This window comes from Silene latifolia, chromosome 6 (assembly GCF_048544455.1).
Source record: "Silene latifolia isolate original U9 population chromosome 6, ASM4854445v1, whole genome shotgun sequence".
Lineage (NCBI taxonomy): Eukaryota > Viridiplantae > Streptophyta > Magnoliopsida > Caryophyllales > Caryophyllaceae > Silene > Silene latifolia.
The window spans coordinates 101,857,361-101,929,449 of NC_133531.1; the positions used below are offsets into that span (position 1 = coordinate 101,857,361).

At 37.9% G+C, this 72,089-nt stretch overlaps 1 protein-coding gene, 1 long non-coding RNA gene and 2 other non-coding genes across 4 annotated transcripts; 3 read left to right on the plus strand and 1 right to left on the minus strand.

The window, feature by feature from the left end:
* Positions 1 to 4,149: 4,149 nt before the first annotated feature.
* On the plus strand, positions 4,150 to 4,256 carry LOC141589275 (small nucleolar RNA R71). Its single transcript, XR_012520222.1, has one exon. It is a non-coding gene; the product is annotated as a small nucleolar RNA R71 (small nucleolar RNA).
* Positions 4,257 to 29,676: 25,420 nt separating this feature from the next.
* Positions 29,677 to 33,138, plus strand: LOC141588409 (uncharacterized). Its single transcript, XM_074409852.1, has 4 exons — positions 29,677 to 30,983; positions 31,069 to 32,019; positions 32,339 to 32,803; positions 32,859 to 33,138. Exons 1-4 carry the CDS (start codon positions 29,677 to 29,679, stop codon positions 33,136 to 33,138), a joined length of 3,003 nt encoding a protein of 1,000 aa, XP_074265953.1.
* Positions 33,139 to 36,864: 3,726 nt separating this feature from the next.
* LOC141658883 (uncharacterized) lies at positions 36,865 to 37,348 on the plus strand. The gene is made up of 3 exons (XR_012549502.1): positions 36,865 to 36,931; positions 37,059 to 37,151; positions 37,238 to 37,348. It is a non-coding gene; the product is annotated as an uncharacterized LOC141658883 (long non-coding RNA).
* A 29,456-nt stretch (positions 37,349 to 66,804) lies between these two features.
* Positions 66,805 to 66,911, minus strand: LOC141588888 (small nucleolar RNA R71). Its single transcript, XR_012519854.1, has one exon. It is a non-coding gene; the product is annotated as a small nucleolar RNA R71 (small nucleolar RNA).
* Between the last annotated feature and the right edge of the window lie 5,178 nt (positions 66,912 to 72,089).

Genomic DNA, 72,089 nt, shown 5'->3' on the forward strand with positions numbered 1-72,089 from the left:
CCCAAATTTGTTATCAAGAGTATCATTATTGACCCATTTGAACTTTAGAACCATGGTGGCTAGATCAATGATATGGCCTCCCTTTACCGGTGTATAAGTGTCATTCTTGTTGAAATCCCGGTTAAAGTGCTTAGCCAAATAAGTCACTAATCTCAATTGACAATAAAGGCCGTGCCTTCTTTGCCACAATCAACATTTACCCATCTTTCAATCAAGAGTCGTAAAGCATTGTATGGCTTTATAAACTCTCTTCCAATGTTCGAAGTCGACTCGAGAAGAATAAAGTCAAGTTCGGTGAGATGATTTGTACCTTTCCTAGCTATCAAGGTATGCCCAACAACCTTGTGCCATACTCTTATGCCCGGATGATGGACTAAGAGAGCACGACAATCATCATAAGACATAAATTCTTTTCCAGAAATGGCCTTTCATAGAGGAACGGGGTCATACTTGGTAGGCTTCTTTGTAAAAGTTGGATCATCACTAAGGCCAAATATTTTACCAAACTCTCTATAAGACAAACATCTATCAATATTCTCGAGACGAAACTCAATATTGGTTCGGGTCTCCACCTCGGTGACTTTCAAAGAGCTCAAAAACTCTAAGGTGTGGGATGAGTAAGTCAACTCTTGCATTTCAAATAATGTACTCAATCCCATAGACTCGAAAAAGGTCTTTGTTTGCTCTAGGACACCCAATTTCGACAAAGTCTCTTGACAAATGAACTTGGTGGGCAAGATAGTTTTCTTAGCAAAGGAAATAAATTTCTTCCTATGGGAGTCGGAAGTGAAAATTACCTCCGGATAATCGGTTAGTTGTTCAACAACCGGAGTAGTAGAAGTAGTAGCTTCCATAGGAGGATCTTGCTCTTGAATTTCCAACCTTGCATTATGAACTACCAATGCCTTTGATGCTTGTAGCTTGAAGAGCTTGTTGTCTCTTAGAAAAGTTCTTCTTTTGGGGTGCCTTACTTCCACCTTTTGTTCTTGCCATGCTCCTTCACTTAGTAACACCAAAGAAAGCTTGAAATCTTCAATTTCTAGTAATACCCAAATCGATTTAAGATAGTTGAATGTTTCCTTGTATCCCAAAAATCGACTCAAACTTTGAAGATTTTGGTGTTTTAATCACTTGTTATTTGCTAAAGGAGTGATTTAATTTTGTTTTGAGGAAGTTTGGATTTGATTTGGTTGATTTTGGTTGAGAAATTTGTTGTGGGTTGATGGAGAGAATGAGGGTTTTGGGGTTTTGGGTAGTGTTTATGTTTGAAAGAATGAAAATGATTGGGGAAAGGGGGGTTTTTAAGACCCGTTGGATTTGAAAACCAGATGGGAGACGAGCGGATAGGCTTCGGGATGCTCGGATTCTTCGGTTTCTAGGTTCAGGAAAAGATGACTAGGGACGAGTGTCTTATAGGCAAGACGAGCGGATTCTTGAGATAGGACGAGCGTCCTAAGTTGGAGACGCTCGGATTTCTTTCCAGGGCGAAATCCCAAAAATTGACAGTGCAAAGATGAGCGGATTACTGGTGAGACGCTCGTCCTGGCTGAGACGATCGGATTCTTTAGTGAGACGCTCGGATTCTCAGTCAGACCCAAATGTTGATTTTGCCAGCTTCTCAAGACGAGCGTCTTTGGCCTTGGACGCTCGGGTTCCCTTCAAGACGAGCGGATCCTCGTCGGGTCGCTCGGATTGTCCCTCTTCCTCACGGATTCAGGTCCATTCGTGGGTGCTTTGTAACCCGTGTCATTCATTCCTCATCTCTTGTGGTCTTCATTGTGGGGGCACTACAAAGGCTTGGATAGCCTAGGCAATTGCTATCCCCACATTAAGGTAAAACACTACACATCAATAAAATCATTAGTCCCTCCCTCACTTCTCTCAAAATGATGAAAATCTTGATCAAGGCATAAAAATGTAAATCCAAAATTGACAAAAATGCAATACAATAATTAAAATGCAAGTTAGGGAGTTATAATATTTACAAGTGGTGGTTTAGGGAGGACTCCACCAAACTCTCATCCAATAATGAGATGTCAAGGGGGCATGTTCAAGGTATTGTTGATGTTGCTCAACACCTTGAAAAAGTAGTCGAAAGCTTGTTCATTGTCATGATAAAGATATTCAATAGACCTTTGCACTTGTTGTTCTTCATGGTGGTCTTGGGTCATAGCATTACCGATATAGGGATTGAATATCCCTTCAAACTCATCATCCCAAAGACCGCATACTTCGTCTACTTGATCCCTAAAAATGTCATGAGTTGATAAAGACAACTCTCCTTCTTTCTTATCTTGGCCAATGAGACCTTCTTCTTCACTTGTCATGGGTGAGCTTTTCAAGCTCTCTTTGTTGAAATTTCCTTGCTCTTTTGATGGAGCATCATCCACTTTCTTCTTCCATTGAAATGCCAACTTCTTCCTATTATCTTGCCGGCTATAGTGATCAACCATAAAACATGGCTCATGTAATCGTGGAGCTCTCATTGTCTTGTCAATATTGAAAGTGATGGTCTCATATCCCACTTCAAGGGTGAGCTTTCCATGTTTTACATCGATCACCGCTCCCGTGGTGTGTAAGAAAGGCCTTCCTAAAATAATAGGAATGTTGGAGTCTTCTTCCATGTCAACAATAACAAAATCCACCGGGCTAAAGAACTTGCCAATTCTTACCGGCACATCTTCCCATACCCCTAAAGGTGTCTTTGTTAATCTATCCACCATTTGAAGCGTGATATTGGTTCACTTGATTTCTCCCATTCCTAGCCTCTTGCTTACCGAATATGGCATGACACTAACACTTGCCCCAAGGTCACATAAAGCTTTGTTGATCGTAGTGTCGCTAATAGTGCATGGAATGGAGAAACTTCCCGGATCCTTTAGTTTTGGAGGTGAACTTCCTTGTAGGATGGCACTACTCACTTTAGTGAAAGCAATAGTCTCAAGCTTCCGGATGGATTTCTTCTTCGTAAGAATATCTTTCATATACTTTCCATAGGCCGGAACATGATTGATTAATTCCGTAAATGGAATTGAGACTTCCAAATTCTTCACAATCTCCATGTATTTTCCAATTTGGTCATCAAACTTAGGCTTAGCTTGACGACTTGGAAAAGGAAGTCAAATCACAGTAGGCTCCTTCTCTTTGGCCTTCTCTTCATCCTCCTTTGAAACTTCTTGAATCGTGGATCCTTCTTCCCTAGAGTTTTGCACAACTCTTTCGTTGTCACTAGCATTCACAACATCTTCATCAACGGGCCTCTTCGGCCCTTCATACCTTATACCACTCCTCAAGTGGATGGCACTCACCGATTCTTGTCTTGGGGGATTACCTTGAGGTGGTAATTGCCTCTTTTATCTTTGTGGACTTGAAGATGCTAATTGAGACGTTTGGGTCTCCAACATCTTTGTGTGAGCTAGTATATTGTTAATGGTGATGTCTTTTGCCTGGTTATCCTTTGCATTTGAGTGAAAAACTCTTGTTGGTTCTTTTGCATTTGGAGGACCGCTTTTTGAACATCAAAACCTTGGTCATTTGATTGAGTGTATGGAGTTTGATTTTGGTAACCGTGGTTTTGGTTGTAAAAGGGTCTTTGATTTTGGTTTCTGATTGGAGGTGGGGTGTATGTTGTTTGAGGGTTTTGAACATTTTGGCTTTTGTATGAGAGGTTGCGATGGAATTTGGTGTTTTCATTGTAATAGTTAGAATAAGGGGTACCACTCTTGTATGCTTGGAAATCATTCACTTGTTCCCCTACATTCACTTTGGTCATGCCCCAAAGTTCCACAACTCTCACATATTCCATTTGGAATTGATGAAGATGCCATCATGGCATTAACATGTTGCTTAGGTGATTTGGAGGTTTCTTCAAGTTTAGCCATAGCCTTCTCAAAATTCAAATTAATGGTATCAATATGAGCACAAAGTTGAGCACCCAATTGAGTAATAGAGTCCACTTCATGCTTTCCTCCTCTAGTAGCCTTCCGAGGTCTACTATATTGTGAGTTATGGACCGCCATTTCCTCAATCTTATTCCATGTTTGATTATCATCAACTTCGGTGAACATACCATTTGATCCCATGTTGAGAATGTTTCGGGAGTCTTCATAAAGACCATTCCAAAATTGTTGTACCAAGAACCACTCGCTAAGTCCATGATGAGGACATGAGCGAAAAGTTCCTTTGAAGCGCTCCCAAGCTTCATACAAAGATTCTTCGTCCTTTTGTTTGATCCCCGTGATTTGGGCTCTTAGCATGTTAGTCTTTTCCAGAGGGTAGAACTTTTTTGTAGAAAGTAAGTGCCAATTTCTTCCAAGAGTCAATACCAAGAGTAGCCTTATCAAGGCTCTTTAACCATTGTTTCGCGGTACCAATCAAAGAAAAAGGAAATAAGACCCATTGAATTTGGTCTTGAGTCACTCCGGTTTGAGAAATCGCATCACAATAGTCACAAAAAGTCTCCATATGAGAATGAGGGTCTTCACTAGGCATCCCCCCAAATTGGCTTCTTTCGACTAATTGGATAAATGCGGATTTTGCAATGAAATTACCGGTCAAATGTTGTGGTGTGGGAGTACCATTTGGTAGGTTCTCCTCGGTTGGTACAGAATGTGATGAAAATTTAGGCATTGTGGGTTGATTTTGTGGTGGGTTATGTGTTGGGTTATCTTCTCCTTCTCTTGAAAAAGGGTTGATGAACTCAATATTGTTTGGTTGAATATCCACAATCTCACCAATACCTCTCAAAGTATTTCTAGCAAGTCTTCTATTGTTTGTCAAAGTTCTTTCAATATCGTGATCAGTGGGTAACAAGTTACCTTGTGATCTTCTAGACATGCAAAATATCAAACAACTTGAAAAATATTAGAACAAACCTAGAAGAGTTTTACTTCCCCAAGGCAAAGAAAGACACAACTAAGAACAATCAAAGAAAATCAAATCAAGTTAACCCGGTAACGGCGCCATTTTTGGTTCGTCGGTTTTGTTACTCGTCGTCAAAAGTTACCTAGGCCAAAAAAATATTTTTAACTTCACAAACTACTCTACTATTAGTAAATAGATAAGTAAAGGTCGGATCCCAAGGGACGGGAATTGATGTAGGATTTTCGATAGCAAATGGTCCTGTCTAAGGGTATCATAATTTGGGTTGAGATAAGACATCACTAACCTAAATAACAATGTAAATAAACAAGCAAGATGATTAAAATGATATGTAAACGATTGATTAAAAGCACTAAGGTGTCATGAGTTCATAGAGGATACATGGGAATTGATCATACAAACATATTCTCAAATTATAAGCAAGCAATTATTGTTGTGATAGGATCGAGTTGGTTTATATCTTACAATCCTAGGAAGGTTTGGGTCCCGGAGTCAAATCGGTTAGATTGTAAAACACCTACAAGTCGACTTAATCCTCCCTAATCAACTATATGCATGGTCTAAGGAGACTCGAGTTGGTTTATGTCTTACAAGTCTAATTGAATAGGTAAGTGATGGGTAAAAAATGCAAGGATTCATAGGCTCGCATTTCATCAAACATAACATGTGAGATCACAACAAGCAAGCAAATAAATTATGAAAACATATTAGATTAAGTAAGAATCATCTCCCATGTTGGATTCCCCTAATTCCCCATTAACCCTAGTTAAGAGACTACTCACTCATTATCACGTTTATCATGCTAACAAGGTTGTCAATCATATTAACAAGGCAAAACATGATGAATGAATGGAAATGATTAACAATAATTAAAAAGGGATTAAGAGAGTTATACCTAATGATGATTCCAAAATAATAAGCAAAGAATAATAGAAGTACTTGATGGTTGATGGAAGGTTGTCAATCTCCCAATAATACCCAAATAATCTTCAATTACCCAAAATAAAGGATGAACAATAGAGAAATTAAGGAAATGAGATTTGTATTAATGTTTAATTAAGAGTTGATTACAAGATTAAGATGAGATTAGAACATAAAAAGAGCATAAGAGGGATATCCTAATCTAATTACTACAATGGAGTATTTATACTAAGGATTAGGTACATAAATTAGTGTTACTAAGGGCTTAAATGACGATTAAGACCCTTAAGAAAAGTTGTGGAAGTGCTCCTCTCGAAGGAGATGCTCATCTCCGTTTCGCTTGTCTTCATAGAATGTGCTCATCCCGAGCGGACTGAGGGAGAGACGGGCTGCACTGGAAAGGAAACCGAGCGGCTTGCTGAGGGCGACGCTCGAATTGAGAGGGGCCAGGACGAGCGAATTGGCAAGAGGACGCTCAGATTGTAGCAGGCCAGGACGCTCGTCCTGTGCACTGTGATGCCCGGATTGTTGGCCAGTCAGCTTCTCTTCTTTTCTTTCTTCAACAATCCTCAAGAATTTTGTTGGAGATGCAACGATCTTCCCATCATTGCCCATTTACTTCATTATTTACATAGGCCTTCTAGTCTTGTCTTCACTTCGATGCTTGGTCATTAGATTCGATCAATTTAGCTCTATTTTGCCATGAAAATGCAAGGTTCTTACTCCTTTCCTACCAAGTGATCAAAACCTCAAAGAATATGCAAAACAAAAGACTAAAGATAGTAAATGACCCAATTATGCACTAAAAAGCATAGGAACGAGGCTAATTCGGGGACTAAATATGCTCTAAAATGAGTCACATCAATTTTTAAGACGAAGATTTCTTAGTTTACCTTATATTATAACAATAACCATCAAATTATTAGCTTAACAACATACTCAAATCATTTTTAAAACATAAATTCAAATTTGTCCATGGTATATAGGGATTTCGAAAATTTTACCAAGTTTTAAGACGAATTCGTTTAGTTTTAAGGCAATATAACACATTACTAACAAAGAGGGTAGTCTTATAAGGCAAATAAACCAAGTTTTACTCAAGAAAAATAAAAATTTGGGCATGACCTCCCTATATTTCGAAAATTGAAGACAAGGTTTAAGACAAAAAATTTCATATACCAAACAAGATCCGTCAATAACAACAAAGATTAAGCCTTTGTTGTTCAATTAAACCCAACAACAAGTAACAAAATCAATTTATAAGCTCAAGAACACCATTTTTGTGTTCCACCATTTATGTGGCAAAATTGATATAAAAAATTGATTTCTAGCAACAACAATGGTGTAGAAAGCTATTTACTACTATGAATTAAGCAAAAACATGTAAATAATTGACAAATCTTGGACAAATTAATGAAGATCAAAACAAATTAAGATGGATAAAACAACACTAGTACAGAAATGGCTTTTGGCTACGGTTAAAAAGCCCTTTTGGCCACGGTTTCACAACCGTAGTAAATCGGGGCGTTGCCTTAGATCAAGAACCAACGGCTACGGTTAATATGTAAGTTTTGGCTACGGTCACTCATGTAAACCATAGCTATATGGTAATATAAGGCTACGGTTATATCTGTTAATCGTAGCGTTATGTTAATATAAGACTACGGTTGTATCTGTTAACCGTAGCCATATGGTAATATAGGGCTACGATTGTATTTTTTAACCGTAGCCCTAAATCATATTATTTTTTTTTTTTAAATGCGGGCTATACGTTTGTACAGCCTATATATTATAGATGGCCGGTCATATTGCAATATGGTAAACCTCATGCAACTCAAAATCAATCCAATAACCTAGACAATATTCATAATGATGCATACATTATCCGCTTCAATTCCAAAAATAGCCGTACAAGAGTAATTCTTGTGCCATTATCCACTACAAATTAAAACTAAACCAATAACGGTTTTTGTGCCAATATATAATTACTAAAGAAGATTGTCCATAAAGTAAGTAGCCCACAAGTCTCAAACCTCGTTGAACTCTTGAATCGTATATGATGCTTTTTATCCAAACCACTACCAATAAATGAAAGTACGTACTTATTAGAACCAGAAAACAAAAGTTCAATATTTAATCCTACATTTTGACTAGTAGATTAGCTAGATAGAATGAAAAATACCTTCTTATGATCTTTAATGTTCTGGTAGGGTCTCACTATATCTAATATGTACCACATCACATTATAGCCACACTCTGTGCTTCCAGTTTGTTGATGACACTATGCCGAAAACATTTATTAAAAAAAGATAAGCAAACAAACTACCAACAACAACAACGTATTTAACTAGAATCAGAGCAAAAACAAACTAATTATAATATAAGAAATAAGAAAAGTAGCAACAATAATGCTAAGACAAATAATATTTATAATTGATATGGACTTATAACAATGTTACTCCATTTCATTGATAAGCCTTATTTCAATGTGGAACCTGCCCTAGCCTTAAAAGATAGAAATGCACTGCTCCTCGAAAGAACACAAAAAAAGTATTAGTTAGTCATGATCACCCGTTCATCTCATTCTTTTTTTCAATCATCAACCTAATCATACATACTACCAACCGGTACATGTAAAAATTTTAGTCAAACCAGAACCGTTGATCACTTAACAATGACACATTTTAGCCAAAAAAAGATAATATGCAAATACTTACATCTGTATCAAGTGCTTAAAAGAGACATCTCGCTTTGACGTTGCCTTTGGATCACAGAAATAGGCCTCATGAATTAACGGACAAATAATTGCTAGAAACCAGTGATCTATGCCCAATAAAGGTAAAAAAACAGAAATTCCACAAAGTTAGTCCTTACTCATAACAGTCCAGGAGAAGAGATATTAAAATGGTAGCAAGGATAAAGTTCATTTGCATAGGGTAGTTCAATGAGCATCTTATAGTTCTCTTGGCGTTGAAACAACATAATGGAATTAAAAACCTATGAAAAACACATAACATAGCTAGCCATGTTAGTTCTAGACAAAATGGCAAAACCGCTGCTTTTGAAACATATGCGCAGCTCAGTTGTGGTCAAAACAAGACATATTCAATATACCCTTTCAAACTTGCTAAAAATCTCAAAATGTATTAACCTGGGAATTATCCTTTTTACACCAAGTATATAATAAACCCATCTAAATTAAATATTCTAAAAAAGGAATAATCTTAACTAACATCAATTGTCACGCAATTCAAGCATCTCCAAGTTAATACCATGTTGAGCATATCTGCTTTTGAATTAGTACTTGGAATATTTGGTCCCTATCTTATAATGGTTGTTAACCTCTAGAATTTCCAGGTCTTGTTAAGCATCTATACATTGATTCTCCAAAAAAGATGTCTTTGAAAGTGGGTTTTTTGAATATTTGAAGGGAACAACAAAATCTTCATAAAACGGAGAAAGAGAATAATAAAGCAATTGCAAAATTACAATTAAAAAAATAACCGTTGGTTTTGAATCAACGGGAGGGAGTTTTACCAGATTTAGCAACACAATTGGTGTCCATTAATCAATTGCTAAAAAAAATAGACAAAAAAGATAAGACTTACCTTTGACAAAATGGAGCAAATATGATACGAACACCACGCATCTTAAGCAAGCTGCACTCCACATAATTCATTACTTCATCTTGACTTTTTTATCAGTTCCCATCTGAGACACGATTGTCGGGCACAAAAATCCAACACTGGACAGTCCTTCATGATTGTTCTCCTCACAAAACTTTTGTAAAAACCTTTGTACACATGAAAACAGCCCCTTAAATACCAGGCTAAAAAAAATATATTATTATGTAAAATAAATTCATATATATCTTACAGCATCCACACTTGAGTAGATGACACATTTAAAAAGGCCATTCAAAAAAGTTGCATGGCATCTTCTTCGGTGACAGACAAAGATTTATCCTCCTTCAAATGAAAAATCTTCGACGGGAGTACAACTTCAAACACCTTTGCCTCAGGCCCCAGTAGGGCTAGGTAATCGTGTAACTTTTGACATTTTATACTCATACTTGGTATATACTCATCAAAGTTGGGCTTGATTGGCGATTTGATGCCAGAACTTTTCGACAAATGTTTTCCCTTACTAGCGACTGATAGATTACCACCAGTACAAGACTCCTAAATAAAAAAGTGTAAGAAAAAGAGAGAGGGACGAACGAGAATTAGCCATGGATATTTCTTTAGGTTCATCTGCTGGATGTCTAATTTTATCGAAATAAGCTTACTTTAAATTAAATAATACACACCGAAATATAGTGACAATACACACCGAATTCAATAAAAAACTAGAATTACTAAGCCTTGAATCCAAAAGAATAACACTAAAGATCAATTGCATATACCAGATTAATTGCCGAGGATAAATCGGTTGCATATCCCTCTAAATAAGCTTACCCTAAATCCAATTAAGCAAAAAATTAAATATGTAATCAAGAAGTAATTGATTGGCCAGAAAAAATACCAGATTAATTGCCCAGAAGTCGTGGTGCATGTGGTGGCGTTGTGACCGTGGCTGCGCGAGCGTCGTCGCTGGTGATGGGGTGGTGGTGTCGAGACTGTTGTGATAGAGAGTATTTTTTTTATGAGGGAATTGTGTAGAATGTGTTTTGTTGAGTACTTTTTTTAAGAAATATAATATTTAATTGTGAGTGCCGAGTAAGAGTAAATACGTGTTTAGATAATAAGCAGCGCCAAAATATTATATGGTTGTGCGCCAAAATTCATTGTGATAAATGGCTATGGTTGATAAAGAGTCGTTGCCTTAATTGTGTACCAAAATAAATTTGGCTACGGTTTTTGAATGAACCGAAGCCTTTTGTTTTTTTATTATATTTAGCCACGGCTAGTTGCTAACAACCGTAGCCGTTTATGATAGGTTGCACCTATTTATCATGATCGTAGCCATTAGTACCCGCCTAATGTCATTTCTGTACTAGTGCAAGGTGAAAGATGGTCTACTTACATTGCTAATTAAGAAGAGATTTGAGACGAAAAATGGAGTAGAAAGCTTAACCCAAGTAACAAATTACAAAAATGGAGTTTTCGAATTAATTTTGGATAAATTTTGATGTTGAAGTTGTGGGGTGAAAAGAAGATAAGAAATAAGTGTAAAGAGTTAAACCTGTGTAAAAATCTTAGCTACAGCACCCACTCGTTCGATTGGCGAGTCCACTCGGTCGAGTGGTCGGGTTCACTCGATCGAGTGCCCCGTTTTCCAGAATGTTTCCAGAGTCTGGAAACTGGTCCACTCGGTCAAGTGCCAAGGTCCACTCTTTCGAGCGCACTGTACTCGGCCGATTGTGGACTCGTACTCGGTAGAGTGGTTGCTTATGGTTGTAATTTCGAGTCGAAATAGAACGATGAAATCCCTGAAACACAAAGAGAAGGTTCGGGAGTCCACCGGCTATCAGCGACTTACCTGAGTTAGTCCATACGTCATCCTACTTACCGTCTTTGGTACACTACCATAGTACTAGTAGTCACTCTACCAACTTCCATTACTAATCATAAGCTATCGATAAAACTATTAGTCATTTAATTAACACACATTGCAATTTCAAAGAGCGGAATCATTATTCGCATACCAACACATATTAACCATTTCTAAACATGCTACTCATATCATTCTAGCATTCAACTTCCTTACACATTCACACATCATGGAAAATAACTATGTCATACAAGAACTTAGTGTAAATCACATATTCATGCAACCATACAAGTTTCCATATAACGTTCACCCATACTCTTAACCACCCACGTAGTGACCAACTGAGACAATAGGCACTAGTTTTGATATGAGGGCACCTACTCATCCAAAATCGATCTCCTATTGTACTCATGTGGGGTTTATTTTATTAGACACACCTAGGTTCATTTTGGTTCATTGGTTTAGGTTTTAAAACCTGGCTCTGATGCCACTTTATAACACCCCTTTCTTACCCGGCCAAAGTATGGCTGGCGATCCTCAAGACATACCTTCAACACGAATGGCGAGTCCCATCATATCCACAAAATGGTTGGCGAGCCTTTGCGCGCAAACAATTCAAGGACGTATCCCGAAGATGCCTCAGCTATGATTCCTTATTATGGTTGGCGAGCCTTTATACGTAGTCTAATGAACTTTAAACGACCCGAATCGGAAGTCGACAGACTTTAAACTGTTACCGACGGCAGATCCTTGACTCGAATCCCCGAGTCGCCTCGACGTCGCCCTTCCCGACGGCTTGTCATTGGCTCAAACCCTTTTGAGTCGCCTCGACGTTGTAATGGTCTTCAGGTTGCAATATTCGATTGACCTGGAGGCCATACTTTGACTTTCGCCCCGTCCAACCCTCAGTCAAACTGGGGGCTCTGTAGATACCCAGTATCTGCACCTTCCAAAAACCACCCAATGATGATCGAACTATAACGTGTTTTTGATGTGCGTGCGTGGATGGGCTATACATGAGACGATTTAATACATTACTCGGATATGAAGAATGATTTCAAAAATGGTTGTCCAACTTCATTTGCAATAAAATAACACTATTCAGAGTTAAAACCGTCTTCGGACGCAAAACCAACACCGAAACCCGCAACTCGAGTCAACCCAAATCTCGAATGTCGAAAATAATGCCATGAATGATTTTATCATGCCATTTGCATTAAAATGACACTAGTTAGATGCCTCAGGTATGATTCCTTATTATGGCTGGCGAGCCTTTATACGTAGTCTAATGAACTTTAAACGACCCGAATCGGAAGTCGACAGACTTTAAACTGTTACCGACGGTAGATCCTTGACTCGAGTCCCCGAGTTGCCTCGACGTCGCCCTTCCCGACGGCTGGTCATTGGCTCAAACCCTTTTGAGTCGCCTCGACGTCGTAATGGTCTTCAGGTTGTAATCTTCGATTGACCTGGAGGCCATACTTTGACTTTTGCCCCGTCCAAGCCTCGGTCAAACTGGGGGCTCTGTAGATACCCAGTATCTGCACCTTCCAAAAACCACTCAATGATGATCGAACTATAACGTGTTTTTGATGTGCGTGCGTGGATGGGCTATACATGAGACGGTTTAATGCATTACTCGGATATGAAGAATGATTTCAAAAATGGCTGTCCAACTTCATTTGCAATAAAATAACACTATTTAGAGTTAAAACTGTCTTCGGATGCAAAACCAACTCAGAAACTCGCAACTCGAGTCAACCCAAATCTCGAATGTCGAAAATAATGCCATGAATGATTTTATCTTGCCATTTGCATTAAAATGACAATAGTTAGATGCCTCAGGTATGATTCCTTATTATGGCTGGCGAGCCTTTATACGTAGTCTAATGAACTTTAAACGACCCGAATCGAAAGTCGACAGACTTTAAACTATTACCGACGGCAAATCCTTGACTCGAGTCCCCGAGTCACCTCGACGTCGCCCTTCCCGAGGGCTGGTCATTGGCCCAAACCCTTTTGAGTCGCCTCGACGTCGTAATGGTCTTCAGGTTGTAATCTTCAATTGACCTGGAGGCCATACTTTGACTTTCTCCCCGTCCAATCCTCAGTCAAACTGGGGGCTCTATAGATACCCAGTATCTGCACCTTCCAAAAACCAACCAATGATGATCGAACTATAACGTGTTTTTGATGTGCGTGCGTGGATGGGTTATACATGAGACGGTTTAATGCATTACTCGGATATGAAGTGGTGCATGTCCTTAATATGATCTTTTACACCCTATTTTACACGCATTTTAGAGCTCATTTGTGTAGTTTAAGCTACTATTTCCCCTATTTCCGTCTACTTTTGTGTTTTTGTGTAATATTGCAGAAATGTGAAGAATCCAGGAGGAAAAGAGCCAAATCCGTCCCCGAGTACTTAGCATTGCATTTGACATGGAGTAAAGACTCGGGAAGCAAACTTGGTGCGCGTATCGAGGCCCGAAGGACGAAGTTACGAAGCTTTTGGAGCCAAGTACCTCTTGAAGTAGTCGATAGACTAGTGCTCTTGGTCGATAGATCAGCGTGCGATTATTAGAAGCGACTGTACAGAGAGGGTTTGTCGATCGACTGGTCCTTGTGGTCGATCGACCACACCGTGACTTTGGCGTGAATTAAAAGGACGAGAATTAGAAAGCCCAATGTAATTAGGTTTTAGGAATAAGTTACGTAAGACAATCTATATAACGTAACCTGATGTTTTCAGAAGAGGATCGAATTTTAGGGAAATAATTAGGGTTCATCACACCAAGATTGAACTTTTATTAGTTTAGAATAACTTTCGTCAATAAAGTTTACTTTCCGCATTTGGTTTTGGTCTTTCCTGTTCAATTCTTCTTACGGTATTCTTCTGTTCCTTTGTTCAGTTTGTTGCTTTAATTCCTCCGTAGTTAGAATTGTTAGTTTAGATTTCCCAAAGCCAAATTATCGTTTCATGATAGTTATTTATTTAGTTAATTTAAGTATGAATTCGTTTGCTTTATTAGTTTATTTTATTGCTGTTATTATCACCATCATGAGTAGCTAAATCCTTCGTGCTAGGATGTAGGGGATCTGTAGGTTAGACGGCTTTGACGTAGGTGACCTGCTGTCGGGCTCCAGTCGATCGACTGACCTACATGGTCGATCGACCAGGGCGTGTTAGATTTTCTTCAATTTAATTAATTTAATTGCTATATTTGACGAATCGAGTGCACGCGACTAGTTGAATGCTTAGGAATTGACCGACCCGACAAGATCGAAAGATGGGGAGGAAAATAGACTACTTAATTAAGTCGACTAAATTAATAAGATCGAGAGATAAGTTAAATTATATTTTGAGTTTCATTAGTCAAGAACGAAAGTTAGTATTAGTGAGATTAGGGACCCGTAGCTTAGGCCGAAAGGTTGCTACCAGTTAAATTGGACCGAGAGGACTTTTTATTTTCCCGTCTAACATGCTTAAGACAGTTTACCTAGAGTTGCCGCCGTCGAAACTACAGTGAACCGACCATCTTAGTATCCTTTTCATATTTGATTTCATCTTATTTCCTTAATTACTCATCTATTTGGTTTAGTTTAATTTTAAATTTGATTGCCCTTAGTTATAGAACTATTCAAAACAAACCCCCTCACAATTGTTACCTTAGACTAAAATTAGACAGCTATTAATTGCATCGCCTCTCTGTGGTTCGACCCTGACTGCCACTATCTATAGTAGTAGTTTGGATTATAAATTTATCTTTGATACTCCACGACGGTATCAAATTTTGGCGCCGTTGCCGGGGAGGCAATTGTTTAAATTTTTGTTGTTTTTATTTTAGTCTTTATCTTAGTTTAAGGGACATCTGTTCCTTAAACGTTTCTCATATTCTACTTGTAGTTTCTTCTTATGCGAAGGTCACAGGGTGGTGAATTACGACCGTTAGATCCTGAGATCGAAAGGACTTTGCGTGAGTTGAGATGATCATCTAGAGTATTGCCGATAGAGGAAGAGCTGAGTACTCTGTCCATTTACTACGAGAACGAGCTATTTGAGGAGGATCCACCTTCATCTCCTATTTCTACTTCTTCAGCTGAGACCGTTACATCTCCAGATATGGCTGAAGAAGCAAGTATAGCCAGTCACTCCGAGCCAAAAGCCGAAAATCTCTATAAGGGATTCGCATTGCCAGCCGGGACGGGAAGGAAATTCGATCCAAAACCGTCTTATATTAACTTGGTTGAGAGAAACCAATTTGGGGGAGCTGCAAATGAAGATGCAGCTAAACATATGGAGACATTCATTCACTACTGTTATTCAATACCCCCACCAGCAGGTGTGACCCAGGACCAGGTAAAGGAGATGATGGTCATATTCTCGCTTCGTGATGCTGCAAGGGAATGGTACCGAGATCTGGATCGAGCTGCTAATGGGATTACTGACTGGAATTCGCTGGCCCTAGTATTTTACAAGAAATATTTCTCTGCCTCGAAGACCAATGCGGTTAGAGCTCAGATCACGAGCTTTAAACAGGGTCCTGATGAAGATTTTCATGAGGCATGGGTCCGTTTCAAGAGACTGGTGCGAACTATTCCGCACCATGGGTTTGAGAAATGGTTTCTGTGCAACCAATTCTATAATGGTCTTTATGATGATCAGAGAGCTATCCTAGATGTCGCAGTTAATGGGAGATTTCAAGAAAATAGCGGTGAGACAAAAGGGGTGTAAAATCATCGATGACCTGGCCACCCATAAAGTTGAGCATGGGAATTCTAGAGGAAATCAGAGAAGATCAGCTGAATCTCCTCCTGTAGCTGCAATAGAGGCCCTTACTGCGAGATTCGACAAGATAGATTTTGGGGGATCCCAAAAAGGAGGTATATATAAAGTTAATGCAGTTTCAGACGGTCCCTTTACATGCAAAAGATGTGGAGGAGAGGGACATGTTTCGGAGTTTTGTACTAGTTCGAATGAAACATGTGCTGCCTTTCAACATTATAGGCAGACGGGTACCTATCCTGATCCTTCTAATGTCCACCCCAATTTGAGGTGGACTAACCAGAATGTCCTTAATCCGGGCCCACAGCAGCAGCAGCAACAAAGCTATGTGCCCCCTCATAAGCAGCAACAATTTCAAAAGCCCCCCTATGTGCCTCAGCAGCAGCAATTTCAAGGTTCTGATATTTCGGAATTGAAAAACATGGTTCAGAACTTGTCGGGTTTTCTGCAAAAGGAGTCTCTAGCTAGAGAGACTTCTACAAAAATGTTGGAGAGTCAAATTGCCCAACTGGCAAGCAAAAGTGCAACTAGAGCTCCGGGGCATTTACCGTCGCAGCCGGATCAAAAAGAGACTCTAAATAGGATCACTTTGAGGAGTGGGTCTACCCTTGATGGGTCCGCTATGGTCAAAGATGTTACTGAAAAATATGAGGCGGAACCTGGCAAGAAAAAGGGCAGAGTGAACAGTAGCAACAAAAAGACGATCAACAGGTATGTCAGACTGATCGACTGACACACATGGTCGATCGACCAGCCTGCGTAACAGTCCAGCTTCTGGTCCTGAGGAAGTCAGTCGATCGACCGACCTACATGGTCAATCGACTGAAGATACTGCTGATCGTGAACCTTTTCGTCTTCCAATGCCAGATAACTTAAGGGACCACTTATTTCGGGGTACGGCGACTCCGAAATTATCGAGGCAGGACCCAAATACTGATGGGTCAGTTTTGGTTCCAAATTATGACCCTACGACGGTTAATGGTTCATTCCTGAGACGGTCTAAAGAAGGTTCGGGCTACAACAATGACAAGGTAGTGGATTTTCAGCCTAAGTCCACTGATGCCGGTATGAGAGACCTAGAGGAGAGGGCTAAGTTGCTTCTTACAGCCCCTTATCTAGAGAGATTGGTGCCGACAAAGGAACAGGTATCGTTTAACAAATTTGAAATGTTATTCGTAGTTTAAATGTGCAAGTTCCTTTCTTAGAATTAGTTAATCAAGTGTCTACTTACACGAAATTTATGAAGCAGTTGTTGTCTAAAAAGAAGTCACTTGATACTGTGCAATCTGTCGCACTAACTGAGGAGTCATGTTTCTATTTGACTCATACTGCACCTCATAAGTTAGCTGACCCTGGTAGCTTTTCTGTTCCATGTAATATTGGCACCTTCTCAATCGAGAAGGCCTTGTGTGACCTAGGGGCCAGTATTAGTGTTATGCATTTGAGTCTTGCTAAGACATTGAAATTGACCAGGTTTGCAGTTACTAACATGACAGTACAGATGGCTGATCGTTCTGCGGTCCAGCCTATAGGAGTCTTAGAGGATATTCTTGTGCAAATAAGAAAGTTCTTTTTCCCAGTTGACTTCGTTGTACTAGATATACCCGAGGATGCTTACATTCTTATCATTTTGGGTAGACCATTTACGCACACCGCTATTTGGTGCGATTATAGATGTTGGCTCGGGGACATTGACCTTTAAAGTAGGGAAACGATCAATGTTTTTGCCCCTTTGACCGCTAAGAAGAAAGATCCTATGTGGCCAATCTTGTAATACGATTTACGAGAAGAAATCTTATTTTGTGCTTTCGATATGCCTGCCCCTATGCCTATTTCTGCTATAACAACTCCGCCCCTGATTGGGAGCAAATTGGAGGAAGATTCTTCTGTTTTAGATATTGCAGGAAATGGTTTGGGGAAGGAAGAGCCGTTCACTGCTCCAGCTGTGAAGGAGCCAATCGTTCAAAGAGGCGGCCTAGGATGTCTTAGCTATGGCACTGATGAGGAGCCTGATGAGGAGCCAGTCAAGGTGACGGAGCCCGATTTGGATTTTGACGAGCCAGACGAGGTCATTGATTGGGAAGATGTTAGAGATGCCTATACGTTGAGTTCTGCAGATATTGGAATTGATAGGAGTGCTGCTGAGGAGATGAGCACTGTAGAGGCTACCTCTTGTAGCCAGAAGCCGAGCAAGTGGGCCATTCCGTGACCATTCTTGATCAACTATTACTTGATTAAGACTTTTTGAAGAAACATTTTATTGCTTTTGTTAAACTTTTTATTGCTTTGGTTTGCGCGAGACTTTGCTTTAATAAGTTTGCTTAGGATTTAAAGACTTTAGACTGTTACTTTGGGTTTTGCGCAATTTTGGGCGCGTTATTATGTGTATTTGCAGGTTCATAAACCATATTAGCTCAATTTATTGAGTTAATTCGAAGAAATCAGAAACTTACAGCAGGTTTTCTCAATCGATCGACTGGCCATCTTGGTCGATCGACTGAGCCGCGATTCCTGGGGCTTCTGTTCTTGTCACCCATGGTCGATCGACTGGCTGCTATGGTCGATCGACCACTTCCCGCTGTTGTACCTGCTCACGACTATTTCCCCTGCTGTGTTTGGTCGATTTTCGGAGTTGAGGGAGTCTTTTCTCCACTTTATTCTCCGATTCATTTCTGTTTTCTTCCGTTTCCTTATTTTTCACATAATTCTGCATTTCGTAAATTGTTTTCTCGGAATTACGCGTGGTACTTTTTTTTCTTTTCAGGTACCTATGGTAGCACTGCTGGCTACTGAAACCTCCTAGCTCACGCTGGTTTGGGGAGGTTTCCTTTTGCTGCGCTTAAAGTCTTGTGAGTTTCCGAGTTTAACTTCATGTCTTGTTTAGTTATAATAACGCAAATTCACATTTCCCTTTTATTTTCTTGTATGATTTTGCACAATGGGGACATTGTGTGATTTGGTTTGGGGAAGGTTTTGCATTGCATTCACATGTTTTATTGCATTTCTGTTTCACGTTTATTGCACTTCAGTTTGCATTTGTTACTTCATTTCTCTTATATATACAGAAAACTCAAAAAAATTGAAAAATTTCAAAAACATTTCACGTTTATTTTAGCATGTAGGTCGAGTCGGAACGGTAGTATTTCAATGATGACATTGCATTTTCATCTGTTTATGTCTAAGCCTTGCTAATTGACATGTTATTAGTAGAGTCTTATTGCATATCTACGAGTTTTCGTTAAATATCTTGCGGAACTTGAGACTTGACTTAGATTTTTGGCAAATTACATCATTTTCTGAGGTTTAGAGCCTATAACTGGTGACATTCATGACCGGTTTATTTAGGATTGTGAGTAGTTACTCCTTTTAAGACATGTTACATCAATATGCATAAATATGAACTTAATCTCCTTAATACCTGTATGCATTCGGGTTCGAGGTTAGTTGACACATGTGGAAGAGGTCGCCCCTTTGTTCATTTTGCCCATAAGCTCCAGACTGCCAAAAATAGCCTTTTTGTCCCGTTACTACATCATACATTTAGCCTGCCCTTGTCAAGCTAGTAGTTTATGTTCTTGGGATTGATATTTCGTTTTTGGTAGCTAATGCTCTTTATGAGAACTTGGTGAAATGATTGAAGGGAAAGAAAAAAAAGAAAGGAAAAAAGGAAATTCGTCTTTGTCTTGTAGAAGGCGCCGATCGATCGAAAAACAATGGTCGATCGACTGAACCCCGTAGAAAAATTCGAGAATGAAAAAATCATATGCGGTAAAGTGAAAGATATTGGGTTGTGATTTATACTCCCATGTTATATTTGTATTTTATGGGGAGTTGACAATTTTATGGTGATTAGTGAGTTTGTGTGCTACAATCTGCACTGTTTTATTGTTGAATCTTGAGCAAGAAGTTGGAATGAATTATTAATTTGGTTCCCTTAGTTACTAGCTTGGCTTTTAACTCTGTTTTTATCCAAATTTATCTTAGCCCCTTCCTGCCCATACCTCACATATCCATATTTACCTTGGCATGTGTCATGGTCTTTTAGGGTTGGAATGCATATGTACGGTTGTAGAGATTATTTTCATATTAGATTGCAGGCATGTTCTTATAGGTCATAGTTAGGTGAGAGTCATTATAAAATTACTTCTTTCTATCTCTTACATATATTCACCTGTGCTTATGTGTGATATGAGCGACCCGTGAGAGTCCATAATGATAAGTCTCTAAAGTTGACGGTTCAGCAGTTTTTGACGACTACATAACTCGTTTGCATGATTCATATTGCTAATTGATTGTTAGTTGTTGCATTAAACTGGTTTAGGCTTTTCAGTTTGCATTTCTCTCTGAGAATGAACGTGTTCCATTAGGTTTTAGGATCGAGTCTAGTTCTTGCTTGGGGACAAGCAAGGGTTTGGTTTGGGGAAGTTTGATGCGTGTCCTTAATATGATGTTTTACACCCTATTTTACACGCATTTCAGAGCTCATTTGTGTAGTTTAAGCTACTATTTCCCCTATTTCCGTCTACTTTTGTGTTTTTGTGTAATATTGCAGAAATGTGAAGAATCCAGCAGGAAAAGAGCCAAATCCGTCCCCGAGTACTTAGCATTGCATTTGACATGGAGTAAAGACTCGGGAAGCGAACTTGGTGCGCGTATCGAGGCCCGAAGGACGAATTTACGAAGCTTTTGGAGCCAAGTACCTGTTGAAGTAGACGATAGACTGGTGCTCTTGGTCGATAGACCAGCATGCGATTATCAGAAGCTACTGTACAGCGAGGGTTGGTCGATCGACTGGTCCTTATGGTCGATCGACCACACCGTGACTTTGGCGTGAATTAAAAGGACGAGAATTAGAAAGCCCAATGTAATTAGGTTTTAGGAATAAGTTACGTAAGAAAATCTATATAACGTAACCTGATGTTTTCAGAAGAGGATCGAATTTTAGGGAAATAATTAGGGTTCATCACACTAAGATTGAACTTTTATTAGTTTAGAATAACTTTCGTCAATAAAGTTTACTTTCCGCATTTAGTTTTGGTCTTTCCTGTTCAATTATTCTTACGGTATTCTTCTGTTCCTTTGTTCAGTTTGTTGCTTTAATTCCTCCGTAGTTAGAATTGTTAGTTTAGATTTCCCAAAGCCAAATTATCGTTTCATGATAGTTATTTATTTAGTTAATTTAAGTATGAATTCGTTTGCTTTATTAGTTTATTTTATTGCTGTTATTATCACCATCATGAGTAGCTAAATCCTTCCTGCTAGGATGTAGGGGATCTGTAGGTTAGACGGCTTTGACGTAGGTGACCTGCTGTCGGGCTCCAGTCGATCGACTGACCTACATGGTCGATCGACCAGGGCGTGTTAGATTTGCTTCGACTTAATTAATTTAATTGCTATATTTGACGAATCGAGTGCACGCGACTAGTTGAATGCTTTGGAATTGACCGACCCGATAAGATCGAAAGATGGGGAGGAAAATAGACTACTTAATTAAGTCGACTAAATTAATAAGATTGAGAGATAAGTTAATTTAAATTTTGAGTTTCATTAGTCAAGAACAAAAGTTAGTATTAGTGAGATTAGGGACCCGTAGCTTAGGCCGAAAGGTTGCTACCTGTTAAATTGGACCGAGAGGACTTTTTATTTTCCCGTCTAAAATGCTTAAGACAGTTTACCTAGAGTTGCCGCCGTCGAAACTACAGTGAACCGACCATCTTAGCATCCTTTTCATATTTGATTTCATCTTATTTCCTCAATTACTCATCTATTTGGTTTAGTTTAATTTTAAATTTGATTTCCCTTAGTTATAAAACTATTCAAAACAAACCCCCTCACAATTGTTACCTTAGACTAAAATTAGACAGCTATTAATTGCATCGCCTCTCTGTGGTTCGACCCTGACTGCCACTATCTATAGTAGTAGTTTGGATTATAAATTTATCTTTGGTGCTCTACGACGGTATCATGAAGAATAATTTCAAAAATGGTTGTCCATCTTCATTTGCAATAAAATAACACTATTTAGAGTTAAAACCGTCTTCGGACGCAAAACCAACTCAGAAACACGCAACTCGAGTCAACCCAAATCTCGAATATCGAAAATAATGCCATGAATGATTTTATCATGCCATTTGCATTAAAATGACACTAGTTAGAATCAAAACCGACACCGGGCCAAAAACCGACTCCAAATTCAAATGCCGACTCAACACGGGTCAAACCCGAGTCAAACTCACAAAATGCCTACCCCAAATAACACCCAAGAGCAAGCTCACACGGCTAACCAATCACATAAGACCACAAATCACAACCAATAAAACATTGGTTAGAACAAATGGAAAATCTAAATTTCCGAAAGGGACATTACACCCCCTTGTAATACTAGGTGGCTCGCGCCTCTTTAAGCTTCCTGCTTAACCTCCAAGCAAACTCAACTGACCTACCACCCCTACATTTCTCTATAAATACCAACCTTCACACACCATAATCTTCACACGAGAGTCCGCCCCCTCACATCTCCCTTAAACTTCTATACTCGACTTCTTAAGTCAAAAAAATCGACACGTGTTTTCGACCTACCGATCGAAAACACAAGCCTTACACATTTTGTTTGGTACCGTCGCCGTGCATTCGACCGACCCATTCGACCAACTCAACATTAGTCAATATGTTTTTCAACAACATATTTTCAAAACAAAATCCTTTTTTAAGGCACACTTTTAAACTTCTTTGATCGTGAGTAGTCACATACGAGAAAACCGTCTCTAAATTCGTCTACCTCGCAAACATCATAACACGTAAGTTTGAGGGTGTAAACAACTCACTTATTTCATGTTTTAACAGTTTTTACGAGTTTATAAGCATGAACAATGCATAACACGATTCAAATATAGGTTAGATGAGCCAAAACCATGTTTTGGCCTGAGACAGAAGCTCTTTGCTATGCAAAGAGACTCGCGCCTCTTATGGCTTCTCGGGTCAGACTCAAACTTGTTTGAGTTCGTCTTTCCTCCATTTCATTTCTTATTTGCAATCGCTTTAGTTTCAAATGTCTCAAATCATTTTTATGACAAACATTTTAACCATAAATCATAATCACCCTTGGTTCCATATACCATGACAGTTTAATCCGTGACTCGGTGATATTAATTGGTTAATTACATTTTAAAGGAAATTCTTTTCTTTTATTTACCATTTTTTCTCATTTATTTACATTTGCAAACATATTGGTTATAATTCATAGTCATCCTTGGTTCTTTATACCATGTCGGTTTAATCCGAGTACGGTGATAAATATCGACTAATTACAAATAAATGAACTTAAATAATTAGTTCAAATCAAACATTTTCCTTTCACTTTTACTTCATTTTATTTTCAACTTTGTCTTGACCATAATGGATATATCACCATTGGTTAAAATAAATAACATGTCGATTAAATTCGAGTACGGTGATAAAATGGTTAAGCACGCATATTTTACATTTTTATTTGTAAACTATGTTTTTCAAACTTTTAAATCCGACAACGAATATTACTAACATAATAGTAATTATTCTGAGTCATGCATATCATACTTGAAAATCATTTAAATATAAATACGGTTTTAAATAACCTTTTTAACAACCAGGAGGCACCTCTTGGCTCGCCCCATGGCTCGCGCCCCAAGAGTATGACTATTTCCACTTTTCAAAACCTGGACAGACTCTGTTCTCTCGCCTAATGGCTCACGCCCCAATGGGGATGCCTGGCACTGTCTGTTTTGTCTCATTATGGTACTTGTCTAGGACGATCCCGATTATGGTTAACCTGAATACATGACGGATCAGATTGACAAGTTTACGTTTTTACACTTTGTCATTTGACACCCTTTTTCAAATAATGGATCGTGTTAAGCACCATAATCCGAACTTGGTAAATGGATGTTTAATTTCCGTTTTCACATGCAAATCAATCTAAATCCAACTCGATATCATTTTCTTGATATTTGGATAAACAAACCGACTTAGTAAATTCTCACATGTTAGGTTAAGCTTTTGGATGCGAATTCATGCATTTAAACCGTTTTATCAACTTTTGCACTTAAACAACAACGATCGATCAGTAGAGGCCGCTAACATGGGCAGGATGGGTTCCCGATTAAAGGGCTTCCCAATACATACCCTCACCCCTTACTCAGAACCTTTGGATAGTGGATGGCCTTATCCAGGGCGTACGAGAGTCAATCTAGTGATAGGATGCTGAAGGGGGACGAGTCCTTATCTTTAGTACTTATGGCAAGCACCGTTTTTGCCTTGATTGACGTAGGTATAAAGTGGATTCGAACGGTTTCCAGGCATCCCATAATTGCTTGGTGGCGACTCTGAACATCTCTACAACGTTTCGAGACCTTTACCAAGACGAAACCGACCGATCTAAATCGATACGATTGAAAGCATTTTTACGGCGCCGAGCGTGGCTTTCAAAAGATCGCTGCATGTCTATATATTGGCTTGGCATGCAGGTGGCCGTGTCCACAGACCGGCATGTGGCCCATGTCCACACTTCTTATCTTCAATTCTCCTTGGTTCCCGTGCCATGCCTCCTGTATTCCGCTATGCCATATCCGTAGTGATCATCTTTACTTGTTTCACCTCGTAAATCTGTCATTTCTTCATTTAAACACAAAATAGTGGCAGTACCGGCAGTATCGACATTCTAATATAAAAGGCATATAAATGACATAATAAGCACGGAAACCGTATCAAAACCAACATGAAAGTAGTCATAAAAGTGTATATTAAAGTGATACATCACTTTCACAAATTGGTTAACATATAATTAAGGAATATACTTGATTTTACTTGTTTTCATGCTACTTTTAGGGTGAAGAGGCCACTCCGTACAAGTTGTTTGAGCGGACAAAAAAAAAAAAAAGAAGGGCGAATGGGTTAATCCTCGAGCTACTGAAACAAACGTATGTTTTTGTAATCAATTTAATGTTTATTTTTCTTAAAAAGAACAGTAATATTTATTATATTTAATGGTCAAGACTGCAAACCTCTCATAGAAAAGATTATCAGCAAAATAAGAGGTTTGGGAACTAGGAAATTATCTTATGCAGGGAGACTAGTCCTGGTTAAAGCTGTCCTTCAAACTTTTCATAATTACTAGGGTTCACTGTTTGTACTCCCTAAAGGTGTTATTGTCAGAATTGAACAGATTTGCAGAAACTTCCTTTGGGATGGGGGTGTTGATTACATGAGATCACCTTTGGTCTCATGGGACAAACACTACTACAAAAGTAGACATAATGCAACATTTCGTGTGCAACACTTACGGTTTGTGTTGCAAGTTTTAGTTAATTAAGCAACACTTTATTTAAAAATGTTGCTTTTACCTACATAGGGCATCACTTTAAATTAAGTGTTGCAATGTATTACTATAAGTGCAATGTTCTTATACAAGTGTTGCATTTTGTCGCAATACTTGAGCAACACTTATGTCACATAAGTATATATTTCCTTTAAAAAATTTTCATTTTTATTTTTTGGGCCTTAAAATTTTTTCATTCCAAATAAAATTGCGCCAATTTTTTTAGGGAATTGCAACCATTCATTCACACGTCATCTTCATTCACATCCACCGCCTAAAATTTTTTGGCTCGTTCTCACACCGTCTCATTCATTCACTGATTCACTCGTTCATTCTTCATCACAACGTCTTCTTCATCACTTCATTCATCCTTCACGTCTTCTTCATCACTTCATTCCTTCACGTCTTCGTTTCACCAGTAAACGGCGAAGTCAATCTCAATTTTGATTCATCTTTAACGTCGATCAGTATAATTGATTGGGCTTTTGTCGAAAGGTATGATACTCATCCAATTTCAATTATTTTTACCATTTCTCATTGTTCAAATTCATTATTGAATTGTTTTTTTCGAATTTTGTTTCCTGCATCTAATTATCTTTTTTCATTCCTGTTAATTAATTTTTTTCGAATTTTTTTTCCTGCATCTAATCCATTTCTCTCGTTTTGGATGCTTTGTTGTTCTCATTATTGTTGTGATGGTCATGTATGTGTAATTGTTGAGTTGAATGGAATTAAACCTTACAGGTTCTTCAATTTTAGTACAGTTGAATTTAGGCTTAATCATGTGTTTTCAATTCACGGTCTTTGACCCTCGTTTCTTCCCTATTGTGGTCTCTGAATTGTGTTTCTGATGGTGTAGTTCCTTATTGCTGTTATGACCTAGCTTTTTCCTGATGAACATTGAAATACTTGTTAAAAGAAAAGGCTATCGCTTCAAATACCTGTCCCTGACACCAATAAATCATCCTCTATATACCTAAATCCCAGAAATGGCTACATAATACACACAAGGAGATATAACTCGTCGTGTTGTTCAGTAAAAAGTTTAATTGGCAACCTATGCACATTACCAAACAGGCAAACATCACGAGTTCATGACAATGTAGTGTAAGACAAAATCGTGGACATGTAACCGTGAGCATTATAGAATAATGTTCAATTGCCACAAATGTACAGAATAAGAAGTGAAAAACAGAATGGGTGGCAGAATTCGATGTTTCAAACCTATGACTGGCCGAATCAGGAATACAAGTATTGAGTAGCTGAGTAATAACTAAAGCAGAATAAAACAATTTTACCGCAATAAGGCTGTTTAAATTACGATAAGGTCCAGGCTTTCTTATGGCCACCCATTCTGTTTTTCACTTCTTATTCTGTACACTTAATATGGTCATTTAACTCTAGGTGTTCAACTGCTCATAATTAATATGGTCTCTCGTTTTGGGAACTTTTGAGTTTTCATTGAATACGAAACGAAAAAATATGGAATTTTAGTGCCTGATGTTTGGTGGTCATTAAGAGAAGGCCGTTGTTGCGGGTGATTTCTAAATAGTGATGGGAATAGTTCCTTGTTGATGTTATCACAATATACTTAATGTGGTCATTTTGTTGTTTGTACTTGCTTTGTTTAGCTAACAACATTCTTCCTGAATGCTATGAATGATCGAGGATTTTAAATCAAACTGACATGAATATATGAAGTAAGAAAACATTTGGTGGCGGGGGAATACATTCTGTGGTTTTTGATTTAATATTTATGTATAGGTTTTGGTTACTAGACAGAATTTATGAACTGTGGAAATATACTATTATATAAGATCTTAAGATTGTATATAATAGTATTAGCCGAAACCAAAGTTATAAGATCTAGAGGCTCATAAAGTGGGTATTATTAGCCGAAACCAAAGTTATTCTCTTTGGGCTGCAAATAGTAGGCAAGACGTCTTTGAGCTACAAAATTATTGTTGATAGTGATTATTTGCAGAATTACCGGTAAATTAATGGCATTACCTGGAGTCAAATTCCAAATTTTTTAATTTACTTATGTTGGAACATGGATGATATTACCACCATCACGCAACAATATCAGCAGTACACTCAGTGTCAGTGGCCTTACGTTTTTTAATTGACTTATGCTAGGTTCAGGTCTTTAGCTTATGAAGAAATGTTCTTCATAACCTCGTATGTCAAAGTAACATTAATAGTAACAAGGGGTAATTAATTTACAATTCCTGCTCCGTAGTTTCATAGTGAAATTAGTATATTGCCTCTGTTATTTTCATGTGTGATTAGGGTTTCAGTTAATTATTAGAACTTTCGAAAATCGAAGTGGGAAACAGATGGTTTTGTTTGATGCTTGCAAAACGTGAAAAGGAAGAGATATGTTCAACCTGATTCTCTCCTCAAAACCGGTTTCACTACCCCTCGCCAACACTCACCATCCCAAATTCCCATTTATGTCCAGGCATCCCCTTTCCTTTCCTTTCAATTCACCATCCCAAATTCCCATTTATGTCCAGGCATCCTCTTTGTCTGCTCTATTCATACAACCAGAAAAAATACCAGACACTTGCCTCTTGCAGTCTTGCTGAACCTCTGCAACCAGCTTGACTGGATGTGTTACATATCCTTACAACCTGCACAAGTTTCTACATCTCCAAATACCATAAGAAACTCCCACTACTGCAGCCATACATACTTGTCTGATAAACATAGAGCTTCTGAACTTCAGAATATTTTCACATCTACTCAGAACATCAAAAGACACCTGCAGCCAGTCAGCAAGTAGATGATAGCATTTTTTTAGCAAACCAGCAATGGATGAACAAATGATCATGATCCTCAGGTTCCAACCCACAAATATAACATAGAGATGGCACATCCATTCCCATTTTCCTCAGCCTGTCAAGTGTAAGTAACTTGTGATGCTGCCTAAGCCACATGATAAAATTCCATTTTGGCAGATTATACCTGTTTCATACTACTTTGTACCAAGTAACCTTCTCAGCAGGCACCTGCATTAGCCATTTATAGCCATCAGCAATGGTGTAAGGCTCATCAGTACCTCTCCATTTGCCAAGAACATACCCTGCCTGCATACACGTCCTCTTTAATAATTGACCAGCTAGCCTTAAAAAACAACTAGTATAACCATCTGCACCTGGACTTTTATCATCAGGAATAGAAAATAGGAGTCAATTTTCGCTTTTTTGGGGTTTTTTTAATAATTCGGTTTGCACAAATTCTAGAATAAGACCGTCTGACACAGTCCATTTTTGTAAAATTTTGTGCATTTAGTCCTAATAAATGGGATTGTTCTTTTATATAATGGAACCGTTTTCACAGTGTGACCGTCTCACACAAGAATTACTGGTTAATTTGATGTTGTAGTTTAATGTTTTTATTGACTTCTCATCTGGTTTTCGCTATCGGAGTCTTTTCATCTCTGGAAGCAGAAAACAGACTCCTTTAGTGATGATGTGAAGTTTATCTCTATTCTTAGGAGGTAGATCTATGTATGGTTTGATACGTTCTATTGATAGGCATATTGGTTAAGTTAACGATGAATGACTGGATAGGTTGATCCGTATTTAGTTTTAGTTGTCAAAGACTATTTTGGTCAATTTAGTTTGCCATCGACAATTTGTTTTGTGTATTTGACAATGCATGAGCAATCTCATTTATCCTCTTCTGATATGAAATTTAATTTGAATGTGAGCATTGATCAGTGTAAGAGTAAAAGAAAGATCGTCATTATGGAGGATGTGTAGTCTTTAGATGTATTCTTATGCTTTGCGTGTTTCAATTGATCAGGCTAAGCACTACAAAGAAAGCAACGAGAAGTACTATCTGATTGCTCTCAGGTATCTACTTTGGCATTTTTTTTTTCTTTTTTTTTTTTTTTTGCCAGGAGTATAAATAGTAACTTACACAGTACAAACTCGACTCATTGCTTATTTTTTTTGTGTTTGTGTTATTAAATCCTTGGGAGTCCCCATTTTGGTTAAGCCTCATTGTGTGGACTTATATATGAACCACTTTTCTTGTTTGGAATTATATATGAACCAGTTTTCTTGTTTGCAATCATAGACAATTATTATTTAAATTTAAAATACTAAATGTATTATTTTTACATGCTTAAACAAATTAATGCCTAAAATTCTCATCATTCCTATCATTCTCCAAGCGATTCTTTGTTTTTATATGTATATGATTTGTGCTTATTTAATCCAGAATTCAGAGGATGAGGAATGATAGAAGTTGGATGTATATAGCTAGACGTTTGCCTGAGTTTGGAAATGGAGTCATTGAGTTCCTTAATGTGTCATTTTCTAAGGGTGTTCATGGGAGTCAAATAAGATGTCCATGTAAGAGGTGTATTAACCGATATTGGTTACGAAAACATGAGGTGTATGATCATTTAAAAGCATTCGGTTTTGTTGAGAATTATTATGTTTGGACCTTTCATGGAGAGTCTCCTTTATCAACTGAATCCATAGTTGAAACCCTTGATGAAGAACCAAATTTCAATGACAATACCAACACATTGTTAGACGACAGATTTAGAAGTTGTTTTGAAGGTCCCACTAACGTACAAACTGGTCCAAATGATGAAGCTAAAAAATTTTATAAGTTGGTAGAAGAGGGTCAACAGGAATTATTCCCGGGCTGTAAGAATTTTTCAAAACTGTCTTTTATCATTCGACTATTTTTGTACAAGACAGTTCATGGAATTAGTAATGTGGCATTCAATGATCTCCTCCAATTGCTAAGAGACATGGTTCCGGAGGCAAAAATTCCAGTCAACTTCAATGAAGCTAAGAATATTGTGAGGGATTTGGGTCTTGATTATAAAAAAATATGTGCGTGTCCTAACGATTGTATGCTATTTTGGAAAGAGTTTGAAAATGCTGAAGAGTGTGTTAAATGTCATGCCTCTAAGTGGAAAAAATGCGAAGCGAATTCATCTAATAAGACTTCAATCACTAAGAATAATCGTCAAATACCTGCAAAGGTATTATGGCATTTTCCACTAGAACCTAGGTTGCAAAGAGTATATATGAATTCAGAAATGGCAGAAGTTATGACATGGCATGTTGATAAACGTCCTAAAGATGGGTATCTAAGACACCCTGCTGACGGGTCAGCTTGGAAGGAATTTGATTCGCTATACCCTTTATTTGCTAATGAACCTAGAAATGTAAGGTTAGGTTTGGCTTCTGATGGGTTCAATCCATTTCGAACTATGAGTGTATGTCACGGTATTAGATGGCCCGTTGTGTTGGTCAATTACAATTTGCCACCTTGGATGTTCATGAAACCGAATATTTTATGCTATCATTTGCTCATTCCCGGTCCCGAGGGTCCAGGGAATAACATTGACGTATACTTACAGCCTTTAATTGAGGAATTGAAAGATTTATGGAATGTAGGGCTCGAGACATATGATAAATTTAGGAATGAAACATTTAAGTTACATGCTACTTTGACATGGACAATTAGTGATTTTCCGGGTAATTCAATGTTATCGGGATGGAAAACAAAAGAGAAGTTTGCATGTCCAAGTTGTAACCATGAAACCGACTCCTTATATCTGAAGCATAGCAAAAAAAATGTGTTATATGGGTGGTCGCAGATTTTTAGATGCTAATGATCCTTTGCGCCATGATAAGAAGTCTTTTAATGGTAAATTTGAAGAAAGACCCCCTCCCAGACCCCTGACAGGATTTCATGTATTAGAAGAGTTGTCTGATTTTGTGAATTCTTTTGGGAAGAAAGAAAAGCAAAAGAACAAAAGTGATTGCCCATGGAAGAAGAAGTCTATATTTTTTGAATTGCCTTACTGGAAACACAATAAATGTCGGCATAACCTAGACGTAATGCACATTGAAAAAAATCTTTTTGACAATGTACTGGGAACTTTATTGGATATCTCTGGTAAGAGTAAGGATCACCCAAATGCTCGTTTTGACCTATTAGATATGGGTATTAAAGAGGATCTACAGCCTCAATTGTCAGAACACCAGAGACATGTCTTTTTCCCAAAGTCATGTTATTCCATGTCTACAAAAGAAAAGGATATCTTCTGTCGTGCTTTGAAAGGAGCAAAACTTCCTTATGGCTTCGGCTCTAATATTTCGCGATGTGTGAATTTAGCGCAAAGGAAAGTTTCAGGATATAAAAGTCATGATGCTCACATCATTTTACATTACTTACTTCAAGTTGCTGTGAGAAGGTGTCTTCCTAGGCATGTGGCTGTTCCTTTGATTAGATTAGGAAATTTTTTCCGGAAACTGTACAGTAAAGTCCTAAATCAACAAGAACTTGATTACTTAGAATCTGAAATTATCCAAATATTATGTGACTTAGAAAAAATATTTCTCCCAAGCTTCTTCGACATCATGGTACATCTGCCCATTCACCTAGTAGAGGAAATTAGGCTTGGGGGTCCTGTGCAAGGGAGAGGGATGTATTTCATTGAAAGATATTTATGCAAATTGAAATCATATGTGCGAAATAGAGCTCGTCCAGAAGGATCTATTGCAGAAGGTTATTTGATTGAGGAATGCATGAATTTTTGCTCTCGGTACGTGGACGGGGGCAAGACAAGAGATAACAGAAGCACGATTGACATGTCGGCTAATGAAACACAAGTACTTGACAAGACAATTTTTACAAGCTGTGGTCATCCTTTGGGAGGAAAAAAACAAAGAAATGGACGGGTGTTTACTCGGACGCCAAAGTAGTGACAAAGCATCGTTACGCATTATTCAACTCAGATAGTCAAGAGGTTGAACAATGCATAAAGTAAGTAAATTTAACATATAATTTGATTACTAACATTATCTTATAGGCATTAATTAATATATGTCTGCATTTAATTTTTAATTTATGAATTTATGTAGAGAACATGAAGCGGTTGTGAACTGTCAACGAAGGAAAAGTAAATGGAAACGTGCACGGCATCATAGTCATGATTTCCCAAGTTGGTTGAAAGAAAAGGCGACCCAAACCGGTATTTCTGACCAAATGTTTTGGCTTGCTAAAGGACCTGCTCCTACAGCTAAAAGGTTTAAGGGATATTATGCGAATGGTTATGACTTTTATACGAAATCACGCGATGCCAGATGCAAAACACAAAATAGTGGAGTAACTCTCTCTGCTTTAACTTCAAGTTTTGCTAGCTCTAAAGACAAAAATCCTGTTGATGGGGATGTTACGTATTATGGTGCAATTCTAGACATAATTGAGCTCAACTATTGGTCTAAGTTTACTGTTGTTTTGTTTCGTTGTGAGTGGTATCAAGTGGAGAAAGACGAATATGGGATGACTTGTGTTAATGTGAATAAATATTGTTCAGTGGATGATCCGTTTGTAATGCCATCCCAAGTGCATCAAGTATTTTATGTGGCGATCCGATTGTAGATGGGTTGCGGATGTCATGACTAAGGTTCCAAGAGACATATTTGATTATAACATTGAAAATGAAGAACCTAATAATGACCTTATAATGCGTGATGGGCATGTGGAACCTCAAGAGAATATCAGATTGTCAAGAGAAGATATAGATCCTACGGTTGTTGATGCTAATACTGTCTTGGGTAACATTAATAATTTGTTTGATTTAAATGCTGACAGTGACGACAATGATGACACCTTATGGGACTGCATGCAAGTAGAGGAAGAACGTAACGATGAGGAATGATGAGTAGTGTCAATCTAGTATTTATACATTTGTAGTGTGTCGTATTTGATTATTGTGTGCTAATTTATGTGACATTTTGCAGTTTCATTTATAATAAATTTGATTGTTTGTCTGATGCTTTTTTTTTGTGGAAACTTGAATGCAATTGAAATATATCAAGCCTGAATAATAAATTTTATTGTTTGTCTAATGCTTTTTTTTTTGTGGAAACTTGTATGCAATTGAAGTATATCAAGCCTGAAAATGGGAAAAGTCGATCAACAATTACGCTTGAATGAATATGAGAGAGTTCGAATTCCAAGAATTGCCCAAAATCGTAGTAAGGTTGAACAGCAGCTTGGGTTACGAATGCTGCATACGATCGTCGACAAGCCTGGTGGAAAGTAGCGAAAGTAAAAGACGAAAACAAAATAGATCAGGAAGAACATGTCATTCCGACAAAGATGATCTGGATTATTTTCCTACTAACAATGAGGCAGAGGATGATCATGTACATGCGGAAGTTCCTAAAAAGGTAATTGATATGTCAGTATTGTCGAGTTTGTCTTGATTTATATGACTCTGTAAGTAGTTAGTGTTGATGAGGATGCGAAATAGATGTGCAACATATTCCATGCATCATTGTGAAACTGAATTCCAACATTATTCCTTGTATTGGGGCCGAAAAACCCGAGTGAAAAATGTGCAAGGCCTGTGCTCGTTTTCGAGTTACTGTTAGTAGTCTTTCTTGATAATAAATTACAATAAGTGAATAATTTTGTATAAAGGGCGTTATGACAAATTAATTAACTTTTGTTCTTGATAATAAATTACAATAAGTGAATAATCAAATCAATAGCAATGATAGGTGCCTATCCCCTCTGGTATTTCATGTAGTTATTTATGATTTGGTGTTAGCAGTTCTTACTGGACGTTTCTTAATGGTTTCAGTTATTAAGTAATCTCATTAGTTATATCTTTATATACATGTGACTTGTGAGCATTAAATATAGGATTTTTATGATACTTGAACTCATTATCTCTAGTATGCATCTATCTCTTCGGTAAGATCATTTATATTTAATTTGTCATCTCATTATGCTTAGCCCTAAGACCTAATCCCGCAGTCCCTTGTATCTTTATTTTCAAAAAGGAAGATTATCTATCCCATGGCCTGAGACTTGGCAGTTACGAAGTATATAATTGCTGATAATAAGCTTTGCTTTCAATTCCTTCTGCTCCCTTTTGACTTCAGTTGGGTGTTGAGGTCAGTGGATGTTCTGCTAGTCCGTTCTTCTAACCGCTAACAAAGTGTTGATATGTTTGCCACAAATGTTCATATCAACCCATGTCAAGAGATCTGTTCTTGTTGACTGCATAATATTTCATCCATTGGTTTGATCTGGCTGATATAGACAGAGTTTTATGGTGGCTATGCCTTCAACAAATAGAACATCGATGACATGCTAATTGTACATTTTTCATCTCTTACTGTCGTATTTTTAGGAAAAGGCGTAGGAGTCTCCAAGGAAACGGGCTATTGGAGCAACATTGTATATAGAAGATGAACAAAGTTTATCTAATTTGATGAACTCTGCCAAAATTATTACCAAAAGTTGCTAAAATTTCTTGTCATCATGGTTCTCATAATCTCATGTACTTTCTTTTCTTTTACCATTGCGGACTGTGCTTTCTGCTACTGATGCTGAGTTAAACAGCAAAATTGTTTTAGTTAAGTAGGTGCAGACTTGAAGTTCATGGGTATCACTGTATCAGTGCTGCGCGTGGCCTGTAGATGATTTCTCTAGTTCTGAATGCTAGAGGAAACAGCCGGCATAACTAAATTGGGAGTAGTCGATGAATATCCCTTCACCGGAAGCATTATCCTGGAAAAATGGCACGCCATCTGGCGCCCCATTAAGTTATGAGGTGTTCGTGGCACAACGTAGCCATATTGTTCAGCAGTCAATAGGTCAAGCTGTTGGTGAAATGCGTTTGATGAATCTAAATATGACGAACCCTGTTTCTCTTGTTGAGAATCACTCTGCCTGTCGAAAGTTTTGATATCTGTCATTCGTTCTGCTGGGATATGCAGGTTTTTTATGTCCACCTATTTTTGAATATGCAGGTTTCTAAGTCTGGTAGTCGACAACGTGCACAATATATACCTCCTGGATCAGTGACGAGATACTCCAATTATAACAGATTGAGAAATCAAGGTCAAGCTAACAAACACCAACAAGGGTTTGAGCTCCAGCAACCCTTTGACAAAGATCGTGCACGTCAAAGGCATGGCGATGCATCTAATGTAAACCTTAACCCGAAAAATGATGTTAGAGAGATGACTATGGCTGAGTTGATCTTGAAGAGAAATCAGTTGCAAAGAGACGAAGAAAGGAGTACTGATTTTCATCAACCATCACATTTCACCCCTACTGAGGGAGATAATAACATGGGAGGTAATAATCATTTAAAGATTTAATTATCCTAAGTTAATCTATTTAATTTTTTCACTCAACTATTTCAAAACAAAACATGCAGTTCACTATGAAAATTCATCTCAATTGGAACGAGATCAACTTATAGCAGAATGTTTTGGAGGAGATGCATTAACTGATAGTAGTAGTGAAGGAGAGAACTCTGATACGTCACATAGCGATGAAGAGGAAGATCCTGAAGATGAGAGTGAGGAAATAAACTTGGATAGTCGAGATCTTGAATTAGCTGGTAAATTAATATCTACTTCTTAGCCATTGTCAATGTCTGAATGTGATACGTATTTCTTTTGTTGGTTTGACTTTTGGGCTAAAGGAATTCAGTTAGAATAATCAAAAGGGTAAATTGAGATCCTAAGACGCGAGACAATGACTACATTTAAACGGTACATTTGTATTAATAAATAACCATGCCAAAAAAAACTCATTTGCTGGATAACGTGATTTTTGTTGCTGGATATGGACTCTGATTGCGTTCCCTGTTTTTGATGCATCTTACCCAAGTACTTTAGTAAGGTATCTGCTCTTAAATATGCAAAATTTATTCATTTGGATTTAAAAAGCAACATTGACAACAATGATAATCTAATCCCATTTGATTTCGTAATTTTTGTTTCTATTGAATACTGTTGGTTTATTTGAAATTGCCAGATGTTGGTGTCATGAGTGGGGCAATCATATTCATCTAAGATGAACTGAAAGTAAATGAATTGATCAATTGATCAAGCCACATCTGATAACTTATATGATGTTTTATCTTATATACTTCTCCTAGATATCTCGGAAGGCGGTACAAGAGGACCAACCATGTTACACGATGTGCACACGCGACCGCTTCAGAAAAGGGTGGCCATTATTTTAAATGAGTTTGGGCAACCAATTGGTCCCATAGTTCAAAAACAAAACATTGTATGTGAATTTTCTCGTTTTTTAGGTACATTAGCTCGAGATTATACCTATGCACCTTTAGTCTTTGACTCTTGGCGGAAAGTCCCTAACAAAGATAAATTGTGGGAATATGTCTTGGTATGCATCCTTTAAATTACAACTTATTTGAATTCAGTAGCGCCCATTTATTTTTTTTCAAACTTATACGAAATCATTTTATTTTATGCAGACAAAATATATAGTACCAGATGAAGGTAAAGACTGGTGATGAAGACGTTAGAGATGCTTGGAGAGTCCATAAATGTCGTTTCAAGAAGAAGCATTTCTACAGGCATAAAGATGATAAAAGTAGGTGGAGAAAGAGATCTAACCTAGTTCCTGATGACGACTTTCTAAAATTACTTGCCACATGGAAAAAGAAATCTGAGAAGGTGATATTCAACCCCTTATACTTGAATTTATTAATCTGAAACTTTTTTGCCTAGCTTAATATGCTATAGATATCGTCTTTAATTACACTAATATGTTTCAATATCTATGCATTGCTCTAATGTGTAGAGGCGATGCTCTCGTAACCGTGATCGTCGGTTGGCTCAAAAAAATATGCACACCGCTGGCCCAAAAAGTTTTGCAGTTATACGCGAGGAACTGGTAATTTTAATGGTCATTTGTCATCGATTATATGAACCGTAGATAATATTAACTAAAGCATAAATTAAGTTTTGCTCAATTTACAGACAAATGAAAATCCAGACAAAGAGCCACCTTCTCTTGCTAAGATGTTTGAGCATACTCGTGAAAGAAAAACAGGAAAAAAGTACAAAGAGTCGTATGACGATACAGAAAGAAAGATAGTAAGTAAATCAATCCTGTCATGTTTATAGTTACTATGATGCTTTGATAAATTTTTTTGACGAGTGACTGTCTAATTATAGACAGAAATGAAGACGTATGTACCTGATGATGGGGAATGCCAACCAGACCCCTTTTTGGGTGTCATGGGCAAGGAATATGACAGACGTCGTAGATTATTTAGCAGGGGCGTGTCTAATAAAAAGTTAAAGGAGGTGAATGGTACACAAACGTCTTATGTGGTTCCAGGGGAAATTTTGGAGTCTCTAAAGACTAGTTTACGTGAAGATTTGCGGAAAGACATGGACTACGAAATGAGTAGACGAAACAAAGAACAGGAAGAAGAATATCTCAAGAGGAAGGCCGAGTTAGAAAGCATGGAAAAAGATATTGAAAATGAAAGAGAGTTAATGAGAGAGCAAATACTAACAAAGTTTTTAGAAAGGCTACCTCCAGAAGTTGTCAAGGAGTACTTATCTTGAGGTATGTATATATCTTCTTCATTGCTGATTCTTTATTTTTCTCTCTTTTCTCCCGTAAGTCTTGCCGATGAATGTGAGGAGTTATTGATGAGAATTGCCCCCTTGTTTTAATGTGGGAACATTTTGGTTAAAGTGTACCCTTTTCATTTAGAATTGGTTAAAGATTTTGGTCAACTTTAATGGCTTGCTATTGTTGGTTCATATGCTGTTTATAACCCACATGATTAGCTGTTTGGCCATTTCTATGTTTATCAATTCACATAGATTCTTTGTCTTAGGATTTAGGATAAACGTGAAACGTGAAGTACGGGTTTAATTGCTATTGTTTTCTAATGATTTTTGGTAAAATTTGTTGTGGTTCGATTGTCGCTAAAAATTGTGCATCCAAGTCGTAAGTTATGGTTGAATTTGGTTATGTTAAGTAGGTAACGGATGGTTGTATATTATTAAATCCAAAGCGATGTATCATTGACAGTAGCCGTTGCTTAAACTTTCACTCATGTTGAATTGTAATAGAATCACTGATGGCCAGTAGCTAAATTTCCTCACCTAGCATTTTATGTCGTCTGACCATACTAATTCATGCTATAATGGTTATAATGCTTAATTAATTGCATTATGAGAACTATGTTTAGTGGTGTACTGGATGTGCGGTTGTAACATGAACATGGTAAGTTGAGTTTTAAATGATAGATGCTTGTCTTAGTTAAATTTTATGCTGATGATGTACGCGCCCTCAGTATGCCGCTCGCGCTACGTGAAATGTTGGAGTCGTGCGTTGGTTTGTGTTGTTCAGGAACATGTTTGGTTCAATTTTCATACAAATGCACAGGGACATGTTTTACTATGCGTGAAACTTAACAACAAGAATTCTGGTTTCTAATTGTGTTCCATTTTTTATGTTACAGGTTGCATTTGAGGTATTATTTTGCCGTGGGTTGATTTTCTGCTCGGGTGGCAACATACATATGGTCCAAAGTACAACAATGAAGACTTTTAATATAATAATCGTTACTCATTTGTTCTATTTAAACATTTGCTACATTTTTCTACTTAAACATTTGCTAAGTTCTACTTTTGATTCTTTTTGGAAATGTAATGACATTCATTTTGAGACTGAATCTATTGTAATTTTGGAATGATTTGCAATTGAATGCACAATCAGTGAGAATTACAATTAAGTATTGTCTTTGGATAAAGTAGTAGTGTTGTATTTGTTTATTACAAGTGTTTTTATTGAACGTAACTAGTGTTGCGCTTGCAAAATAAAAATGTTGCATTTGTTTGTTATAAGTGTTGCTTTTCAACATGAAAAGTATTGCATTAGTTTAGGAAGTGTTGCTATTTTTTCACAAGAAGTGTTGCATTAGCAAATAAAAATGTTGCCTTTGAAATTGAAAAAAGCGTTGCATTAGCATAACATATGCAACACTTTATAAAAGTGTTGCTTTAGTTTGAAAAGTGTTGCATTAAGTGTTGCAATGAGCTAATGCAACAAGACTTTATGTAGCACTTCATTAAGTGTTGCATAAACTCTAAAGCAACATTTATACGACATTATGCAACAATAGCGAAGTGTTGCTACAGGATCAAAATGTAGTAGTGTAAACCAAAAAAAGGAAGAAGGCCTAGGTCTTAAAAATGATATAGACTGGAATAAAGCCGCGTTGGGGAAGATTGTGTGGTGGATTGTTACAAAACCCGATCATCTATGGGTTAAATGGGTCAATCACATCTATATAAAAGGAGTTGATTAGCAGACATATAAACCTCCAGCTGACTTCAATTGGTACTGGAGGAAAATCTGTCAAGTCAAGAGTCTTTTTTAGGAGGCTTATCAACATCAGATCTGGAATACAGAAAAGGGACATGAATACTCAATAGCAAAAGGGTATGAATACATCAGAGGCAAGGGGAACGTTGTAAATTGGGCTCAAATCGTGTGGAACAAATGGGTTATTCCAAAACACATCATCATTTCATAGATTTACCACCATAACAATTTAAATACGAATGGTAAATTGCATAGATTGGGGATAAGTACTACGGATACCTGTCATATATGTGAGGAGGAGACAGAATCAGAAGACCGCTTGTTTTTTTGCTTGTGTATACAGTGGAAGGATCATCAAGGGAATTGAGGTTTGGCTCCTAGTTGATATACCTACCCATGATCTCCTACAATGGAGATTAAGCAGACGTTCTTCTGTGGTTAGACGGGATCTTATCAATGCTACCATCAATGAATGTATCTACCATGTGTGGCAACAATGGAACGACTGCAAATTTGAACAAGCTTGCGAGACTAAAACAGTTGATTCAGGTGATTACTGCTGAGATGCGAACTATATTCATGGGGCACACACAACAGACTCAGGGAAGGTGACCGGAGATAGATCGAGAGATTGGTGGAGAAAACAAGATGATGGAGACTAAAGAGGAAAATGAAGCAACAGATTTTTGTTGTTAGAAATAGGTTTTCTATTTCGTTTTTTGTTTGCTGAATGGTTGATGTTGTCTAAAAATTGGTTTTGGGCCTGTTCTAAGTACGCATGGTTCGGTTCATTTTTGTTTGGGTGGGGATGGTCTTAATTTTAGGCCTACCATGTAACAAGAACGTTTTATCATTTTTCTAATACTACTTACATTTCATCAAAAAAAAATTTAACGTTTATTTTTCTTAAAAAGATTGGTAATATTTATTATATTTAATTTTTCATATGTATATCATTTCTGATGTTTTTTTTGTTTTTTCAGATTGCTTACAAGGAGGAGATGAGTCAATTATTGCCAGATGGACAGACTCCAGACGAGTACCGCGCGTACTACAAGGCTTTCAAGGCCTTCGACAAGAAGTCGAGGCTATTTGGGACCGGAGACAAGGGAGCCTAAGTGTGGTATGAACCTCCTTGTAACAAAGGTGCTCGACGATCTTTCTATTACACTCCTAGCATGGTTTCTCAAATTGCTACCCCAATGAACAATGAGCGAGCTGCTCGGTTAGCTCTTAAAAAACAATTTCGCAACACTGAAGAAATTGTTCGTCAACAGAGCTAACAGATGGCAGCCATGCAAAAGACTTGGGCTGAGCAGATATCTCAACCCACAAACTCGTGCTCAGGTTTCTCTCCACATCGTAGAAACAACTATGCGGACGAAGGCCATGAATTTGGAGGTAGTGGTCCTGTTCAGCCTATAGATTAGTATTGTCGTCGATGTTATTATGTAAAAAACAATGCTTATTTGTACTCCCTCCATCCACACCAATGGTAACATGGACCCACTTTTTGTGAGGAGAAAAGTGGGTCAATGTTACCATTGCTGTGGTATGGAGGGAGTATTTAATTAGTAAGACATTGTACGAATTTGACAAACTTTTTATGTAAATAACTTTGTTTTTCCAATCCCGCTCAATTTTTATTTTTTTTGTTGGCTACTCTTGATTCCCGCACTTGCGGTCGACATGAAAATGTATTCCCGCTTTGCAGTCGATGATTGTGTGTGTTTTGGAGGTTTTGGTTGTATATGTTGATTTGAAACGATGCAAATAGGCAACGTGGCTGGGTAGTAAGCTGTTGTTTTCAGCCCCTGACAGAAATTCTGTCGGGAAAGTCAAACCTTATTTGACTATCCAGACAGATATTACGTCACATATAACAGGCTTGTGACCGGAAATCCGTCAGTAAAATCAATATTTCGTTGACTTTACTGACGGAATTTCCGTCATACACCTCCATTTTCAGATTTTATGGAACCACCTAAGATGCCACGTGTCAGCTTTCTAACGGAAAATCCGTCAGTAAAGTCAATATTTCGTTGACATTACTGACGGAATTTACGTCAGACACCTCAATTTTCATTTTTCTATGGAACCACCTAAGGTGCCACGTGTCAGCTGTCTGACGGAAAGTCCGTCAATAAAGCATGTTCCTGCCGGAAAATTTGTTAGTAATGCGCTTATCAAGTATGGCGGTTTAACCGTCAGTGTTCCGTCATTATTCCTTATTACTGACGGATTTTCCGTCAGGATCGCAATTTTAGTGACGAATCGTACTGATGCGCTTTCCTAACGGAAAATCCCTTAGGAACGCGCATTACTGACGGAAAAAGGCGGGTGTTCGGAATGGTACTTTAACTCATACTCGTATTAGATTAGTTTCAAAGTTAGTTAGTTATGTCAGACGATAATATAGAAAAATGAAACAAAAAAAAGATAAAAAAAAAAACTATTAAAACGAGAAAATAAAAGGGAGAATGAGGGAGTTTTAATACACCCTCAACCTACATGTATCATTGACACTGTCTTGAGTCATAATCGATAGTATTTTGTCTCGAGGGTCTGTCGTCGATGAAATCAAATAATCAAATAACACGTTTTTGAAATCCGAACAATATTTTTCAAACTCACTTTTCTCACTCGTTTCTTAACCAAATTTTGATTAGAACTATTTTTCAGAATCGTGGTGAAGTGTAGATTTGGTATCTAAAATGAAACATGGGTCATTTTGGTGGAAGGGGCACGAAAAAAGAGGCAAAACAGAAGAGGTCTCACTTGAACAAGCTCTGTTTTCATATGAATTCGACGCAACTTAGGGTTAACTTTTTAAGTGTGGTTTCTTCTGGGTTGTGTATGAATGTATGGATATGCTAGAGGAATATAAGGGTGGTATGGAGGAGATATTTATAGGGAGTTTCGAAAGGGTTAGAATAAGGTTTAAAGAGGGAGGCGACCTTGGTTTTCTAGTTGTTTGTGGATTCTTGTTGCTGGTTTCGGGGGGTTTGTTAGGGTTTGTTATGGAGTTTACTTGGAAGGTAAGGTAGGGAAATGAATAGGGACATGGGTTGTGGCTTAAGGAGTGATTGGTGATGCATTTGAGAGGCATAAAGAGATAGATTCGCACTCTATTTTAGAGTTGATGTCCGTCGATTTCTTGTGAGGGTCTCAGAGATGTTATTGCCTGGTTTCGTGGTGGGAAAGGTAAGGGATGTGGGTAGGATAGTTGGGTACGGGTTGGTGGTATTGGGTTTACGGACCAAGGTCACCCGCGCGTTGTGTTGTATGAGGCGGCGACACTTCTCCCATGGAACCTTGGTGGATCCAAAGCACGTCATAAGCTGTTACCGATTCGAAAGGCATTGAAACCGGTGAATGGTTTGAACAAGCCTGCATTTTTGGAGTCGCCACCAAATTTTATGGAAAGTTGGAACCGTTCGAATATTTCGCGCCTTGTCAAGACACAAAGTAGTGACATGAACAATAAGAAATTCATTGTCCTTAGCATTCCATGTCTAGAATGACTCATGCGATGCCAATGAACACAGATGCTCACAGATATCTGAGTAAGGGGTGAGGGTACGTATTAGGAAGCTCTTTATTTGAACACCTAATTCCGCCCGCGTTGATAGTGGCCTCTACTAATGGTCAGGAAGCCATTTATACTTGATATGTTGTTGATTATATGCATGCAATGCAAGATCTACAGATTAATCCTAACATGTGAATATTGACTAAATCGGTTGACAAACAATTTAGCATCCAATTAGGGTCGAAGTAGAAGCTTGGATTCATTACATGTGAAAGCCAAGTAAAATAAATCATACGAGATAAACAAGTACATGACGAAAGATAAATTACAATGGGTTCGATGAATTTACGTTATAAACACGCTCAAAAGGAGTTTAGGAAAAGTAAGAAAATAAAAGAATAAATTAAAGATAAAATAAAATAAGAAAACATGAATAATATGTCGAATTATAAGTGATGACAAAGATAATAGTTAACTAAAATCCTAATTAGAAAACCCTACGTCAAAGCGAGACGAGTTCGGAGGCGAAGCCATCTCAAAACAAAGTGAGCATAAGTCGCTTCCTCTCGGAAGAGGCGCATCTATCTATGCATTTGTTACGAGATGGACTCGACATTTGTGAAAGTCGACTCGTGATTTGTTAATGTTCGTTTGCTAAGTTTACTTAGGTTGTTAATATATGACTCAAGTAGAAGTGATTAGAAGATTACATGCATATAAGATCGTCATAAAGCGGAAAACGAGCGAATTAAACAAGGTATTACAACGGTTTTACATGAATTATGATTACGATGTCAAGTTTACAAAGATTAAAACTTGGACTAAGAAGAAAACAGGAGAAGACAAAGAATTAAAACCGAGAAAAAGTTAAAAATCAATATACAAAAGACGGGCCCAAAAGACTTGATATGGAAGAATCGAGCCTCTTAAAATCCGGGTTTGATTTAACGATGAAAACCCACAAATATCGAATTATAAGGAATTTAGGTTAAAAAAGGAGTTTATAGAATACATAAGGAAGCGGGAAAAATATAGAATTTTGAAGAAAAAGGAAAAAAGAGGGACAACCAACGGATAGTCGAGGAAGAAGAAGAAGAGCAGCAGCAGACAAGGAGCCTCTCGAAGAGGCGCAACAAATGCTGTGACTATTCCAGAAGGCGCACATGTTGATGCACTTCTTTTCGACGGTCTTTGTGCGTTAGATCATCAAAAAGGATTTTAAAAACAAGTTTTGAGGTTTTGTGCGTATTTATGATATAAATTCGTACATAAATTAAATTCAAAAAATAAATACAAAATTTAAACTGGGATTTATACCCTCAAACTTACATGTTTATGAAGCGAGATTTAACTAAGTTGTTCTTTAGTGATTTCTCGACTTACTGTAATATTGAAAATGCCCTTGAAAACGGCTTTTTAGTAACAAAACGGATTGATTGATTTGGTGGAGTTGGTCAATTTGGTTAGTCTATGCAAACGAGACTGATACCTAGAAGGATCTGGGCTTACGTGGTCCAGTAAATCAAGCACGTAGGCGTCAATAGCAAAAGCTCGTGGTCTTAGAATGCAAAGGGACAAGAGAAGGGCGGACACTCGCGTGAAAATATGTGGGGCGGAGGCCTTGATGTGACTCATATTTGTGCACATTTAGTCCCCAAATTAGCCGCGTTCCTATGCTTTCTAGTGCTTATTAGTGTCGTTTCTTATCTTTAGTTCCCTACTTTGCATATTCTTTGAGGTTTTGTGTCCTTGGTAGGAGAGGATTGCTAGTCTTGCATTTATGGAGCAAAGTAGAGCTAAATGGAGTGCATCTAATGACCAAGAATAAAAGAGGAGACCATTACTAAAGACCTAAGTGAATAAATGAAGTAGAATGGGCAATGATGAAGACCCTCACGACCTCCCAACGATCCCCACGGATCCTTAGGCAGTCAAAGAAGAAGAAGAAGAGCTGATCAAAGATCCGGGCATCCCGAGCCCAGGTCGAGCGTCTCAAGCCTCAATTTGGGCGTCTCACCTTCAGGTCGAGCGGATCCCTGGGCAGCACGAGTTTGCTTCAATTTCAATCCGGACGGCTCCTTATGGGACTTGCAAAGCACTAATCTTCTTCTTAGGGACTTAATCGTCATTTAAGCCCATATTTACCCTAATACTTGTACTTAGTATAAATACCCCATTGTGTTGGGGATTAATCACCAAGTTATAATTGAGCATTAATCAAGTTGTATTTACTCAATTCAATATTAATCAAATCTTAATTTCTCTTTAATCATTCAAGTGTTCTTAGTTTTAGTTGGGTAATTTGAAGACTATTTGAGTTTATTGAAGACTTGACAGCTCTTCATCATTCTTCAAGTGTTCTTCTATTATTCTTTGCTTATTATTTGGATCATCCTTAAGTTGGTATAATTTCTTTTACCCTTGCTTAATTAATTATTGCTTACTCATTCATCATGTTTAACTTTGCTAATATGATTGACACCTTTATTATCATGTTTACAATAATCATGAGTGAGTAGTCTCCTAGCTAGGGTTACTGGGGGATTAGGGGAACTAAAATATGGGGGTAGATACATACTTAATCTAATATTTTTTCATAAGATTGCTTGCTTGTTGTAATGTCAACTTATGCACATATTATGCTTGATAAATTGCTTGATTGAAAACCTTGCATGCATATATCTCTTATCTATTCAACAAGACTTGTAAGATATAAAATAACTCGAGTTTTGTTAGACCATGCATAAAAGTGAATAGGAAGAAAGTAAGTCGACTTGTAGGTGTTGTACACTCTGGACCGACTCGGCTCCGGGACCCAAATCTTCCTAGGAATTGTAAGACATAAACTAACTCGATTCCACTACAACAATAATTTGCTTGAAACTATGTAAACATATTTGTATGATCACCACCATGAATCCCCTATGAACCCATGAAACCCTAGTGCCTTAATCTATTGTTTACAGACTCCCTACTTTACTTGCTTGTTTTACTTTCATTTCTCTACATTTCATTGTTAAGTTTGATACCTCAATTCTCGACCCAATTTGTGACACCCTAAGACATAGCTTTCTACAACCGATAACTTAATTCAATACCCGTCCTTTGGGATCCAACCTTTACTTGCCACTCTACTAAGAGTAGTTAGTTAAGATTATAAATATTGTTTTGATTGGTTAGCTTAAGCGACAAAGTTTGGAACGAATCAAAATTGGCGCCATTGCCGGGGACGGTGTTCAATTGAATTGTTATCACTTGTTGTTTTTAGTTGTGTCTTTCTTAACCTTAGGGAAGTCAAATTCCTCAAGGTAGTTTTAATTGTTTTCTAGTTGTTTGCTTTTTGCATGACTAGGAGATAACAATATATACTTTTACCTATTGATCCCGAGATTGAAACGACCTTGACCAATATTACAAGAGTTGTTAGAGGAACTTCAATAAGTGTGGGTATTGGAGAACTTGTGAGCATTGGTGTTGTCCAATCGGATAGTGTTGAGTTTACCAACCCTTTTGCAAGTGAAGGGGAGGAGAACCCAATTCAAAATCAACCACAAAATCAACCCACAATGCCTAAATTTTCATCTCATTCTGTACCAACTAAGGAGAACCTACCAAATGGTACTCCAACACCACCTCACTTAACCGGTAATTTCATTGCCAAATACGCATTCATACAATTAGTTGAGAGAAGTCAATTTGGAGGGATGCCTAGTGAAGATCCTCACCTACATATGGAGACTTTTTGTGACTATTGTGATGTAATCTCTCAAACCGGAGTGACCCAAGACCAAATTCGATGGGTGTTGTTTCCTTTTTCCTTGATTGGAACCGCAAAGCAATGGTTAAAGAGCCTAGACAAGGCTACCCTTGGTATTGATTCATGGAAGAAGTTAGCACTTGCCTTATAAAAGAAGTTCTATCCTCCGGAGAAGACTAACATGTTGAGAGCCCAAATCACCGGGTTCAAGAAAAGGGATGAGGATCATTATATGAAGCTTGGGAGAGATTTAAGGATACTTGTCGCTCTTGTCCAAACCATGGACTTAGTTAATGGTTCCTTGTTTAACAGTTTTGGAATGGCTTATATGAAGACTCATGAAATGTGCTTAATATGGGCTCCAATGGGAGGTTCACCGAGGTTTATGACAGCCAAACATGGGCTAAAATCGAAGATCTGGCGGCTCATAATTCCCAATATAATAGGCCACGAAAGGCCACTAGAGGAGGGAAGAATGAGGTGGATTCCATCACACAATTGAGTGCTCAACTAAGTGCTCACATCGACAATATAAACTTGAAGTTTGAGAAAGTCATGGCCAAGCTTGATGAAGCTTCCCAATCACCTAAACAACATGTCAATGCTATGATGGCAAAATCCTAAATCCCAAATAGAATGCGTGAAAGTTGTGGAACCTTGGGACATGATCAAAATGAATGTAGAGAAACAAGTGAATGCTTTCCAAGCATACAAAAATGGCACACCTTATTCCAACTACTACAATGAGAATACCAAATTTCATCCAAATCTTTCATACAAACGACAAAATTTCCAAAACCCTCAACCCACATATACACCTCCTCCAATGTGAAATCCTACTCAAAGACCATACTACAATAAACCCAATGACCAAGCTTATGATGTTCAAAAAGCAGTCCTCCAAATGCAAAAGAGCCTACAAGATTTCTTTGCTCAAATTCAAAGGGATAGTCAAGCCAAAGAGACTACCATCAACAATATCCTTGCTCACACCAAAATGTTGGAGACTCAATTGTCTCAATTGGCTTCTTCTAGCTCCCAAAGACTGATAGGATTCAATAACCCTCTAATTAAACTCTATAATTATTTATCTAAAATACTCATTAAAATAAATATTGATCTAGTACATGCATAACATAATATAAATAGATAAGTAAGAACAATGTTCCTTACATTTGTAGAAATCGGTTTTAGGGCACAAGTGAGGACTCCTTCCCACACTTGTTCTTGTGCTACAAATTAATGAATGATCCTCCAAAATCCCAATAGTAGAGATTCTCCTCTTGATGGCACCAAGACTACCCCTTAATTCTAATAGTATATTAACTAGGTATAATATTAGAACCCTTAAAAATTAATCTTAATATTATTTCTTATTACTACCTTTTAGTAATCTAAATAAATATAAGATTTTTGAACAATATTATTCTAAAACTTATTTTAGAGAGATGAGAGAAGTGAATAATAAGAATGAATTATGTGAGAATAAGAATAATTCTTATTCTCTAAAATAGGGTGGAAAAACCGGTGGAGGGGAGAGGCAAAAGGGAGCCAATGCATGCCTCTTATCTTTTTAGAGTTGTTCTTTTCTAGATGTATTAGGGTGTAGTATAGGCTAAAATAGTAATCATTGTGTTTTCCACAATTAAAAACAATTTAACCATTTCACCCTAATACCCTCTAAAAACCGGCGCCCCTTAGCTAATATGGAGACCATTTTATTTTTGTCAATTGTCATTTTGTCATATAATATGTGACATATAACATGTAACATGTTATTAATAATATTAATGCATATTTAACAATTAAATATCATTACATATATTAATTCAATTATATATAACAATTGATTAGTAATTCATAATCACAAGCATATAAAATGGGTCATGATAATATAATCTACAACACATTGTAATTATAATTAACTAATCATTCTTAATTTAATTGTTTCATAAACAAAATTTTTAGTAATATAACATTTTAATTACTAAAATGTATCTTATTTAATCGAATTACAATAAAATACATATTCTTACTCACATATGTAAATTTTTCAATTTTAAGGAATTAATTAATCTGTATCAATATACAATTAATTAATTTATCTATTAAGGGAATCGTCCTTTAGGTGTGACCTTAAGGCATCAACTGATCACCACCGTCAAACGACAGTAATGTCAAACTCTAGTCAGCCAATCATTACCGATTAATGTTGATCAGTTGACGTATAAAAATGAATCATCCCTTCATGTATTCTTATCATGAGTTTTAATAATGTGATCGCACTATTGTTGAGGACACATACTCCAACAATCTCTCACTTGTCCGAGACAAGTGTGCGTCACCAATTCTCTTGTCCTATTACAATCTCCCACTCAATTCAAGGTGTCTTGCAGGTCGTATTTGTATTTGATCATATCTAGAGTGGTTTCCTCGATCTGGAGAGTAATTGTTTGACTGGAATTTTCTACCGTAGATACTTTCCGAGTGTGGCCACGCATTTCCAGTTCACTACTCCTCGAGTGGCCTTGAGATTTCAAATAACTCTGACAAGGGGGTGGACAATTCCTATCGCACTATTCCTTTTATCTAGCCATAGCTCATCATGACACAAAAGATGCCCATTTGACCTCATTTACGAAAGTCGTAGAGCATAATTTAAAGTCACTCAGAAACTGTGCCAACTTGGGTGAACAGTCTCTAGTCAAAGAATTGACTCAAAAGAATACTATAGTAGCTCTCGCCACGACCAGGCTATATGAATTACCAGAACTCTATTAGCGGTCACTGCCCGGCAGAGTGTCTCATATAGTCTGCCTATGTGATCGACTAATCATCTCTTATGACTCTATGGCACTTGAACTTGCAATCAATCGCATCACACTCTAGTCACTTGGAGACGTCACCTCATATAAGCAACTAGGGGCCAATACTATGTTAATCCAGTTACCTTTAATAGGGTTCAATATTGTCTCAACAACCTATTTGGATATAACAAAGTAATAAAAGAGTTAGTAATTAAACTCTAACGACGAATGTATTATCACATATGTAAAATTGATACAATATCAATTACTATATAATCTATAATCCATACTTAATATAATATATAACAATACATCTTAACTCAATTGAAATGACATGACTTATCATGCTTAGCCTTTGAAAAGGACTTGGTTGGACATAGGCTCTCAGGCCTTGAATAACTTCCACTGTCCTCACAGTGTGTAGGGATAGGACCTTCGGTCATTGGAACGAACTATCATAGTTCCTCCAATTAACAAAACCGAATCCTAACTTCATCCCTTCCTTCTTGCATATCTCATTATTGCAAGTGTACTCAATTTCCGTTGTGTATATCTCATTGTTCAACTGCCTAGGACAATTCTAGCAGATTTCCTCCTTAAATAATATAGCCAAGATGGTCCTCTAATCATCTTTGTGTGTTAGAATATGGTCTTTGCGTAACTTCTTTCACATAAATCCATTTCATTTCTAAATGCTTAGCTTCATATCTTTAGTACTTCCTGAGTACTAACTAATGAACTTTGTGGTTATGTAGAGACTTCTCTCAAAGATTCGATTTGTAACATCTCATCATACTCCAAGTATACGACATTTAAGAATGGTAATACATCTTAGCGTAATGATGATGGGTTACGCGGTCGTCACACGCCCAATCAAACACATTTATATTCTCAACAAAAAAATAATTAGTGGTTAAGTCGAGGTCGATCCACGGGACGGTGTGCTTTAGGTTCTAAGTCTATCTATCTCAATTCATGCTAGTGTCACAATTGTTTTGTATTTGTAGTTGTGAAAGCAATAAAGTAGAACAAGCCGTGGAAGCAATGGAATAAGACAAGCAATAAATTAAGAGATGTAAACAATTAATTAAGATACTAGGATGTCATGGGATCATAGGGGAATCATGGTAAGATGGCATAAATGAGTTATATAGATGCAAGCAATTTATTATTGTTAGATTTTAAGTTAGTTCATATCAAATAATTCATAAGAAGATTTGGGTCCCTGAGCCAAGTCATTTGTGATTGTACAACACCTACATGTCGACTTAATTCTTCCTATTAAACTATATACATGATAAACCAAATCCTAGGAAAACTTACGTCTCGGAGCCGAGTCGTTTAAGACTTTACAACACCTACAAGTCGACTTGGGTTAACCCTATTCAACTCTATGCATGGTCTAATAAAGCTTGAGTTGGTTTATATCTTACAAGCCTCATTGAATAGATAAGAGATGGGTAAAAAATGCAAGGATTCATAGGCTCGCATTTCATCAAACATAACATGTGCATAAGTTGAAGAACAATAAGCAAGCATTCATATGAACTCATTAAGCATAAGTTTATCCCATGATTAACTCCCCTAATCTCCCACTAATCCTAGTTAAATAACTACTCACTCAATATAATGGAAGACATGTTATCAATGGTGTCAATCATCACAACAAGTATAAACATGATAAGAGAGTGAAGAAATAAGCAATAAAGAGTAAAGAGTAAAGGAAGTATACCAAACTTAAGATGAACCAATGGAAATGAAAGAATAATAGAAGAGAACTTGATTAATTCATGAAGAATTGTCAAATCTCCAAATAATAACCCAATAATCTTCAATTACCAAATAATAAAGCTTGAACAATAATTAAGGAAAGATTAATGTGGAATGATTGAGATTAATCTATTCTAATCTACTCCTAATCTAATTCTCCACTATGGGAACTTAATATCTTGATTATTACAAAATGGAGTGTATATATAGTAGTACATTATTAGTTTAAGCAAGGGTGGGTTAGTAAATAACAATGCTAAGTGTTGGATAGAGAATTGCAAGTCCCGAGGGAAATGCGCAGATTAGGCTGCTACTCCTAAGATGATCCGCCCGGCCTAGCTTGAGGCACGGTTGATTCTGTAAAGGGATCCGCTCGGATCACAAGTAAGACGCTCGGATCAAATCTCCATGATCCGCTCGTCTCATATTCAGACCGCTCGGATCAGGACATGGGAATCCGCTCGTCTGGTGCTTAGGACGCACGGATCTTGGCACAGTGTTCCATCCTCTTGCTTCAAAGCTTACGATCTATGTATACTCTTTATTCTTACTTCGTTGGTCATTGTTCTTGCCTCCACTTCATAATAGTCCATATAAGATCGTCAACAAGCTTCCAAATATGCACGGGAGGCGGGAATTCCGCCTCATTATCTCATTTCCTATAAGACATATAAAATGCACTAGGAAAGCTAAGTAGAAAGGATTTGACGGATAAAATGGCCATGAAATGTTATAATAGTATGCAAAATAGGTTAAATTAGGGGACTAAATGTACGCAATTAAGAGTCGCATCAAACATTCCCAAACCGAACCTTTACTCGTCCCGAGTAAAGAGGTGACTAGAACTAGACCTTTATTTAAACTATACTAATAATATAAACGATGTGAGATAATTAGCGGGTCTCACTCCGACCCTTCAACTCACAACAAGACATCTATGAGGTAAGATGCCTTCTTGCAAGGCAGGGTAGGGCTTGCCAAAATGGTGATGCATCCAAGCATTAAGCACATAAAACAAGTAATGGATGCATCTACAAAAGAATAGCCACTTTCCTCATCTAAGTGGCAGAAATCATCTAAAGGGGAAGCAATTTAAGGGTACACAATCCATCATAGATATTATTTCTCCAAGCTACTAAGTCTAGAAGGATACTAACAAATCACCTCCAAATTGTGTCAAACTAGGGTACTTTTATCCTCAATCGCTAAATGCTTTTGTCAAGAGTAGGCTCTCTATGGTGTTAGAAACACTGTAGGATCGTGGAATTCCCCCTCTTGCCTAGACAAGAAGAAGGGTCGTCTCCTTTCCACCATGCAACAAATAAGATCAATGGATAAAAGGGATTCAAAGTGTATGAGTTTCACATTTGTAGTTTGCTTTTGTTTTGTTATTCCCCCCAATTTCTTGTGGTATTTTAATTTTTAAGAATATTGCTTTGCCATTTTTTATGTTTGACATTTTGATACTTAACAAATTTTTCAATCTTTGCATTTTTTGAATATTTTTCAAAGTAACCCCATTTTGTTGTAAGGGTACTTTTATTGAAGCATAGGAGTCTATTTTTGCTCCTCTTTTCATTTGATGCAATTTGCAAACATTTGATTTTGATTTGGTACTTGAACTCAATTTGATGTTTTTGTGCCCATTCCCTTTTTGTTGGCAAAATATGATGATAGAAGTGTAAGAACGGTTGCATGGCTTCAAAGGTCACCTTGGAATAAAAGGTAGCCAAGGAGTTATCACACCACAAGGTACTCTTGACTAGGCCTTAGTCCATAGGTCAAAAGATACTGGTATGACACATCCTGGGGTGTCTTGAGGGTATTCTAACAAACAAAGTCTCAAGGAGAAAAATTATCTACAAGGGCCTTATATACACTTGTCAAACTTTCTAAATAGGCATTTTCACAAAATTTTCTAACCATGCAACTACATGCCATGATGCAACTAACATATATACAACCTAATGCATATGCTTCTATCAACTAGTATGCCATATAATCTAAATGCAACTCCTAACAACATATAGATACACAAACCGCAACAACAAAATACACCACATCCTCCTTGACATGTAAGTCCATCCTCCTCATAAATAATGAAAAGAAATTGAAGGGAAATAGGGATTAGAACGATCATACCAAGTGGTCTTCACATTCCCTTACTAATGCCTCAAATGTAATGTTGTATCTATGTGAGAAGAGAACAAAAACACAAGTATATACAATTCTACACTACTAAATTAAGGAACATGTTTTTGGTTTTTAAAATTTTCAAATTTTTATGGATTTTGTTTTAATGAAATTAAAGAACATATTTTTTGGATTTTTCAAAAAAAAACAATTTTTATGCATTTTGGAATATGAATTCCCATCCCCCACTTTATTTTGGACATTGTCCTCAATGTACGTGTAGGAGTAGGAGTGAAAAAGAAATACATGTTTTTGGATTTTTAAAGTTTTTTATGGAAATTAAAGTACAAATGCAATGATATGATATGAATGAATGCATGCTCTAACTAAATGCAATTCTATATGACATATATAACAAATGAATGCAATCTAAACTACACTAAATGATGCATGTTCTCACCTATGAGCAAACCTCCCCAAACCGATTTAAACACTATTTCTAGTGTAGAAATGTATAGGTTTAGTCATTAGTGATTATGTATGAATTCTAGTTTATACGTAACTAATTATATGAGATATATCACAATGCAAACTAATCTACTCATATGAGATATATTACAATGCAACTATACTATATGAACTAACTAATATAAATGCAATATGAAATATAATACAAATGCAAGTGAGGTGTAAACTAAATGCAAGATGATTTAAAATGCAATGCAACTATACATGAGAGATAGGGAGAAAGAGTATCATACAAGTGGAGGTGGTGTGGTCAAACACCTCTTGCCATCTCACTCGTCATCATCATAATCATTGCGGTACCCACGTTCGCTAGATCCTCCTTGGTCATATCCCCCTCCTTGGCCAAAGAATCCTCCACTTTGGCCACCAAAGTTCCCCTCTTGGTTCCCATAGTTAGGGAACAAAAGGTGTTTTTGAGCCCAAGATGGGTGAGGGCCTCTAGGGTTGATATACCCTTATTGAGCCATGTTGTAGTAGGAGGGGTATTGGGCCAAGTAGTTGTCGACCCTCCCTTCGTGCACTCCAAGATCTATATTTTGCATGAGTTGCATTAAATCATTCATGTTTGGAGCTCTTGGATCTTGGGGAGTGAATGGTACATGTGGTGTCAGGTAAGGTGGAATGGGTATATAGGATGGTGGTGCATCTCCCCATTCTGACAACTCACGAGGTCGACGAGGTGCTTCTTCTCTTTGTGTTGGGCTGTTATAAATCTCAATGGGGAGGAGGTAGTTCGGCCTAGGTGATCAGTACCAACTCAATTGGGGCTCGGTAGGTGGTATGTTCCACCCCAAGAGGAGAAGTGAAGAGCATCCCTTTGTGAACCACTCTACACTTCCGGCTTGATTGTAAGTGCACCACCGGTGGTGGTTGAAGATAGAATCCTCATCTATTAAAGTGCCCCCTTTGAGCTTTTCATAGCTCCCATGAAGGTTAAACCCGGGGCAAAGTTCAGTGGCCAAAATTGTGATTAGGCCTCCTATCACAAAGGTCTTGATATTAGAATTCCCTTGAGCATAGTCATTGAGCCTTGTAAGCATCTCAAGGGGAGTGTTCAAAATTATAAGCCCTTGTCCCTTGTACATTCAAGTAGGACTCTAAGAAGGTCAAGTCAAGAAGGGTGCACCTATCTTATTCTAGCCTCCCATTGACAGTTCCGGCTATAAAGCGCTCGGTGATCCGAATCACCGGATGTTGGATGGCAAAGGTATAGCATGTTTAAAAGAATGGAGTTCTCTCCCAGAAATGGCTCTCCATATGTGGTTAACGGTGAAGTCGGAGGGCTTATCGGTATTTTTCCTCGGCACTTCAAGACCAAAAATGTTTGCAAATTGATCTATGGTTAACTTATGGTCTTAATTACAAAGACGGAACTCCAAAGCAACATTTCGCCGTATATTAGTGACAATACGGAGACTACACAAAAACTCGAGGGTAAGACTTAAGTAGGTATCCTCATGAGCATAGAATAACTTCCCAAGACCCATACCATTGAAAAACATCTCGGTTTGATACCTTATGCAAGAACTTCTAAAACATCGGTATCAATAAATTGAGTAGGCTCGTAGTGCTTACCTAACAATTGTTCAAATCTTTGGCGGTGGTCATCGCTAGTGAAGAGTACCACGGGGAAGTATTCAAGTTGTGTAACACCGTGTATCTCTACATTTTGACGGCCCCTTGCCTCCCTTGGGGTGGATGAAGTAGCGACCTTACGCCGTTTAGGTGCAGCATCGGCGGATTTCCTGCTCTTGCCTCTTAGGTTCATCATTTTCTTAATGTGAATGTTAGGGTTTTGGTTGTTTTTGTGATGGGGATTATTTGTGGATGATGATATGAGATTTTTGGTCGATAAGATAAGGAAAAAGAGGGATGGTGGCGGGCGTTTATAACAAGGAAGTGATGGGAGACGAGCGGACCTGGGCTGGGCTCGGGCGGATAATTTGAGAACCCAGCCAAAAACCGTGCCAACCCGAGCGTCCCGAAGATGATCCGAGCGTCTTGCAGCTGCAGCCCGAGCGTCCTACTCAGAAGATGCTCGGATTCTCAGTCAGTGAGTCCGTGTGTTTTGCATTCAGTTGGGGATGAGCGGATTGCTGTGGGGACGAGCGGTTCTGCTGGGACGAGCGGCTTCTAAATAATATGCTCGGATTCACATCCAGTGCTTGATGCTACTCAAGGTACTGCCCAGGACGAGCCTTCCAGGCTTGGCTCGAGCAGATTCTTGTTGGGACGGGTGTCCCTCTGGTCAATTCGAGCGGATCTTTAGACAGAGTTGATTTTTGCCTGCAGCAGGGCTCAGGATGAGCGTCCTGAGCTGCTCTTCGTCAATCCCCTATTTCTTTCATTTGAATTCTTTCCCTTACACCCTTTTGTGATTCCTTCTTATCATTTTCCGAAAAATATACTCAAAGAATGGGTAAGAAACCCTCTCTCACTACTCTCATGTAAGAAAATGCAAGAAATAAAAAAGTATATACAATATTGTACAATGCAAAGATTATGGGAAGACATATATTACAAATGGTGGTTTGAGATAGGACTCCACCAAACTAGTTTGAATTGTCGAAATTCTTTGTCCATAGAGCTTAAGGCTCTTAGAAGAAGGTCAAAGGCTTGTGAACAAGCCCCAAATAAGCATAAGTACGGTTTGCTCTAATTCAAAATAAATATTGGCCAAGGAAGCTTGTCATTCATTCTCTTTTTTACCTCGCCCTTGGGACTTTGTTCTTTACAATGCTTCAAACTAATAGGCCCATGATTCTTGTCAACACTAGGTATGAAGTATGGCTAATTTTCATCCGGAGACTTCCACTTACCACCTTCTTCTCTAATTTTGGTGATGATGATAACGCTTGGATTTGTCAATCCTTTCAAAGTAGAAGGAGAGTTCTCATAACATTGATGACCAGACACCTTAGGAGTTGAAATTGTGGGTGCCAAATCTCCACAAGTAAGTTCATTTGAAAGTTTGTCTTGAGCTTTTCCACCAAGTACCCTTTATATGATTATTTGACTTTTTGGAGAAGGTCCACCATATCATCTCCAACAATCATAGGTTCCATGGTGGGTGTGAAATGGTCTTCATAAGTAATCGGAAAGAGACATTCATCTTCTTCATGATAGGATACCTTAAATTTCTCAAGGATGGGCTTCTCAAGTAAGGTGATCTCACAAGTCCATTCTTCTCCCCTATTCCAAAGGTCCTTGCAAGACACATATTCTTCATAAGCTTCTTTCACGATCTCGTCATCATGGCTATCCTCATAAGAATCATAATTAAATGGGGACTTCACTCTTCTTCAATAATTCTTCCTCCACTATCTCGATATTCACATCAAAGGACACACCCTCATACTCACAAAGGCTAAGAGTATTTGGCGTACTCAACCTCATATCTTCTTCATCAAACACAACACTTTCATACTCACAAGAGCTCAAGGAGATTGGCTCTTCCCACTTCTCATCAAAGGTAACTCCTTCAAACTCGCATTCATGATAAATGTCTGAGGAATGGTGAGGAGTAGTTACTTGGGCTTCCTTCATTTGGGCAATTTGAATTTCCAACTCCTCACCTTGGGTAACAATGCCTTGAAGAACATTGTCCCTATTTTGGCTCTCTTCTAGCATTTGTTTGAAGAAGTTTTGTTGATCTCCCATCATTTGGAGAATCATATTTTGAATGGGCTCATCTTCTTGTTGTGGGTAGGTGTGAAAGTGGTTGTAATGTGGCATTTAAAATTCATTGTGAAGTGGGTATTGGGTGGGTGGTTGTTGTGGATATTGGATGTGGGGATTTTGGTGGGAAAAGTTAGGGTAGTAGCTAGGATTTTCATTGTATGAGTTGTAAGGTAGCTTTGTGTTGACTTGCTCCTCAAACTTCTCATACCCATTGTAGTCATACTCAAAAGATCCACCACATACTCCATGTACCAAGTCTTGGGGCATCATCATAGCCAAGATAAAGGTACAACTACAAACATGGAAATTACAATAAAACGGTAAAAACGACCTTGAGGAACAAGTTCCTAAAGCTTAAAGCACAATTAAAATAAACAAACAAGTAAGAACTTAATCACATAACACCGTCCCCGGCAACGGCGCCATTTTGATGGGTTACGCGGTCGTCAAACGCCCAATCAAACACATTTATATTCTCAAAAAACAACTAGTTAGTGGTTAAGTCGAGGTCGATCCACGGGACGGTGTGCTTTGGGTTCTAAGTATATCTATCTCAATTTATGCTAGTGTCACAATTGATTTGGATTTGTAGTTGTGAAAGCAATAAAGTAGAACAAGCAATGGAAGCAATGGAATAAGACAAGCAATAAATTAAGAGATGTAAATAATTAATTAAGATACTAGGATGTCATGGGATCATAGGGGAATCATGGTAAGATGGCATAAATGAGTTATATATATGCAAGCAATTTATTCTTGTTGGATTTTAAGTTAGTTCATGTCAAATAATTCATAAGAACATTTGGGTCCTGGAGCAGAGTCATTTGTGACTGTACAACACATACATGTCGACTTAATTCTTCCTATTAAACTATATGCATGATAAACCAAATCCTAGGGAAACTTACGTCTCAGAGCCGAGTCGTTTAAGATTTTACAACACCTACAAGTCGACTTGGGTTAACCCTATTCAATTCTATACATGGTCTAATAAGGCTTGAGTTGGTTTATATATTTCAAGCCTCGTTGAATAGATAAGAGATGGGAAAAAAATGCAAGGATTCATAGGCTCGCATTTCATCAAACATAACATGTGCATAAGTTTAAGAACAATAAGCAAGCATTCATATGAACTCATTAAGCATAAGTTTATTGATGAGACTCATTTTAGTGCATATTTAGTCCTCGAATTAGCCTCGTTCCTATGCTTTTTAGTGCATAATTGGGTCATTTACTATCTTTAGTCTTTCGTTTTTCATATTCTTTGAGGTTTTGATCCCTTGATAGGAAAGGAGTAAGAACCTTGCATTTTCATGGCAAAATGGAGCTAAATTGATCGAATCTAATGACCAAGCATTGAAGTGAAGACAAGACTAGAAGGCCTATGTAAATAATGAAGTAAATGGGCAATGATGGGAAGATCCTTGCATATCCAACAAAATCCTTGAGGATTGTTGAAGAACGAAAAGAAGAGAAGCTGACTGGCCAACAATCCGGGCGTCGCAGTGCACGGGACGAGCGTCCTCTTGCCAATCCGCTCGTCCTGACCCCTCTTAATCCGAGCGTCGCCCTCAGCAAGCCGCTCGAATTCCTTTCCAATGCAGCCCGTCTCTCCCTCAGTTCGCTCGGGATGAGCATATTATATGAAGACTAGTGAAGCGAAGATGAGCATCTCCTTCGAGAGGAGAACTTCCTCAACTTTTCTTAAGGGTCTTAATCGTCATTTAAGCCCTTAGTAACCCTAATTTATGTACCTAATCCTTAGTATAAATACCCCATTGTACTAATTAGATTGGATATCCTTCTTATGCTCTTTTTATGTTCTAATCTCATCTTAATGTTGTAATCAACTCTTAATTAAGCATTAATACAAATCTCATTTCCTTAATTTCTCTATTGTTCATCCTTTATTTTGGTAATTGAAGATTATTAGGGTATTATTGAGAGATTGACAACCTTTCATCAATCATCAAGTACTTCTATTATTCTTTTCTTATTATTTTGGAATCATCATTAGGTATAATTCTCTTAATCCCTTTTTAATTATTGTTAATCATTTCCATTCATTCATTATGTTTTACCTTGTTAGTATGATTGACAACCTTGTTAGCATGATAAACTTGATAATGAGTGAGTAGTCTCTTAACTAGGGTTAATGGGGAATTAGGGGAAACCAACATGGGGGATGATTCTTACTTAATCTAATATGTTCATATAATTTATTTGCTTACTTGATGTAATCTCAACTTATGCACATGTTATGTTTGATGAAATGCGAGCCTATGAATCCTTGCATTTTTTACCCATCACTTACCTATTCGATGAGACTTGTAAGACATAACCCAACTCGAGTCTCATTAGACCATGCATATAGTTGAGTAGGGAGGATTAAGTCGACTTGTAGGTGTTGTACAATCTAATCGATTCGGCTCCGGGACCCAAACCTTCCTAGGATTGTAAGATATAAACCAACTCGATCCTATCACAACAATAATTGCTTACTTATAATTTGAGACTATGTTTGTATGATCAATTCCCATGTATCCCCTATGAACTCATGACACCCTAGTGCTTTTAATCAATCGTTTACATCTCATTTTAATCATCTTGCTTGTTTATTTACATTGTTATTTAGTTTAGTGATCTCTTATCTCAACCCAAATTGTGACACCCTTAGACACGACCATTTGCAATCGAAAATCCTACATCAATACTCGTCCCTTGGGATCCGACTTTTACTTACATCTTTACTAATAGTAGAGTAGTTTGTGAAGTTATAAATATTGTTTTGGTCTAGGTAACTTTTGACAACGAGTAACAAAACCGACGAACCAAAAATGGCGTCGTTGCCGGGGACGGTGTTAACTTGATTTGATTTTCTTTGATTGTTCTTAGTTGTGTCTTTCTTTGCCTTGGGGAAGTAAAACTCCTCATGGTTTGTTCTAATTGTTTTCAAGTTGTTCGATATTTTGCAAGCTGGATTTTATAAATTGTTTTGATGAGGACCACTTGAGTATACCTTTCTTCAAAGACCCCTTGCAAGCATTGGAAGCCTTAGAAGCAAGTGAGGCCAAAAATATGCATTGGGAATTGGAGGTGGATGATGCGTGTCATTTATATGATGTTTTAAACCTCATTTTACACGCATTTCAGAGCTCATTTATGTAGTTTATGCTACTATTCTCCCTATTTCCGTCTACTTTCGTGTTTTTGTACATTATTGCAAAAATGTGAAGAATCCAGCGGAAATCAAGCTAAATCCGTTCCCGAGTACCTTGCATTGCATTTGACGTGAAGTATTTACTCAAGAAACAAACTTGGTGCGCATTTCGAGGCCCGAAAGACAAATCCATGAGAATTTAGAAGTCAAGTATCAGCTACTTCGGTCGATCGACTGATGCCTATGGTCGATCGACCAGAGTACGAGTTCCAGGAGCTACTGTACACTGCAGTCCAGTCGATCGACCGGTCATAGTGGTCGATCGACCACACCGCTAATCTGCGTGAATTAAGAGATCGAGAATTAGGAAGCCCGTTGTATATTAGGTTTAGGAATAAGTGTTACGTTCTATTCCTATATAACGTAACCTGACATTATTCAGTTTTCATCAAGTCTTTTATCAGAAAACTTAAAGGAAATATTAGGGTTTGCATTTAAGTTTAATTATTCAATACAATCGGTGTTATTGCTTTACTTTCGTTCGTACTTTCGGTTTCCTCCTATTCCATTCGGTATTCTTCTGTTCTTATTGCTTTATTTTCATTCATAGTGTAGAATTGCTAGATTAGTTTCCCGAAGTCGAAATTATCATTTTTATGTTATTTGTTTGTTTAATTATTTCAAGCATAAATTCGTTAGTTTTACTTGTTAAACTTATTGTTGTTTTCGTAATAGTCATGAGTAGCTAAACACCTTGTGCTAGGATGTAGGGATTAGGCGGCATTAGAATTGTACGACCTAAATCGCGCCTTGGTCGATCGACCGCACACCCTGGTCGATCGACTGGCCACGTGAGATATGCTTCGTTTTAATTAATTTAATTGCTATGTTTGACGAATCGAGTGCACGCGACTAGTTAAATGCCTAGGATTTGACCGACCCAGTTAAGATCGAAAGATAGGGAAGGGAAATAGCCTACCTAATTAAGACGACTAGATTAATGAGATCGAAAGATAGGGAAGGGAAATAGCCTACCTAATTAAGACGACTAGATTAATGAGATCGAAAGATGAGTTAATTTAGCCTTTTTAGTCACTTTTCAGGACAAAAGTTAGTATTAGTGATATTAGGGACCTGTAGCGAGATCGAAAGATGCTACCTGTAAGAATGGACCGAGAGGACTTCTTATTTTCCCGTCTCACGTGTTTGTTTTAGACCTACCTAGTATACTGCCGCCGAAACTATAGTGAACCGACCATCTTAGCACCCCTTTAATATTTGTTTTCATCCGTTTAATTAGTTTACTGTCTTTTATTGCCTTTAGCTATAGACCAAATCAAATCAAACCCCCACTCACTTGTTACTTTAAAGACTAAAACCAGACAACTTTTAATTGCATCGCCTCCCTGTGGTTTGACCCTGACTGCCACTAACTATAGTAGTAGTTTGGACTATAAATACTATTTTTGGTGCACACAATGACGGGCATCAAATTTTGGCGCCGTTGCCGGGGAGGCAATTGTTTAAATTTTTAGTTGTTTTATTTTCAGTCTTTTTCTTAGTTTAAGGGACATCTGTTCCTTAAACTATTCTCATATTCTACTTGTAGTTTCTTCTTATGCGCAGGTCACAGGGTGGTGAATTACTACCGTTCAATCCTGAGATTGAGAAGACTTTGCGCGAGTTGAGACGATCATCTAGAGTATTGCCGACAGAGGAAGAGCTGAGTACTTTGTCCAGTTACTACGAGAACGAGCTATTTGAGGAGGATCTGTTGGAGTAGTGTCCTCCACAATAAGTGCGTTTACATAATAAATCTCGTAAAAGGAATATCAGGGATTTATTTTTTATTTGTCAGCTGGTCATCGTTAATCGGTAATGATTGGCTGACTAGAGTTTGAAATTACTGTCGTGTGACGGCGGTGATCAGCTGATCCCTTTAGGTCACACCTATAGGATGACGCCCAAATAGAATAAATTAATTGTTTGTATGAGATACGAGATAATAAATTCCTTGTATTATTTGACTCTTAGTTAGTCACATAAATGTATTATTTGATGACGGGTTACGAACTCGGGACAAAGAGATTTATTATTTAATTATGAGATATTTAAAAAATAAATGATTAGATTATTAATTAATTGTTAATTAATTAATTTTATACGATATGTGTATATGTTTTGAGGTAGAATCAATTAGCTATTATATTTTACAAGAGGTTGTAAAATTAGCTAAATGGGTTAATATTGACACATTGTATGTTGATAAAATGGTCTTATGATTACTTAATGGTTAAGTAGTTATTGTTAGTTAATTTATATTATTTAAGTGTTAAATAATTAAATTAATATTTAATTATATAAGATAATTAAATATAAGACTTATAAGCATTTGTGGGGCAAATGTCGAAAACCAAAATGGACCAAATACAGTCCAGTTGTTCCGGTTTTTTAGAGGACTACATGTGTCCATTAAGTGGCAAATTCCACTTCATTTTGTTCCCCATAATTGGCTATAAATACCCAACTATTCACCTCATTTTATAAGTTGGAAAAATTAGAAGTAAACTTGGTCATTTGTAGGTACCATAACCGGTTCCTCTTCATCATTTGGAGACCAATTTTCCTTCTTATTTTCTTCATCTTATTCATCTAAAAACACATATAATTATCAACTAATAATATTATCATAGTAATAATATTTATTAGTACATCAAATATATTACAAACAAGGATTACTACTAATTTTACCTAGTTAGTAATATAGTAGTTTTTGGGTCGATTCTTGGGTGTATCCTTAGGAGACCATCTTTTTGGTGGTTAGTTGTCTTGGAGGATCATCCAAAGTTGAATAGCTCAAGAACTATAAAGGTAGGAGACCTTTGTAGTGCCCATATTTCCCTTATAGCAATGTAAGGAACTTTTGTCTTAAGATGGTTTAATACCATCTTTTATACATTTTATTTGCATGCATGTAGATTTAAACCACATTAAATTAATTTGTAATTTTAATATCATAAGATGAGTATTAATTTGGTCTAAATAACTAACAGGATCCACATTCATCTCCTGTTTCCACCTCTTCAGCTGAGACCGTCACATCTCCAGATTTTCTAGACATGGCTGAAGAAGCAAGTATAGCCAGTCACTCGGAGCCGACAGCTGCGAATCTTTATAAAGGATTCGCATTACCAGGGGAGGATAGAAAATTCGAGCCGAAACCGTCATACATAAACTTGGTTGAGAGAAACCAATTCGAGGGAGCTGCAAATGAAGATGCGGCCAAGCATATGGAGACATTCATTGATTATTGTTGTTTCATACCTCCACCAACCGGTGTGACCCAGGACCAGGTGAAGGAGACTATGTTCATATTCTCTCTTCGTGATGCTGCAAAGGAGTGGTTGACGTGACCGTAATTAGCGCATATTTAGTCCCCGAATTAGCCTTGTTCCCATGCTTTTTAGTGCATATTTGGGTCATTCATTGTCTTTAGTTCTTTGTTTTGCATATTCTTTGAGGTTTTGTGTCCTTGGTAGGAAAGGAGTGCAAACCTTGCATTTTCATGGCAAAATGAGACTAAATTGATTGAATTCAATAACCAAGCATCAAGGAGAGACAAGATTAGAAGGCCTTTGTACATATTATAGTAGTTGGGCAATGATGAGGAAAGATCCTTGCATCCCCAAGGAAATCCCCAAGGTTTTTATGAAGAAAAGGGAAGAAAAGAAGAAGAAACAAGACTGAGCAGCAATCCGTCCGGATTGCTGCTCAGTCGCCCATCCTCCACCTTCACAATCCGTGCGTCTTCTACCAAAGACGCCCGGGCAGCAGCCACCAGAAGACGCCCGTCTTCTACCAAAGACGCCCGGGCAGAGACTCACGAATCCGGCCGTCCCGAGCCTAAGACGCACGGATTCCAAGACAAAAGCAAATTGCGTTTTTCAAGCTTCAAGAAAGATGCCCTTCCTTCGAAAAATACCGGCGTTTCCTTAAGTAGGGACTTAATCGTCATTTAAGCCCTTAGTTAACCCTAATGCATCCACCTAATTTCCACTATAAATACCCCATTAGTCTAATTAGAAGAGCATGTTCTTCTTATCAATTCTTAGAGTAGTTAATATCAATCAAATCTCCCTTTAGTTTTGTAATCAACAATTAATCAAGTTTTAATACAAGTTTTATTTCCTTAATCTCTCTCTTGTTCATCCTTTATTTTGGGTAATTGAAGATTATTTGGGTTATTATTGGGAGATTGACAACCTCTCAATCAAGCATCAAGTACTTCTTTTATTCTTGCTTTATTATTGGAATCATTAGTAGGTATAATTCTCTTAATCCCTTTTTAATTATTGTTAATTACTTTCATTTATGGATCATGTTTTACTTTGTTGGTATGATTGACAACCTTGCTAGCATGTTCAACATGATAATGAGTGAGTAGTCACCTAGCTAGGGTTAATGGGTAATTAGGGGAAACCAACATGGGGAATGATTCATGCTTAAATTAATATGCTTTCATGGTTTATTTGCTTGCTTGTTTTGATCTCAACTCATGCACATGTTATGTTTGATGAAATGCGAGCCTATGAATCCTTGCATTTTTTACCCATCACCTATCTTTTCAATGAGACTTGTAAGACATAAACCAACTCGAGTCTCATTAGACCATGCATGTTATTGAGTAGGGAAGACTAAGTCGACTTGTAAGTGTTGTACAATCTAATCGATTCGGCTCCGGGACCCAAAGTTTCCTAGGATTGTAAGATATAACCCAACTCAATCCATCACAACAATAATTTTTTGCTTATAATTTGAGAACATGTTTGTATGATCAATTCCCATGATTCCCCTATGACCCCATGACACCCTAGTGCTTTTTATCAATTGTTTACAACCCTTTTGATTCATCTTGCTTGTTTATTTTCATTGCTATTTAGTTTAGTGACCTTCTATATCAACCCAAATTGTGACACCCCTAAGACACCACTAGTTTCAATAGAAATCTCATCTCAATTCCCGTCCCTTGGGATCCGCCACTTGCCTCTTTACTAATTGTAGAGTTGTTCGTGAAGCTATAAATTGTGTTTTGGTCTAGGTGCTCCTAACGACAAGTTACCGAAAAGATTTAGTCCGACCAAAAATGGCGCCATTGCCGGGGACGGTGTTATCTTGATTTAGATTTTCTTATATTGTTATTAGTTGTGTCTTTCTTTGCCTTGGGGAAGTAAAACTCCTCAAGGTTTGTTCTAATTGTTTTCAAGTTGTTTGATATTTTGCATGTCTAGAAGGTCACAAGGTGATTTGTTACCTTTTGATCGTGAAATTGAAAGAACTTTGACAACCCATAGAAGACTTGCTAGGAGAAATTTGAGTGGTATTAGTGAGGTTGTAGATATTCAACCAACTATTGAGTTCATCAACCCTTTTGCAAGAGAAGGTGAGGAGAATCCAACACAAAATACAACACAAAATCAACCCACAATGCCTAAGTTTTCATCACATTCCGTACCCACCGAGGAGAACCAACCCAATGGTACTCCCACACCACAACATTTGACCGGAAATTTCATTGCTAAATCCGCATTTATCCAATTAGTCGAAAGGATCCAATTTGGGGGGATGCCTAGTGAAGACCCTCATTCTCATATGGAAACCTTTTGTGACTATTGTGATGCGATTTCTCAACCCGGTGTAACTCAAGACCAAATTCGATGGGTCTTATTTCCTTTTTCTCTAATTGGCACCGCGAAATAATGGTTGAAGGGCCTTGGAAGAAGTTGGCTCTAGCTTTCTACAAACAATTCTACCCACCGGAAAAGACTAACATGCTAAGAGCTCAAATTACGGGTTTTAAGCAAAGGGATGAAGAATATTTGTATGAAGCTTGGGAGCGGTTCAAAGGAATTTGTCGCTCATGTCCTCATCATGGACTTAGCGAGTGGTTCTTGCTACAACAATTTTGGAACGGTCTATATGAAGATTCAAGGAACATTCTCAACATGGGATCAAATGGAATGTTCACCGAAGTTGATGACAATCAAACTTGGAACAAAATTGAGGAAATGGCGGTCCATAACTCACAATATAGTAGACCTCGCAAGGCTACTAGAGGAGGAAAGCATGAAGTGGACTCCGTTACTCAATTGGGTGCTCAACTTAGTGCTCACATTGATACCATCAATTTGAAGTTTGAAAAAGCTATGGCTAGACTTGAAGAAGCCTCAAAATCACCAAAGCATCATGTTAATGCCATGACGGCATCTTCATCAATCCCAAGTGGGATATGTGAGAATTGTGGAACTTTGGGACATGACCAAAGTGAATGTAGGGGAACAAATGAACAAGTGAATGCTTTCCAAGCATACAAGAGTGGTACCCCTTATTCCAACTATTACAATGAAAACACCAAATTCCATCCAAATCTCTCATACAAAAGCCAAAATGTTCAAAACCCTCAAACAACATACACCCCACCTCCCATGAGAAACCAAAATCAAAGACCCTTTTACAACCAAAACCAAGGTTACCAAAATCAAAATCCATACAATCAACAAAATGACCAAGGTTTTGATGTTCAAAAAGCGGTCCTCCAAATGCAAAAGAATCAACAAGAATTTTTCACTCAAATGCAAAAAGATAGTCAAGCAAAGGAAACCACCATCAACAACATCCTAGCTCACACCAAAATGTTGGAAACCCAATTGACTCAACTAGCATCTTCAAGCTCACAAAGACAAAAGGGGCAATTACCACCTCAAAGTAATCCCGCAAGACATGAAACGGTTAGTGCCATTCACTTGAGAAGTGATACAAGGTATGAAGCACCGAAGAAGCAAGTTGAGGATGAAGTTGTGGAAGCTAGTGATAAGGAAGAAATTGTGCAAAACTCCAAGGATGGAGAATCATCAAAAGAAGAAATTTCAAAGAAAAATGAAGACAAGGTCAAGGAGAAGGAGCCCATTGTGATTAGACTTCCTTTTCCAAGTCGTCAAGCCAAGCCCAAATTTGATGACCAACTTGGAAAGTTTATGGAAATTGTGAATAATTTGGAAGTCTCAATTTCTTTCACGGAATTAATCAATCACGTGCCGGCCTATGCGAAATACATGAAATACATCCTCACAAAGAAGAAGTCGATCCGGAAGCTTGAGACTATCGCCTTCACTAAGGTGAGTAGTGCAATACTTCAAGGGAGTTCACCTCCAAAACTAAAAGATCCGGGAAGCTTCTCAATACCGTGTACCATTGGCGACACCACGATCAACAAAGCCTTATGTGATCTAGGGGCTAGTGTGAGTGTTATGCCGTACTCGTTGAGTAAAAGGTTGGGGATGGGAGAGCTTAAATGCACCAATATTACACTCCAAATGGCTGATAGATCAACGAAGACACCATTAGGGATATGGGAAGATGTTCCCGTAAGAATTGGGAAATTTTTCATCCCGGTGGACTTTGTCATTGTTGACATGGAAGAAGACTCCAACATTCCAATCATCCTAGGAAGACCTTTCTTACACACCGCAGGTGCGGTGATTGATGTAAAACATGGAGAGCTCACTCTAGAAGTGGGAGATGAGAGTATAACTTTTAATCTTGACAAGACTATGAGAGCTCCCCGTTTACATGAACCATGTTTTATGATCGATCATTATAGCCGGAAGGATGATAGGAAGAAGTTGGAACTCAAATGGAAGAAGAAAATTGAAGATGCTTCATTCAAAGAGCAAGTGAATTGTAACAAAGAGAGCTTGCAAAGCTCACCAAAGTCAAGAAATGAAGAAGATGGCCTTATTGGCCAAAACAAGAAATTGGGAGAGTTGTCTCCATCAAATGAAGAGATTTTTAATGATCAACTTAATGAAGTTTGTGGTCTTTGGGACGACGAATTTGAAGGGATTTTTAATCCCTACATTGGTAATGATATCGATCAAGACCGACACCAAGGGCAAAGGTCTATTGAAGACCTTTATCATGACAATGAACAAGCTTTTGATTACTTTTTCAAGGTGTTGAGCAACATCAACAACACCTTGGACATGCCCCCTTGACATCTCATCAACAATGAGAGTTTGGTGGAGTCCTCCCTAAACCACCATTTGTAAATATTTCTAACTCCCTAACTCGCATTTCAATTCTTGTAATGCATTCTTGTTATTTTTGGATTTTTATGCTTTGATCAAGATAATTATCATGTTTGAGATAAGTGAGGGAGGGACTAACGATTTCAATTGATGTGTAGTGCTTTAGCTTAGTGTGGGGATAGCAATTGCCTAGGCTATCCATGCCTTAATAGTTCCCCCACAATGAAGAACACGAGATTTTGAAGAAGAATGAAAAAATGACAAGGGATATGCAAAGTACACGGATGGAACTGAATCCGGGTAAAAGGGGTAGAATCCGAGCGGTTTCAGGAGAATCCGCCCGTCTTCAGGCAATCCGGGCATATTGGGCAGAAGACGCCCGTCCTTCTGAGCTGAATTTTTGAAATTTTGTGACTGTCAACGAATCCGGGCGTCCTGCAATAGAATCTGCCCGTCTTCTCTGAAAGACGCTCGTCCCGCATTTTCAAATCCGCCCGGCTTTGTTCAAATCCGCCCGTCTTTAGGCGAGAATTCTGAAACCCGAACGGGCGAGAATCCGGCGTCCCAAGGAAAGCCGCCTGTCTTCCCCTACATTTCAAATTTTTCGGGTTCATTATAAACCCCCTCCCACATTCATTTCTTCATTTCTTCATTCATAACACTACCCATAAACCCCATAACTCCAAAACCCTCATCCTCTCCATTACAAAAACAAGATTCCTCAACAATATTCACCAAAATCAAATCAAAACATCCTTTTAAACAACAAATTAATCACTCCTCTTTCAACAAAAATCAAAACCAAGCACAAAATCTTCAACCTTTGAGTCGATTTTTGAATTTATAAAGGCAAAGCCTTTCATCTTTAAATCGATTTGGGTGCACTAGAAATTGAAGATTTTCACTCTTTTCTTGGTTTATTCATCAATGGCAAGGACAAAGGGAGCAACAAAAGCAACAAAGGCAAAGGCACCAAAGGCAAAGGCACTCTCATCAAGACAAAAGAGTCTTCAAGCAAAGAAAGCATTGGCTATGGTGGTAGCTAGCCCAAACTTGGAAGTGCAACAACAACAACCTCCCATGGAAGCGACAACATCTACTACTCCGGAAATTGCTCAACTTTCGAACTATCCGGAGGTAATTTTTATTTCCAAATCCCATAGGGACACTTTTGCCAAGTATGCTAGAAATCATTTCTATCCACCAAGTTTATTTGTGAAGATGCCTTAGATAAGTTGGGTGTCCTTGAGCAAACTAGAGCCTTCTTTAAAGCCATGGGGTTGGAAAAATTGTTTGAATCAAAAGAATTAACATACCCCTCCCTTACCTTAGAATTTTTGAGTTCTTTGAAAGTTAATAAGGTTGAGACTACGGAAAGCATCGAGTTTCGCCTAGCTAATGTGAGTAGGCGCATCTCCTTTGAGGAAATGGGTAAAACTTTGGGTCTTAGTGATTCACCGAGTTATTTCAAGAATGTTGGCAAGTATGACCCCGACCCTCTTTGGGAGGCGATTTCCGGAAGGAAATTTGAGAACTTTCATGCTAGTCGCGCTCTATTAGTCCACCATCCGGGCATTAGAGTGTGGCACAAGGTCATAGGGAACACCATCATTGCAAGAAAAGACACCAACCATTTCACCAAACTCGATTTTGTTCTTCTTGAGTCGGCCTTGAACATTGGAAGGGAATTCACCAAGCCTTTCAACTCTCTAAGGCTTTTGGTGGATAGATGGCTAAACATTGATTGTGGGAAGCAAGGCACTACCGTTATTGTGAATGGAGGTCTAGCCACTATTTTAGCTAAATACTTTGATCCGAACTTCAACAAGGATAGCAAGTATGTGGCGAAGAAGGGTGGTCATCTCATTGATATTGATACTATGATAAACAAGTACAAGTGGGTCTCTCATAACCCTCTTGACACCAAGTATGGATGGCTCACAAGTGAGGCTAGATCTTTTACTTTGCCTTCGAAAATTTGTCGTTTAAGTGTCCACCGGACCAATTATCTCCTTCCCCTATCAAAAGAGGCTGAATACATTATCCGACAACAAAAGGGTGAAATTGAAATGCCCTCCTCTTCCATTGTCACACCACCCTATCCTTTCGAGTACCAAGAGTTCAAACCCGAAGGTGTTGAAGCAAGCAAAGATTATATGACTCTTCTTATGCAAGAGATGCACAAGCAAGCCTTCAAGGATCGGAAAGATGCTTACTTAGCCCAATATCCACCCCTCCTTCACTTAGCTAGGCAAGGACTACTTGACCCTTCATGTCCTTTGCCTAGTTGGGCGGATAGGGAAGTCTTCTTTTCGAGTGCATCTAGGGGTGAGTTTCCGGGTGATAATGAGGTTGTTGGTGAAGAGGTTGATGATAACATTGATGAAGAAGCTAGTAAAGAAGGATAAGAGGATGATGAGCAAGGTGAACAAGAAAGTGAAGAGGGAAGTGGTGATGAGTCCACTTCTAGTGAGGAAGATGATGATAGTGATGATATGATGGAAGATTAGCAAGCTTTGGAGGCTCCTACCCTCTTGAGAATTGTCTATTTCTCTCTTTGTTTTATTTATTTATCTTGATCATTGTTGAAGTAGTCCTAGCACCATAGAGGACTAACACCTCGGCCCCATTGAGGTGTTCTCATTTTATTGTTCCCACCTTTTGAAAATCCAAAATGACAAATTTAGTTTCATGCATTGCATCGTGTGTGCATGAACTACACCCAACCTTAGGACATTAGCAATAATATCTAACTCGGTTTGGGGAAGTACATGCATACACAACGGGAGGTAATCTAAGTTATCCTCTCCGTCATAAACAAAAACCATGCATCATGTAGTGTAGATTAGTGTAGCTTGCATTTAGTGTAGAACTCATGCATCATGTTTGCATAATTTCCCATCATTTTGGCCATTAAGAACAATGCCCATATTAGTGTGGGGATGGGGAATTCTAACTTAACTTTTATTCAAAAATCCAAAAAAATTGAAAAATTTCGAAAAACCATAAAAATTTGAAAATTGAAAAAC

Excerpts from the sequence above, each read along its gene's own strand:
- LOC141588409 (XM_074409852.1), top strand. The coding sequence starts at position 29,677 with ATGAGGAATGATAGAAGTTGGATGTATATAGCTAGACGTTTGCCTGAG. Across the intron at positions 30,984-31,068 it reads GGATGGAAAACAAAAGAGAA|ATTTTTAGATGCTAATGATC; the intron begins GTTTGCATGTCC and ends GGGTGGTCGCAG. Across the intron at positions 32,020-32,338 it reads TGCATGAATTTTTGCTCTCG|AGAACATGAAGCGGTTGTGA; the intron begins GTACGTGGACGG and ends GAATTTATGTAG.